The 72,089-nt window shown below is 32.5% G+C and overlaps 3 protein-coding genes and 1 long non-coding RNA gene across 4 annotated transcripts in view; 2 read left to right on the top strand and 2 right to left on the bottom strand.

Moving 5' to 3' along the window:
* LOC108457817 (CASP-like protein 5A1) overlaps nucleotides 1-236 on the bottom strand; it is a 2,874-nt gene extending 2,638 nt beyond the window's left edge. Inside the window, exon 1 of the mRNA XM_017756970.2 lies at nucleotides 1-236. This exon is cut by the window's left edge and continues 365 nt beyond it. The gene's annotated coding sequence lies outside the window, so the exon portion shown is untranslated.
* Nucleotides 237-21,357: 21,121 nt separating this feature from the next.
* Nucleotides 21,358-23,770, top strand: LOC108459116 (BTB/POZ domain-containing protein At5g03250-like). Its single transcript, XM_017758478.1, has 3 exons — nucleotides 21,358-21,416; nucleotides 21,850-21,919; nucleotides 22,034-23,770. Exons 1-3 carry the CDS (start codon nucleotides 21,358-21,360, stop codon nucleotides 23,768-23,770), a joined length of 1,866 nt encoding a protein of 621 aa, XP_017613967.1.
* A 1,427-nt stretch (nucleotides 23,771-25,197) lies between these two features.
* On the top strand, nucleotides 25,198-42,052 carry LOC108460690 (uncharacterized). Its single transcript, XR_008281877.1, has 2 exons — nucleotides 25,198-29,574; nucleotides 41,752-42,052. It is a non-coding gene; the product is annotated as an uncharacterized LOC108460690 (long non-coding RNA).
* A 15,103-nt stretch (nucleotides 42,053-57,155) lies between these two features.
* On the bottom strand, nucleotides 57,156-61,432 carry LOC108458177 (cytokinin riboside 5'-monophosphate phosphoribohydrolase LOG3). Its single transcript, XM_017757469.2, has 7 exons — nucleotides 61,073-61,432; nucleotides 60,289-60,386; nucleotides 60,098-60,128; nucleotides 59,400-59,499; nucleotides 57,986-58,056; nucleotides 57,730-57,873; nucleotides 57,156-57,469 (listed from the first exon to the last, which is right to left on the bottom strand). Exons 1-7 carry the CDS (start codon nucleotides 61,190-61,192, stop codon nucleotides 57,380-57,382), a joined length of 654 nt encoding a protein of 217 aa, XP_017612958.1. The 5' UTR covers nucleotides 61,193-61,432; the 3' UTR covers nucleotides 57,156-57,379.
* Between the last annotated feature and the right edge of the window lie 10,657 nt (nucleotides 61,433-72,089).

Here is a 72,089-nt window from a genome sequence, read left to right as displayed (position 1 = left end):
CACTTTAGTTACAAAGTTTGAATCTGGGCCCTTAGTTTCATGAGAGAAGTGGGGTCTAATCTTAATCTACCATCAAAACGAAAGCACCATTGATTTGATCTCCTTAGAAAAAAGAAGGTCAGAATTCAAAGGGCATAAATGCTTTCTTTTTGGACCTGCAAATTGCAATGCAGATGGGGATTATAAAGTAAAGCACTTTTATCTGCTGTACAATGCTTAACTTTATATCACTTTTTTTGAACAAATATTTACTCTTTACTTCTGCAACAGATATCGTTTTAGTTGTGGGTTTCAGTGTTTTGTTCTTGTTTTTTATACATCATTAGTAACTCTTAACAAAAAATAAATAAATAAAATTACAATTTCATTGTGATAGTTGTTTTCAACTTTTATATTTATTTTATCAAAATTACCATGATTTTATATAGAAATTTTAGAAAAATAAAATTTCAAAAATATTATTGCTGAAGAATTAATATGTTCAAAATTAAAAAAATTATCAATAGCAGATTAAAAACAAAATTAACAATAATTAAAATTAACTATTTAATATTAATTCAAGTATTTTATTTTAATAGTTAACAATAATTTAAATTATTAAAATTAATAAATTAACTTAAAAAATTTTAATGCTATAAAGCCTTGAAATTTTAAATATATATAAAAAGAAAAAGTAATCTTTTATAAAACTTGTTTCATTAATTTTAATATTACATTAATTAACTTATTGTTGTTTTGTATTAAAATAAAATATTAAAATGTTTTTATTAAGTCTTTTCTCAAATATTTTAATTAGATTAAAATTGCATAGAAAAATCATTAAAAAATCAAACTTTAGTTATAAAATTCAATCAAACAAAATAAAGTGATAAGATTCAATATATAATTAAAGTTTTAGTTGATAAGTAGAATGAGAAATATTAATCATAAAAATTATAGAAATAAATTTCAATAATCACTAAAAGTAAAGTGAAAAATTTACACGTCAACGCATTAATATATGTTTAAAATTACAAGTATAATTACATCTGTAATTATAAAAATACATCTAAATAAATGTAATTAAAATTAGCCATTATAAAAATGGAAAACTAGAATATATGCAAACTTATATAAAAATAAATCTATATAGAGTTTATATATGGTGGGGCTGAGATTCCATGTATGACACTAAGTGAGACTCAAACATAGGATCTTAAAATTTCAGGACCTCAACTTTCATTAAGCTAAGGCATCATTAGTTGTAAGTTTATTTTTAAAAATAACAATTCATGATAATTATATATTTTTAATGAATATTTTATTATCAAGTAGATATTTATAAAAATCAATATAAGTTTGATGTATTTTAGGATTTTAATAATCATTGAAAGTAGAATTTTATATATGTATACTTTTTATATCTATGAAGCATTGTAAATCATTTCCATTAATCAATAAAAATACCTTTTTACTCTCTCTATTCTTTTAACCCACAAGCTATTATTATTTTATGTCAGGAAAATTATAAAAGTAATTTACGTCCAAGAAAAAAGCCACAAGATTTGAACCAAACACTCATTGGTACTTAAGATTTCCTTTAACCATTTAGGTATTTTATGATCTTTAAGCTTTTTATCAAGAAATTTATATAATTTTATTTGGTATGTTTTTCTACTATTTCTTTTTTTATATATATAAAATTGTTCTTTAATCTTTCTTATGAAAGGAAAAAAATATTTCAAGTTTTTCTTTTTTTTTTTTAAATTAAGGAGGTTTTGAGTTGTATTATACATTATATTTGAATAAAGAAAAGAATTGAAGATTAAATTATTACTATTATATATACTTGAAATTTAATTAAAATTGCAATGGAGTGTATTATTAACATGTTGTTGTTGATTAAAGGAAAATTCGATAGGATCTATTGATTCTTATTGACCTACCATTATTGAATGATTAGATTGATTTTATAACATATATGATATTAAAATTTGGAGCAAAGGTGTATCGAATAACTTTAAACATTGTATATAAAAAATGGATTGTTTTATAAATGTTTTTACTATTAGTTTATAAATGTTATTATGAAAGTAAAATTGTTTTAGTATTTGTAATAGTGCTCATGATAATAGCCAAGAAATGATGATGATGTTAAAATCTTTAAGCTTATTTTACTATGATTTATTTTATTATAACATATTTATTATAATTTGAGATTAATCATGGCAGATTCATGGACAAATAGATTTTGGATTGAATCAAAATTCATGCATGTTTCCGATGGTGGTTATGAAAAAAATATTTTTATATTTGAGATGTGAACGTTATCCATGCAAATTTTTAACTCTCAAAGATATGGCCATCAAACTATGATAATTTTATGCACCCGAAGTTGCATGATCTCTGTCTAAAGCTCGTTATCATCAAATACACGTGAAGTTGCAAGATTTTAAAATTGTGAGTAGGTATAAGTTTGAAGTAATTATGATAAGTTCTCAATTAAAATTATACGAACGAATATTACTGATGAGAACTTGCTAGAGAAAAGTTTTCAAATTTTCATGCTTCAAATATGGTCCTATAGTAGCAATATTGAGAATTTTTTTTTAAAAAAAAATTCTAAGTTAATATCATATTTACTTGTGATTGAACAAAATAACGAGCTTTTAATGAAAATTACAAAGCCCATCTTACTGGATTTGTTTCATTCCCTGAAGTGAATGCATACTTAATGAGTCTGAAAGATGTAAATGTGGTTGTGGTGGGTTGAACTATAATAATCATCAAAGAGATGGTCATATAATTCTTTTCACCACCAGAAGTGAAAAAATAAAGATAAGCAAGAGAAGAACAATAATTTCGGAGAGAACCCTTCAAGGGAAGAAATAACTTATGTTATCAACATGGTATTAAAGGTCTTTGGTTGTATACTTGTCATACGTCTAAACATTTGGTTAAACTCTATAAGTTTCTATCAAATGGAAGGAAGACAATATGGAAACGAACAATAAGAATGATGTTAAATTAGATTTGGCATACCATATTGGTAATCATGATGAACCTAATTAGTAAAAGGATATTAATGTTGTCTTTATGATGCTACCATTTTAAATGCTAGCATGCCATTTTTTAGGATTTCTATAATCCATATTGAGGAACTTGTTATTGCAATTATTTGTTATTCATTACTAAATTGTAAATATATGATTTTATTTTGATATTTATATGCAATCTTATGATCATATTCCTTAGGACTGTATGTATTTAGTTAAAGATGAAATCTCTAAATGTATGAGTGGCATCCTTTTTGTGAATTGTGGCACTCGTTACTTGATTCTTGCATATCTTATTAGTAGTAATTACTTTTGGCCACTAGAAGTGGAAACATGGAGATAAATAAGAGAACAATAAGAGTTCACAATATAACCCTTTAAAGAAGAGAGACAACTTAAAAAAAGTTGTTGGTTATGTACTTTTCATACACATGAATATCTTATTATCTAATTAATATTCCGTAAAAAGAAGAAAATATATGTCTTGTAGACAATACAACAGTGTATACTAATCCTTGGGGATAAAAAAATATTCTTCTTGTTTGGTAATGAAACATGTTATCCTTTCATAAGTATAAAATTAATTCAAAGTTCCATAAGAGTTAATACATTGTTATTCGAACAAACAAAGTGATAATTAATACATTACGTTCTAATCGTTCTCTAAGAAATTATTATCTTTTAAAAAGATATTTGTTACAACAAATATCATATTGAGATTGTGGGTAAGGAGAAGATTAATTTCTATATATTAGATTTTGGTAAAAATTTTGTATTAGAAAACTGAAAGCATTTTCCGCTAGTTGGTACTATATATTAGTATGGTTAAATCACATGAGATGGTTAAATCACATGAGATGGTAACCTGGAAGTTTACATAAGTATTGTTGAATCATGTGCACTATAAACCAGAAGTTTACTAGTTCAAATATACTAATTAGTTTGCATGATCGACTAGACCATCTCGATCAATAATGATGCAAAAAAATAAGAATTTACATGAATATTTATTAAAGAACTTGAAGATTCTTCGTTTATCAAGTGCTCATTCTTCTCAAAGAAGATTTATTAAACCTCACTAGCAAAAGTTGAGATTGAATCTCTTGCATTTCTGAAAGAAACATGGGTCCATTTATCCAACAAGTGGATATTTTGATATGATTTTGGTAGATGTATTTACAAGTTAACCGCATCTGAGTTATCAACCCGCAGCCTGTAGTTTGCTAGATTACTTGATTTGTTTAAAAACAAAAATTTCAGATTGTGCAATCGAGACAATTCTTACCAATGTTGGTGAGTTATTTGTCAGGCTTTCAATTATTATTGAATGCTAGATTGTTAGTGCGAGTGACTATCTCAAAAAGCCTGTTGTTTATATATATAAAATGGTTTAGCATAATTTATAAAGTAAATGCCTCCAGTTAGTAGCAAAACCATAGCTTTTGTCAACAAAACTTTTGCATACATGTATAAGGATATTGTTAGAATTAAGTGACCCAAATTCTTATTTAAATAAAATACGATGGAAAATAAAATAAAAGTAAAATCCATATAGAACTAGACTTCTTTTATTTTATTTTAGAATAAGGTTTTAAACCTTATTAAACTCCATCTATTTTATATTGATTAGGATAAGGTGTTTCAATCCTACTAGAATATGGCTTTGCAAGCCTATAAATAGACATAGTCTATTCCTCTTGTATTTGAGTAAAAAAATTTTCGACATAGTGAATTTTCTTCTCCTCCGCCTGTGGTTTTTTTCCGAAAGGGTTTCCACGTAAAATTTATGTGTTCTTTATTTTTATTTATTTTATTCTATTTTATTTTTCACAAATTGGTATCGAGCTTCCGGTTATTCATCTCGATCACGGTAATGGCGTCTTTGAAGTATGAAATTCATTGTTGGATCGCAACACCGATTTGCGTTGTGGCAAATTAAGATGCAAGCGCTTCTTGCACGATGGATCTAGAGGATGCCCGCTAGGATAGATAAGATGCCTTCGACATTAATGATGAAGAGAAGAAGCGTAAGGATCGAAAGGCATTAACACAATTACATCTCATTTGTCCAACGAAATTTTGCAGAAGTGATGAAAGAGAAAACCGCCACGCATTATGGAAGAGGCTAGAACAAATATGTATGTCGAAAACTCTAACAAGCAAGTTGCATATGAAGCAGCGTCTTTATGCTCATCGCTTGGAGGAAGGTGCGTCAGACACGAACACTTAACAAAGTTGTTTAAAGAAATTCTCTCAAACTTGGAGGCCATGGAGGTTCAAGATGATAAGGAAGATCTAGGGTTGATTCTACTTTGTTCGTTGTTCTGCCTTATTCAACCTTTAGAGACACGATTTTATATAGCCATGAGTCTCTCACAGCTTGATGAGGTTTATGATTCTTTAACCTCGTATGATAAGATGAAGCATCTTGTGGTTAAACCCAACTCTCGTGGAGAGGGTCTCATTGTTCGTGGGAGACAAGACCTAATGTTGATGATGATCGTGGTAGAACACAGAACGGAATCCTCGTGGTAAATCTAAGGGTAGATCGAAATCTTCAAACAGAGGTAAAACTTGCAACTTCGCAAGAAGAAAGGGCACATTAAACTGAGTGCTATAAGCTACAAAATAAGATTAAAAGGAGGTCATGAATCAAAAGGGAAACAAATGAAAATTCCGGTGAAGTCGATGTTGTAGAAGACTACAAATGATGGTGAACTTCTAGTTGCTTCACAATGATTCTAAAGTAAGCGAGTGGATACTTGATTCAGTGCACCTTCCACATGAGTCCCAATCGGGATTGGTTTACAACTTATGAAACAAGATTCAAGGTGTTGTTTTGATGGGAAATAATGCTTCATGTAAAATCGCAGTGTTGGAACAATTAAAGTTAAGATGTTTGATGGAGTTGTCGTAACACTTAGTGACGTGCGGCATGTTCCGAATTGAAAAGAAATTTAATTTCGTTGAGTACTCTTGATTCAAAAGGGCATGATACACAAATGAAAGTGGGGTTTTAAAGATTTCAAAGGGTCCTTGTTGTGATGAAAGGGCAAAGAAAGATTGCCAAGTTATATGTTTTATGTGGTTCTATCATATCGGTGATGCAATTGCCGCTTCCTCTTCCTTGTCGATGATGATATTACTAAACTTTGGCATATGCGCCTAGGGCATATGAGTGAGAATGGCATGGCGTAATTAAGCAAAAGAGGACTTCTTAATGGGCAAGGAATTTGTAAACCGAATTTCGTGAGCACTGTGTTTTTGGGAAGCAAAGAGAGTTCGATTCACTAGAGGAATCCATAACACGAAGGAAACGTTGGAGTATATCCATTCGATCCGTAGGGCCGCCCAGAGTGCCTTCGAGAGGTGGAGCTAATTATATGCTAACCTTTATTGATGATTTTTCCGAAAAGTTTGGGCGTTCTTCCCAAGCGTAAAAGCGATGTGTTTTCCACATTTAAGTCTTGGAAAATTATGATTGAAAAATAGACGGAAAACAGATAAAATACCTCCGCATGCATAATGGCTTAGAGTTCTGCTCGATGAGTTTAATAGATTGTGCAAGTCGGAAGGATCATGAGACACTTGACGATTCGTCATACTCCACAAAGAAAACGGCGTTGCAGAATCGAATGAACGAACGATCATGGAGAAGGTTCGATGTATGTTGTCAAATGCCAAATTACAAGTCATTTTGGGCGTAAGCGACATCATCGCATGTTTTTGATCAACCGATCTCCATCCGCTGCCATTGAGAAAAGACTCCACAAGAGGTATGGTCCGTAATCCCGCTAATTATTCGATTTAAAGATTTTTGGGTGTCCTGCGATGCTCATGTTGATAATGGAAAATTGGAACCGAGATCCATTAAATGCATTTTCTTGGTTATAAAGTGGTGTAAAAGGCTATAAGTTATGGTGTCCTAAAAATAGAAAAGTTGTGATTAGCAGAGATGTTGTTTTTGATGAAACGCTATGCTACCTAACTTATCTCTTAAAGACTCTTCCAATAAAGAAAACCAAAAGCGGTGGAGCATCGATTAATACGTAATCAACTCCTCAAGCCAAGACAAAAATTGAGAATAGAGTTGCTTCTTCACCGCAATACTCTATCGCCAAAAACAGACAAGAAGAGAAATTAAACCTCCAAAGAAGTATGCCGAGGTTGATCTAGTTGCTTATGCTTTAAATGTGGCTGAAGATATAGATGCTAATCAAGAGCCATTTAATTATTCGAGGCGATTAGTGTGAAGACTCGTAAAAGTGGATGTTTGCTATGCAAGAGGAGATGGAATCACTCCACAAAAACAGTAACATGGGATCTTGTAAAACTTCCTAAAGGTAAAAAGGCTGTTCGTTGTAAATGGGTGTTTAAAAGAAAGAAGGGACTCCGGAGTTGAAGAACCCAGATATAAAGCAAGGCTTGTTGCAAAGGGTTACAATCAAATTCCGAGTGGACTTCATGATGTGTTCTCTCCAGTTGTTAAGCATAGTTCGATTCGAGCTTTGCTTGGTATTGTTGCCATGCATGATTTGGAGCTTGAGCAGTTAGATGTAAAACGCATTTTGCATGGAGAACTTGAGGAAGATATTTACATGCAACAACCGAGGGTTTTATAGTCTCGAAAAAGAGGACTATGTTTGCTTGTCAAAAAGTCCCTTTACGGTTTGAAACAATACCAAGACAAGGGTACAAGAGGTTTGATTCCTTTATGACTTCTCATGATTTCAAAAGAAGTAGTTTTGACAGCTTGTGTCTACTTTAAGAAAAATGTTGATGGTTCTTTTGTGTATCTACTTTTTATGTTGATGACATGTTGATAGCAAAGAAAAGATAAAAGAGAGATAAGAAAGGTTAAAGCCCAACTAAGTGAAGAATTTGAGATGAAAGATTTAGGACCAAGAAAGAAGATACTTGGTATGGAGATTCTCGAGATAGAAAAGCAAGTAAATTGTACCTAAGTCGGAAGGGGTACATTGAGAAAGTTCTTTGCGTGTTCAATATGCAGAGTGCTAAGCCTCGTTAGTACTCCTTTAGCACCCATTTCGGACTTTCATCGGCCTTATCTCCTCAATCGATAATGAGATTGAGTACATGTCACATGTTCCATACTCTAGTGCGAGGGATCTCTCATGTATGCTATGGTTTGTTCACGCCCGATTTATCATATGCAACAAGGCAGTTAGCGATACATGGCGAATCCTCGGTAAAGAACACCGGAAAGCGCTTCAAAGGATTTTAAGATACTTACGAGGCACTACTAATGTTTGCTTACAGCTTGGAAGAACTAAAGATGGAGTTATAGGGTATGTTGATGCTGATTTTTCCGGAGACCTTGATAGAAGAAGATCTCTCACAAAGTTACGCCTTTACAATCGGAGGTTGTGCAATTAGTTGGAAAGCCACTTTGCAAACTACATCGCTTTGTCTACCAATCAAGCCGAGTACATGGCGATTCTTGAGGCTTGTAAAGAAGCTATTTGGTTGAAGGACTATTTAGTGAACTCAATGAAGACCTTCAAATCAAGACAAGATTTTGTGACAATGAGTGCTATCTTTCTTACAAAAGATCAAATGTTTCATGAGAGAACAAAACACATTGATATTCGGTATCATTTTGTTCGTGATATTATTGCTCGTGGTGATATTGTTGTGAGCAAAATTAGCACTCATGAAAATCCTGCATATATGATGACTAAGTCACTTCCTATAACCAAGTTTGAGCATTGCTTAGACTTGGTTGGTGTTCATTGTTGAAGTTAAACCCTTAAGGGGTTTTTGGAAGAGGTGAAGAACTTGTTTATTGAAAGTTCGCGATGAAGAACTTGTTCATTGAGAATTTGTGTCAAGGTGGAGATTGTTAGAATTAAGTGACCCAAATTTTATTTAAATAAAATACGATGGAAAATAAAATAAAAGTAAAATCCATATAGAACTAGACTTCTTTTATTTTATTTTAGAATAAGGTTTTAAACCTTATTAAACTCCATCTATTTTATATTGATTAGGATAAGGTGTTTCAATCCTACTAGAATATGGCTTTGTAAGCCTATAAATAGACATAGTCTATTCCTCTTGTATTTGAGTAAAAAATTTTTCGACATAGTGAATTTTCTTCTCCTCTCGCCTGTGGTTTTTTTCCTAAAGGGTTTCACGTAAAATTTATGTGTTCTTTATTTTTATTTATTTTATTCTATTTTATTTTTCACAGATATAATATTTTATATTAATCGAATTATACGTATCATGCCAATAAGATATGATAAATACTCTTCATTACCATTGACTTTTGGTTAAAAGCCAAATGCAAACCATTTTAGAAGTTTTGAATGTGTGATGTATGTTTAAGTTACTCCACCATAATACACAAAATGAGCATTCAAAGAATGTTGGAAATATAAATTAATTATGAATCTCCTTGTATTATCAGATGTTTTGACCAAATTGGAGATTTAATTTTGTTATGAGTTTATTATTGTTTTGATTTGATAGTTTTCCCAACATTAAGAGAAGATAAATAATAGTTGGATGAAATAATTACATGGATGAATTATCATTATGTAGATCATCATAGAAAGTAATTTGAACCAGAAGTTCAAAAGATAATTTGCTTTATTGTAAGTTAACTGCCAAATCTATTTATTAACCTAATAGGAATAACCAAGTCTCATATACTGGTTGATGTGTCAAAGTCCTAGTAGGACAATTTGTTAGAATAAACAAAACTAATGCATGCCTAAAGTACGGTAGATAGATTGGTTCCAAAGATGAAAAAGAAAATAATAAATCAAGATGATCATATAGTGGAGGCGGTGCTCCTGAAGAGACCCAAGACATAACTAACTATTAAAACTTCACAAGAGATTCAAGTACCTGAAATTGATGATGGAAATAAAGAAAATAAAAAGATTTCAATAAGTTATGTTAATACAAGAAAATATGTAACTACAAGAATGAAAAATTATCAACAATGATTTTGCATACAATTTTATTCTTGATATAATGAAAGTAAATGAGGATCTTGAAGAAATTTGTTGAGAATTATAGACATGAAATAGATTGGCCAAAATAAAAAGACGTAATTCAAGTAGAATTAAATTTGTGAAGTTTCTGGACTAGTAGTCCAAACATTTAAAGGTATAAAGATGAAGTTTTTTTTGCTAAATCTTGACATTAATTATGAAAGGTATAAAATTTTTTTTTATGGTGGATACAGTAACCTTTAGATATCTTATTAGTTTGCCAGTTTACGAAAGATTTCACATGCGTCTAATTATTGTTGTTATAGACTTTTATATGAATCATTATATAGTGGAAGCTTATATTAAAATCATTGAATGATTTAAAATGCTAGAATGGTATAGAAATTCCAAGGAAATTGTTCAATACAGTTATGCAAATATTTTTATAAATTAAAATGATTTGAACATATGTGGTGAATTCGGCTCAATGAATAGTAGTTGAAGGAAGATTATAAAATGATGCAAAATACTTATATATATTATTATAGAAGGATCATTATGAAAATTTACTACAATTATTGTTGAAACTCCTAAAGAGATCAACTATATTTTCCCAAAATTATTCTTCACTCATAAATTCCATTTGAAATAATTTTTAAACAATTTTTTCTTCTCGAACCTACTAATCAATAACAACTAATTATTTTTACATAGAAAATTTAATGAATTTACTTCGAGATTAATATATAACTTAATTATATTTAATGAATTTGTTTTTAATTGAGTCAAGTACAATTTATTTTATGAAAGAAGTTAACTATATTTAATTTTATATAATTTAAATATGTAATTAAATTTTTATTATTTTAATTAAAAATAAATAAATGAATAAACTAAATAAAAATGCATAGATAAATAATAACGAGAGTATAATTATATTTTTATTTAAAATTTCTTAATTATATAAATCTTAACGGGATTTTTGTGTAAGTGGAAATTCTTGAAATTATAAGTGGATAAATGTATTTTACACAAAATTTGAAGGGATAAGTGTTTTTACCCAAAATAAAAATTTATATTAAATATTAAATATTTTTTACCACACATTATTAATATGTGTTAATTTATTAAGGTGTTTTTGATAAATTGAGAAATTAAGTATTTGATTTAAGTTATAAGATGTATTTAATATATTATTTAAAATTAAGTATGACATATAATTAGATTATTTAATAATATAAAATTTAAATTATGAATTTTTATTTTACATTTTTATTTATATTTCTTAAAAGTTTCACATTATTTAAAAAGTCAAAACTTAAATTTAAAGTCATTAAAAGTAATATAATGTTAAAATAAATTAATTAATAATATTTTCTATTAAATGATAAGTAGCTCCTAAGTTATTTATCACTTTCACATTTTTTATTATAGATTATTAAATGTGTGTAAAAATTTAAATAATTGAAAATATATTTGTTAATTTAGTTCCCGTAATGTGAGTATGTCATAATCTAATTACTTTTAAAATTTATAATTGAATTAATGTCACGAATTAATCATAAACCAACTCAATTAAAAAAATTAAAATAATAAATTTTTATTATAAAACTATTTATATCTTTCAATAATATTATAGTTTTTAAAGTTAAATACCCAAAATCTCAAAATGGATGATTGGTTAAATTTGAGAGTTTTAATATTCTTTAGGTGCAAGTTTCATTCTTGATATTAATTTTATATATTTTTCTTCATCGATTTTAATGCCATATAATTTAGTATGTTTAATTAGTATTATCTCTATTATTATAAACACTCATTATTAAATTTGTGTCACAAGTTAATCACGTATAAATTGAATTGGTAAAAAATTATTTCTTTAAAAAATTAACTCAATACTTTAAAATAATTACACAGAAAACAATTACATATTTACTACAATATGAACACATTTCCCAACATGCACGTGTTTGTGTATGACAACGCAATTTCATTACATCAAAATAAAGGTTCTATTCAACTCCGTTACACACCACAATGGGAGTTTCCCTGAACTCCAACCACCTACACATCATGTTGTGGTTTAACCACCACTGGTTTGTAAATAAACTGCCAATGACTATGGATACACAACAAAATCCCGTAGATAGAATCTGTCTCTGGTTGCGGGTACATAGAAAAACTCTCGCAAATAAAATTTGTCTCTGACTATGAATACACAACAAAATCTCACAGATAGAATTTGCCACTAGCTATGGATGCACAACAAAAATCCCGCAGATAGAATCTACCTTTGGCTGTGGATACACACCAAATTTGCAAATAGATTGTCGATGGTTGTGGTTTGCACAGCAAATTTGCAGATAAACTGCCAATCCTTCCTCCGTACATATCATCCCACCCCATGTAATGCAAGATAACATGCTTTTTACAAATCAACACAATAGCAATTTATATGCGTATAACAGATCAATACGATATCAATTAATATGCTTATAGCAAATCAGTACATTAGCAATTAATATGCTTATAACAGATTGATATGGTAACAAATAATATGCTTATAATCAATCAATTCAGTGGCAAAAGACATGTTTATCATGTGTTCAATTTAACGATAACATAAGGTATGTTGGTCATACAATCAGTAATATAGATGTGACAGGCATATATTTTTCACATGTCATGCATATACAATGATAATTCAGTCGTTCAAATCATGCATTCCTATACTCGTATTATTAGGGGTTCAATTGAAAGAAATAAAACTCTAAAAATAGTTTGGGGACTATTCAAGGACTAAACTAAACAAATCATAAAATTCTAGACAAAACTGTAATGTTGGGGTCACACGGCCCTGTGAGAAGCTATAGACCGTGTGGTGGGGTTACATGGCCGTGTGGCAAATACAAAAGTTAACCTACAAGAGAGGCATGGCCATGTGGCAAGCCGTGTGAGAGGTTCTTGGCCTTGTGGTTCACAAACTAGCCTAGGTTTCCAAGGTACATGGCCGTGTAGAGGGCCGTGCGGTCCACCCTGTGGTCCACACACCCGTGTGGGAGACCGTGTAGCCCTAATACTAGACACGGTTTGCCCCAATTTGCTTGGAAAAGAACACACACCTTTCACCGAAAGTCCAATCGACATTCCTTACGCTCGATTCTGGTCTGACCACTAAATTCGGTCCTTCAAACGACATTTATACACGATTTAACGATTGATTTCAATATTTATCAAGATTTAACAAGATTAACAAAGATTTTGGCAAGATCTGTAAACGATCGAGTAATTAAATTGAAGGATTAACACTGAATAGAAATTATACGAAAATTTGGGTTCTAAACATCGAAAACGGGAAGTACTTACCGATTCTTGGCAAAAATTATAGATGTTTATTGATTACAAATCTAAACTCTGATAGAAAACTATTGAACATAAGATGATTTGATTCGAGATAACAAAGTAATTAACATCATTTAGGAAGAAAATATTGTGTAAAGAAAAGGAAAGAAAATAAAAAGAGAATAAATAGAAAGATGGAGAGCAAATGCTATTAGGATTCGAAAAGGGGCAATATGAAAATAAGAGAAAAAGACGGTGGGATTTTAATTTTATTGCAATTTTTAGAATGAACAAGTTGTGAAATCTAATTAGGAAATAATTGGTTAAATTCTAGGGGCATCACCTGTAATTTTCCCAAGATTTGTCGAAATTAAATTTAAAATGAAGAGGAAGAGGAGGCAGTAACTTGAATCTTGGCTTCAAGGAAGCTTAACGCTTTAATCATTGAGCCTATTGCTTAATCCTTTTTTATTTTTGACGCATAATCATATAGATATGTTTTGAGGCATTTTTCAAGAAATTATGAAATAAAAAGGGAATGAAGGGGCTTAAACTTGGGTTTGGAGAGGCTTTAGCGTTTAACCATTGAGCCTGTAACTCATTCTTGCCTAATTTAGATACTTAATTGTACATATTGCTTTATTTTTGGAGACTTGCTAAATTTCCCAAAATAAAAAGAAAAGGAATGGTTCAAATCTAGGATCACAAAGGTGAGAAGCTAACTCTTGACCATTAGGCCTGAAGACTAATTCTTTCTTAATCTCATTTCTTAACTGTATATATTTATTTTGGGCCCAACTTACACATTTTTTATTAGCTCACACATATAGTCAAATTTTTTATTAACTTATTTAACTTTATAGTTCTTAGCACATTCCACTTTAGTTTACATATAACAATGAATAATCATAGTCAAGTCTCATTATTAATATTTTAATTCATTTCACCCTTAGTGAACTCTAATAAAATGACTTAGATACACGAAACCATTAAGCTAAGATTCATTTCTTATTTAACATATGATATAAGTAACTTTCATAATTCAACAATTAAATCATATGTACAAATATAAAACAACTTATTAAAGGCAACAATTGAAAGAAAATACCAAAACTAATAAGTAAAACTCATTTAATGTTTAAATCAAAGTTTAAGGACTAAATCATAAATTTAGTAAAATAGTTTAGTAAAACCTTTTTGTAAAATAGAGAGTAAAATTATGGAATTATCCATATAAGACTTAATCATGCAAATTTTCAAGTGATTTCATATCATTTAAGGACTCCAATTGCATAGCATAAAAATCAAGACTCAATTACAAAGATAACAAAACATGTCCGAAACCTACATATGACACATTCACACCTATCCACACATACTATTTTTGTGTTTTCATGCCAAATTTCCTATTCTATCATATCATATATCATACAAATCATGCTTAGTTACACTAAAACATACATTACCACACTTTAACAATCATGCATATTTAGGTTTAAACCTAATCAATCACAAACTCAATTCTTCTAACCCCATTTTTTAGGATGTGACAATTTAATTATATTTTTGCATTTATTCAATTTAGTCCTCATTTTCCTGATTTAAAGAATAATTGTAATTTCAATTGCAATTATCACGATATTTTATCCAATAAATTCTTGATCCATAATACATCATATATTTCAGACTATCTACATCTTTTCAATTATCAAATAATAACTCATAGAATTTTCACATAATTTTCCATTTGGTCCTTTGCCAAGAAATTCAACAATTGTTATAATATCATTCTAGTTTCACCTCCATTTAAATTTACTATCACATTACACTTTAACCAAATATTTCATTATAATATCATATCTCTCATATCTAATTAATATGCTCTTCACTTTTTTATTTCAACCATAATTTCACAAGATTCACTATTTAGTCCTTAATGTCACAAACTTACAATATTTTCTACCACATCAAATGTTTTATTATAAACTTTCATAATTTTCAATTTAGTCCCTTTTGCTATAAAAGTTCAATATTCACTAATTAATTATATTAAATCTATTTTATTTCTTCTTACACTTTAATCATATAATTTATCTCAATATCTTGTTTCACATATAATTTTTTTATGTATTTCACTTCTATTATTTCATCCACATATTTTCTCAAGTTTTACAATTTAGCCGTTGTCATCATAAAAATTTCATATTTTTCACAAATTCACTTTTACGATACTTTATGCATATTTCATCATCTCATAACACATTCATGAATCTTTTATCATATTTTCCTTATTCATATATTAAATTATGTCACTTTATTTTACTAATTTACCACAAAACTTCACCAAGTCTACATTTTAATCTTTAAATAACAAGAGAATTCATGGGTACTTACCTTTTTCAACATCAATTCACTTGCTTTTCCTCTTTCCTTGATTCACTTTCTCAATTTATTTTTTCATCAACATATTAAAAACATAAAACTTTCCATGAGTAATCTTCACTTTAACATCTTTTCTATACTTTTCTAACAAGATTAAACTTGAAAACAATATGGAACCTTAACATTCATACCTTGTTCTATTGGAATCAAGCTTTAACTTGGTTTTCTCTCTCCTTCAACTTTTATTTTCTTGAATCTAAATTCATATTCTTACCCTTCATAGTCTCCTTATCATTTTTCTCTCTTGGTGGTTATGGAAATTCCTTTGATTTCTAGGTGAAAATAGTGGATTTTTTTTATGAAAAAGGACCAAATAGTTAAGAGAGCAAAACTTTCTTTTCTTCATGGTGAACATGAGCTTGAAAGAAATATGGAGAAATTTCCATCATCTTTTCTTTTTTATTTTCTTAACCATTAATTAAATAATAAAATATTTTATATTATAGTAATAAAATAATATTAACCAATCAAAATCTAACACCAATATTCATAATTATCATGAAATTATCTTAATTGAGAAATGATTTTACCCTTCAACATTCTTTACAATTCCTTCATTGAATCAACACTTATTTTGGTAAAATTTTAATTTAATTCTTCATATTTCTCCACTTATTCAATTTAATCCAAGCACACCAATTTCATGTTATAAGAAATTGGGTTATTTTCACTTTTGGTCCTTCAACTTTCTTGTATTTGTATTTCAAACCCTCAATTTGTGAATAATTATAGTTGTATCTAAATTTTTTTTTTATACAATCTAGTCACTACATTAAATTAACATATCACAACATACTTCTTAATTCAAAATTTTTCCTTGGCATTACTCAACCTTCTCTTTTATCATTTTCATATCCTTTTCTCACTTTAACGAAAAATCAATTATACACTATTTTAATTTACTACTAATTTTATAATACATCAATTTTTAGAGTGTTACAATATATATATATATATATATATATATATATATATATGGGCCTAAATTAAGGGCTTTACTTACTTTATCCTTGAGATGCCCTTGAGTTGGTGCCTGGTTTACTCGTGACACCAACTCAGTCGGGGGCTTAAATAATTGTACACTTATACATATATAATTTTTAGGGATAAACATCAAAATTATACATGGACTTTGATCCAATGTGCAATTATACACATGAATTTTTGTTGTGGTTCAAATGCATTTATAAACTTTGATTTAGATTCAATTGCATACCTTTAAATAAACAAACACGTCAATTTATTTTTATATTGGAAAAGTATAATTATTTTTGTATGCTTTATTAAACGTAAAATGTTGCTATATTGTCAATAGTGTTGGTGGTTTTTGAAAATTGAATCAAATCAAAATTTCATTATAAAATTGCACAAAATTGAACTTTATATATAACATTACACAAAATCAAACTTTATGTATAATATTGCACATTGAGTGAAAGTTCATGTGCAGTTTTGAGATTTATCCTTAATTTTTTCAACTCGTATTTTAAATGTCACAATTTCTAGTGTATCTTATTATCTTATAAAATTTATATTATGTTCAAAAAAAAAAAAAAAAGGAACCTATATTAGGGTAAAAGTACCATGGAGGCCCCTGTACTAGGATTACGATTGCATATTGCCCCTTCTACTAAAAAAATGGCAAACTAGTCCCTGTACATTAAATTAAAAAGAAAATTGGACTTGTAACACCCCATACCCGATCGATTGTCGGGTTTGAGCTATAGGATGTCACATTCATTGCCAGAGCAACTATGATCACATTCGCAAATCAAATAACAGATTGTACATTTCATTAGGACTAATACTTATTTATAATATGATATTTAATCAAATTTGGGATTTAAACGAGTTTACAAAAGCCTTTTCGATATCCCGAGGTCAAATGAGGACCAAAATGTAATATTTTCAAAATTTTTGGGTTATCAAATCATGACCTCAAACAAACAGTGAGTGTCATCGTGACGTCGAGTGCTTGAGGTCACGACATCACCTACTATTTTCAAAGTATCCATATCAGCCTAAAAAATAAGCAATTGCACATCTAAACCATTTAAGCATAATACATACTTCAAACACTTTATATACACCATTGATATATCATTACTATCCAAATTATCAACGTGACCATTCACAACTCAAAACTAAACTCAATAGGTATGACCATTTACACCATTCAACCATTTAAACCATATACCATATACATGATAACTATAACATTTCATATGTTGAAGTTCAAAATTTACATCAAGTGATCAAAATACCAATTTGACCAATTCAACGCTAGGTACATGCTACATATTAAAACATAAAGAACTGTACAAACATTGCTAAATCGAGAGCTATGGTTTGGATGTTGGATTAATCTTTGAGACTTCAAGATCTTCTATTACCTGCGCATGGAATAAACAAACTGTACGCTGAGCAACAAAGCTCGGTGGCACTTTCATGATTCAAGTCATATAAACGAAACATTAACGTGATAAATATAATCAGTGCATTATTAAGTTTCAACCATTTCATTTTCATCTATTCAAGTCATATGCTTCGACTCATACATTATCATAATTAGCATATCAAAATAAACATGCCATATCAACTTTCTACCATCAAGAATGCATACATTTCCATTTCATTTCATACCATTTGATTATATGAATAAAACATTTCAATATCAAATCTATTAATTTGTTTTGTTTCCATATCGATCCTCTGGACTTGTATAAATCGGTTCATATGATCTTTCACATGCTGTCACATATCACATTTCATATGTATATGTAATGTACCATTTCCATCATCATTTGATATCACATGTCATTTGGCAAATTCAAGTTTTATAACCCCTATTAACTAGACACGGACTCAAGACAAATACACAAATCTATTACTCTATCCTCTCAGGTTGCTCAGCAACGATGACTACTAGAATATTTACATTTAACCCCCCCGGGTTGCCTGAAAAAGATGGACTTTAATCATTATACCTGACCCTGTGACATGCTAACTATATCTGACTCTTCCTGAACAGTTAATAGGGTAATCCATGTTTCAATTGCGTACTATAAACTGATTCATATATCATGATCTCATACCATTTTCATCATCAATTCGTGTCACATATCACATATCATACTCATTTCTACTATGATAAATTCAATTCTCGAAATATGATATCATCATGTATAAACCAAGTCATACAATAGCAACAAACTTACCTCAACATGTAGTTTTGCAACAATCATTTATGTATGTATGCATATGTACATGTGTTAATGTATTGAACTCGAATCATAAAAGTACAAATTGAATTCTTTCGTCACTTGTCTACGATTCTCGTCTTTCCTTTCTCTCGAGATGATCCCACGTCATCTTTAGCTAAGTTTGATAATTCAATAATAAAAACAATATCAATTTCCATCCACTTCATATTCAATTATATAGCCAAACATATTTTGCATTTTATTTATTTTAGTCCCTATACTTTGGATACTCATAGTTTTTAATATCTAAGATCAAATTAAATCTGATTTCACATTATTTCATTGGGGACCTTATACTTTCTATCTATAGCATAATTTCATGATAATTTTAATTTATTCAATTTAATCCCTAATGTCACAAAATCAATTATCAAGCTTAGTTAAAATTTCTAATCAAGTCAATCACTTTTCACTACCTTACAACTTAGTAAAAACATGCTCATATTCATATATTAAATCATCGTTAGAATTTAAAGCTTTATAACAATGAAACCCAAACTAAAATCTCCTTAATTCTTAAATCTATCATATGGGCTTTGATTATCTAGTATTATTCATAAAAAATTCAAGTAAAATTAATATAAAAACGCATCCAATTTTTCCAATTAAGCTTCAACAATGAAGAAAAATAGAGAAAGTTTTGTTTTCTTTCCTTTACTTAAAAAGATGGTGGAAGAGAACAAGAAAGATAAAGCTAAATTTATTTCTTACTTTCTCTTTCCAGTAACTAGTTTATATTAGACCTATCCATGGGTTAGGCTGGGTGTGGGAGGGTTTGGGCAAAAATATAGGCTCAAAAAATGAGACTAGGCAAAAAAATAAGGCCTATTTAGAAAATAGATCGGGTTTCAGGTAAGGTTTTTTGGCCCGAGCCCGGTCTAACTAAAATTTGTAAAAATAAAATTGTTGTTTCATTGTTGTTTTCCCATCGTTTTGTTGTCATTTCACTATCATGTTGCTACTATTTGGTTGTTATTGTTTCAATATTATATAACTCTTGTTTTATTGTTAATTTTGCTACTATTTTAGAGGCATTTAGCTGCTAAGTTGCACTTATCTTAGTGTTATTTAAGTATAAAGACTTTTTTAAAATTTATTTTCAATTTGTTTGGAAACATTTATTTTAATGTTTTTAGTGTCTTTGATGTATTATATATTTTTATTTTTTATATAAAAATAAAATAAAAATTAACATGGCCGGGCCTGTGTTTAGTATCTATAATCTGAGTTGAGTTTGGGCAAAAATTTAGACCCGTTTTTTTGCCCCGACTTATTAAATGGGCTTAGAATTTTGTTAGGGCCCAACCTGACCTATGGACAGATCTAGTCTATATACAATAATTAAGATTTTAATTTAGCTTAATTAATTATAATTTTTCAACTTTAATCATACTTATTAAACCAATTATCTTGATTAATTAAAAGCAAGTGGTTTATCATGAAATCCCACTAATTCATTTCAACTGAAAGGTTAAATAACTATTTTGGTCCTTTGAATAATTGCTATCTAGGTTATCAAATTTTTTTAAATTAAAACTTAATAGTGATTGAATTTCACAATTTAGTCCTGAACTTTAATTAACGATTTTCTCTATTAAATTACTCAATCGATCTTTAATATATTTCATATTATCTTCATAAATATTCCTATTTTACCTTTACGAACTCGATTTACAAAAATGAGGTTCCAAAATCGTATTTTTTGATATCAATTAAAATTTGGTCATTACGGGTCATTTCTATTAAAAATTTCATTCATTCGTACTATTAAAAACTAATGTGGCTGATGAAATAATTAAACAGTAACATGTCACATGCCACATGTACCTCATGCTAACGTACAGGGACTAATTTTTAACAGCAAAAATGGATAAAAAATTTAACTGGATGATTAGTTTACTCTTTGATCTAATGTATAAGGGACTAATTTACTTATTTTTTGAATAGAGGGAATGAAATGAAATCTAAAGCTATATTAGGCCATACATATGGAAATTGGAAACAAATGTGTTGAAGATTCAAAGGATTGAGGGTGTTGAAATATTGTAAGAAAAATATTTTTGTTAACATGTAAAATAAATGTGAGAGGGTGAATTCCAACGCATGAGAAAATAAAGGAGATCCAATCACAGTCAAAGTAGAAACCACTTCCCTTAACTTCATTGCTTTAGACTCGCTATCTTTTTTCTTTTCATCATTCTTCTTCTTATTATTTTTAATATTTCATAAGCCTTTTCTTTTCATTTCTATCATGTTCTCTCTGCTAATCATTTATGTAAATTCATAATCACATTTCATTAAAGTAAATAAATGGCATTCTTGAGGCTGGGTTCTAAGTCTGAAATATTTCATCGTGAAGGTCATACTTGGTGAGTATATTATATGGGAAAGGGGTTGTTTATGTTATTTGAATTCGTTGAATACTACAAGTACAATACAACGCGTTTTCGCTTTTAAGTTAGTTATAAATTCTTAACTTTATCAAATTCAGAAGTTTTTGAAAAGACAACCCCACGATTATGCTTAAATTTGGTGATAAAATGGGGGTATGTTACAACTTTCTAGAGGTTCTGGCTTGTATCAGACGTTTTTTTTCCTTTCTAATTTTTATAACTAGAATGTTGTGTAAACTTGTCTACACCCCTATAAGATGAAGTACTTTAAATCTCAAAGACCTTTTGAGCTGCAAAAATGGTGGATTATGCTAACAACAATTCGACTTGTACAAGATATAGCCACTTATTCCTCTTTATATACATAATTCAGATTCTAGGATCTCAATTAGGGTTCTTTCCATTTTAGGGTTTGCACATCTGGACTTCCAAGCGACATTTGCATTAATATTGGAGAAATGTCTTTCAATCTCCATAAGGTGTGTTATTAATTTCAGTTAAATGAATATGCAAGAGTGTTTGTAATCACCTTTTAGAACAACGGAGTTTTAAGTGAATAATATAGTGCGTCTCATTTTGGGTATTTATTGCAGTTTCCATTGCTTTCAAGAAGTGGGCTACTAGAGAAGCTTATTGAAGAGTATAGCAATGGGGAAGGATCAAGTTTAAATTTGAGACTTGATGATATACCTGGCGGAGCTAAAGCCTTCGAGCTTATATCTAAGTTCTGCTATGGTGTTCGTATGGAACTCACCGCGTATAACATAGTCAGCGTCCGATGTGCAGCCGAGTACCTCCGAATGACAGAAGATTATGGAGATGGAAATCTTGTAATGCAGGCAGAAGCTTTCCTCAATGAAGTGCTGGGGAATTGGTCAGATTCAGTCAGAGCTCTTGAAGCATGTGAAGAAGTTATGCCACAAGCTGAAGAGCTTCACATTGTCTCTAGATGCATCGAATCGTTGGCAACCAAGGCTAGCACGGATCCCAGCTTATTCAGCAGGCCTTCGTCGGGACGCGAAACCAGGCCAAGTCCCGAAGATTCAGGCTTATGGAACGGAATATCGACTGCGACCAAGACGCAACATACAGGCGAGGATTGGTGGTACCAAGATGTCTCATTCCTTAGTTTACTATTATATAAAAGACTGATTTTAGCCATTGAATCAAGAGGCTTAAGGCCTGAAACAATTGCTGCATCAGTGGTGCACTATGCTAGGAGGTACCTCCCCTTGATGAATCGACAATCAAGCTTCGATGATGTGAATAGTACCGTGACCAACATGCCGAATACTTGCGAAGCAGATCAAAGGGCACTCTTAGAAGAGATTGTAGGGTTACTTCCTAATAAGAAGGGAGTCACATCCACCAAGTTTCTCATTAGGTTGCTTCGTATAGCAATGGTGTTACATACAAGTCCATCATGCCGAGAGAATCTGGAGATGAGGGTGGGAGCTCAGTTAGATCAAGCTTCACTCGTGGACTTGCTAATACCGAATATGGGGTACTCGGAGACGCTTTATGACGTCGACTGTGTTCAGCGGATTCTCGATCATTTCTTGTTAGTACAGCAGGCTGCAGCATTAGCAACTCCTCCTGGCATAGCAGAGGAGGGGCAAATAATGAAGGGATCACCGGATTCGTTGACACCGATTACGATGGTGGCCAATTTAATAGATGGATTTTTAGCAGAAGTTGCATCAGATGTTAATTTCAAGCTTCCTAAGTTCGAAGCACTGGCTGCTACAATCCCTGATTACGCGAGACCTGTTGATGATGGACTCTATCATGCCATTGATGTGTACATGAAGACACATCATTGGATTGCAGACGGTGAAAGAGAGCAGCTTTGCAGACTAATGAACTGCCAAAAGCTGTCATTGGAAGCGAGCACTCATGCAGCCCAAAATGAGAGGTTACCTCTTAGAGTAATCGTTCAAGTCCTCTTCTTCGAACAACTGCGGCTTCGTACCTCAATTTCGGGCTGGTTCTTCGTCTCTGACAATCTTGAAAACTCACAAAATCAAATAAACTCGGCAGCAGCACAACAACAGCGTGATAATGGTGGCGATGATGATGTGAAGCAACGAGTTTCAGAGCTTGAAAAGGATTGTTCGAGCATGAAAGAGGAGATCCAGAAGCTGATGAAGACGAAAAGGAGTTGGAGGAATTTCACCAGAAGGTTGGGTTTCAATAGGAAATCGAATTCTTGTTGCCCAAAAGGACCGAAGGCTTCGAAGCTAAGAGCAGTCGCCCCATCATCCGGGAACAGACAGCAAAACAGTGAAAAAATTGAGGTGGTTCCTCCTGAAACTTTGAAGGTCAATTGATCCCAAAACTTGTTCTTTTTTTTCTGCCATGTTAATGCGACAAAAAAACTTGATTCTATTTATCTGTGGATTAAATAATGGTTTTTTTATGTAATTTCTTTTACAAATTGAGTTAACATATAATTTTACTTCAGTAGGTAGTCGGTATTTAAATTTATTTTTGGATTTAATTACTACTTGAATTTGTATCATGTTATTTAAGTTGGTATTTTTATTAACATCTTTAGTTTAGGTTGACATGATATTGATAGTTAATTTGATATTGGCATGTAGCAACCTCTCAAGATATAAATTAAAAAAATTTAAAAATCTTTAAAAATATATATATTGATAAAAAAATATTTCTTCACATCAAGAATAAACTTGAACAAGTGGTTGTCTTGATATATTTGAATCAAGACATCATTGTGTCTAGATTCATTCCATATGTATTTCTTAGTTAGTTTATATAATTTTTTTGGTTTTTTATAAAATATCAAGTTATTTAATTATTATTTTAAAATTAAAAATATTTTTAAAAAATAAAAATATAAATTAATAAAAATGTAAAAGAAAAATTTTATAACAAGAATGAACTTAGTTAGAAGGTTGTCTAGATTCAAATGCATATGGACGAGCTTTTTAATTCTTTTATATATTTATATAAGTTTTAAGTTTTTTTATTAATTTATATATTATATATTTTTAATTGTATATATTTTAAGATAATAATGACACAAAACTAATATTTTATAAAAAAATAAAAAGAATATAAACTTAATAAAAATACATCTACAATAAATTAGATAAATGGGAGTCCAGATTCGATGTATCTAGACAATCATTTGCCTAGGTTCATTCTTGATGTGAAAAAATATTATATATTTTTATAATTAATAGATTTTAAATTTTTAAATTTATGCTCACCACGTGATATATTGAAAAGTTGCCACGTGTCACACGGAATTGGCTATTAATGTCACACCAACGCAAACTAATAGTGTTAGTGCGAAGGTACCTACCTGGATGATAGATACAAGTTCGTGTACCAATTAAGTCCAAAAATGTTCAGGTACCAATTACGTACTTTTGGACAAGTATAAGGGGCAAACTAAATATTAAACATTGCAAATTTGATTATATTTTGATTATGAGTTAATATGTACTTTGCCTCTGAACTTACTCAAAAGTACTTAATTGATGTCTGAATTTTTTTTGGACCTAGTTGGTTCCTAAATTTGTATTCCATCACCCAGTTTGGTACCTTCGCACTAACACTGTTAATTTGTATTGATGTGGCACTAATAACTAAAGTTGTCCATGGGCCAAGTTGGGTTAAGGCCTGGTTCCAAAACATTTTCATGCCTAAAGTCGTTTTTGAGCTGGTCTGGCCTGCCCAAGAAACTCATTTTACTGTTAAAAATTATGTCACGCCCCGATTTTTTTTTGTATGTTTAAGCATAAAATGAGTCGTTGGTCTAATGGTTAAGTGTCAAGGAAATTATTTTTGAAATCGAAGTTCAAGTCCTTTCCTTTGCAATTTTTTGCATTCCCTTTTTTTTAAACCCTAATTACTGTATAGGGTTTTTAAAACCTAGTATATAACATCTTTTTCTCTATTTTGCTTTCACATTTCCACCCTTACCCAATAATCTAAAAAAAATTCTCTCATTCATCCCTTGTGCCACCCCTCTCCTTAGCCTCCTCTCAGTTTTCTTTTCTTTTCTTTCTTTCTTTTGCTTATGTTACCACTCTCCTCTGTTACACCACAGCCATCTCCGCACCTATTCTCTCTTGCACCACCACTGCTACTGCACCTATTCCACCCTTTTTCACTACCATTGCGCCCCTTAGCATCATTGTCGCCTTCCTTTTTTTGCCACCTCCCTTACCGTCACTTGTTGTTGCCCCCTTTTTCGTCATCGCCGCGTCGCCACTATTTTTTTCTCTTCTCTGTTAGCCTTCATTTCTTTCATTTTGGTCGGATATTTACTTACTTTTTTCATTCCAATCTGTAAGTAAGAAATGTTAGTGTTTTTCACGAGTAGCTCTCGTGTTCGGATGTACGATCATCTTTTTTTTCTTTCAAATCTGTTAATCGGTTATATAGGTCCCTTCCCGGATTTATCAATGGCCGAATCTAATTGTGTGTTTTTGTGTACGTTTAACATTCAAGGTATAGATTTAGACACTTTAAACCAGATCTAATTTGTAGAAGTGGTGTGTTTCAGATTTGTAAATCGAAGAAAAAAGTTAAGTGTTCTTCTTTTGTTTAGTATTCAGATCTATAGATGTTTTCCTAAATCTAGTATAATTGAATCTAATATGGAGTTTTATGTGTGTTTTTTTAATTCAAAGTTCAGATCTAGATGAGATCTGGTCAAATCTGTAACAAAAGAGTGTAGCGGATTAGATCTAGTGTTATTTGGACATACGAATTAAGGTGGGGTTCTTCCAAATGTAATCTGCATATGTCTTATCCATAAGTACTATAGGTATGTGTTTGATAGCACCCGTATGAATCTATGCCTTCGTTGTGACTAAACGAATGCATGAGTTCCTTTGGTGTTAGCCGAATGAGATTTGAGCCCATCACTAGGATTGGCTGGATGTAAGTGTCTTGGACTATGGCTTCTGTGTTGACTAAAATTGTGTATATTGTTATCGTATGTTTTGTTTTGATTCATATGTTTTGTGATATTATGGCATAATATTGTTACCGATATTCTGATAACATGTTAAAACATATTTACTGTCACTATTTTATTGAACGCATGATGAAAAACATGCCCACTGTTTCTGTTAAAACTTATTGCATGTTGAAGCATGCCTACTGTATTGATTCTAATTCTGTTATGGCATAATGCATTGTATGTTGATTGGGATGATATGTAAGGAGGAAGTTCTGGTAGTTTATTTGCAACTACTGGTGGCTTGTCCACAACACGGTGTGTAGGGATCGATGAGTTCTAGGGAACTCTTACTGTGATGTGTAGTAGATGATGGGTAGGAATTTTCTTTGAATTTTAAAAAAAATTTGCACTGTTGAACATGAGCATGTACATGCATGATACAATTTATGTTATTTTTTATATTGTGTTACTACTAGCTTGATTACTGTTTTATCCTATCGTAACTGAAAAATTTATGTGTTAATACTTACACTGACCTCTATAGCTCATTCCTTAGTTTACTGTCTCTATAGAGAATCCATGATATTAGAATTTGGACTCGACATACGGAGGATCATCTTGAACTTTTATTTTATTTTAAAAAGTACTTTTACTTTAATATATAAATTTTCATTTGGGGATTGTAATAATTTATTTGGATTGTGGCATAGGTTATTTTTGGTTGGTTTTAAATTACATTACATGCAAAAACGTTTGAAATTGAACAAACTTATGATTATGCTTTAAAATGCATGAAACCTAGTTTTAAATGTAAAATTGGTTAAAAACTCTTTTTCCACTGTATAATTTAAACTGGATTTCTAAAAAGATATTTTAATCCGAAAATTTACAAAGTTTTCAAAAATACAAAATCTTTACAAATTAGTCTCTAGATTTTAAACTAGTTAAATAGAATTTTTTTGTTTTTTTTGTAAAATTTAATATCAACTAAAATTTCCAAATGGCATAAGAGTTTTTACAAGATAACTTCTAATTCAATTTGGTTAAAGCCCAATAATTTTTATTGAATTAAGAAAATTACTCAAACGTATTTTTCGTAGGATAAGCAAATGATTTCAAAAGTAAACTTTTGGATTTGATTATTTTACTAGGCCATTATTGTGACCTATGTGACCTTCAGAATCCGAACGTAACGTCTACGTCGGGTCAAGGAGGTTACATTTGTCGGTATCAAAGCCAAGTTCAAAACTCATATTGTGGTTTTTGTTTAGGTCTAGATGCATATTTTAAAAGGGCTATTTGGGAAAACCATGCCACAAGTGATTTTTTTTATAAATATTTTCAAAAAATAAATTTCGAGACTCCGATGTCTTTTCTAACTTAGTTACTGTTAATACTAAAACTATAGACAAACTTTAGACTATAAATACTCAAGAAGTAACTAGGTATTTTATTTTTGAACTTTATATCTATGTTAGACGTTACATATTCGGGCATTCATTATGAGCACCCGAGGTAGATGACCTCGAGGTAGGGCACATTGAGTTGCTTCTGTTGAGCCACCACCAGCTCAGGACAACACTCCAATTCTCGAGGTTGATTATAGAGAAGATTCATTTACTACTAGAGATAAAAAATTTCACAGGGGTGATGATGCAGTATCGCAAGTGATATTGACGGTTCTTCAGAGGGTGGTTGAAGCCTAAACTGGATTTGGGAACCAATATTTTGTGACTAAAAGGCTTCAATCTAACAAAGCTGAGTTATTCAGAGGTGTAGTTGGGACAACCCCGAATGTAACCGAATATTGGATGAAGGCTACTGAGAGGATTTTGGATGACATGGACTCTACTCTAGAACAAAAACTGAAAAATATTATGTTATTGTTGAAGGATAAGGCCTACCAATGGTGGCAGTATGTTGTGAGAGGTACACTGACTGAATGATTGACTTAGGAGTACTTCCATGAGGCCTTCCAAAAAAAGTATGTAGGTAGGAGGTATGTTGAGGCACGTAAACATGAGTTCATCGAGCTAAAATAGAGGGATATGATTGTGGCTGAGTTTGAATTTGAATTTTTAAGGATTAATCATTATGCTTCGTGTATGATTTCCACTGAGCAAAATAAGAGCCTGAGGTTTGAGGATAGGCTGAGGTATTGTAACAGCTTGTTTTTAGGGTTAATCGGAACAGCAGTATTGAGACCACAATCTGACATTGAAAAATTTGTTTTTATTATTATTTTAATATTTACAGCATGATATTAGAGTTGTGTGAAATTTTCGTAAAGAAAATTTATCGTTTAAGTGGTTAATTCGGTAAAAAGGACTAAATTGCGTAAAGAGTAAAAGTTGTGTTCTATAAGCTAAAGGTGTCAAATAGCTATAGAACTTAAAATTGAAGGTCCTTATATGGTAAATAGCCCATTTATGAGATATTGGATGTTAGTGGAGTGGCATTTGGTGTATTTATTAATGTTTTTAAAGGGAAAAAAGGTAAATAGGTAATTTAAGTTAATAAAAAATAAAAATAAAAGCCAAAATCATGTTATATTCCTTCATCTTCCACCGAATATAGAGAAAATAAATATCCATGGAAGAATTTGAGGGTTCGGCCCTTGTTGTTTTTAATTGAGGTATGTTTCGAGCTCAATTTTTGATGATTTTTATGTTTTTGTGATCGTTGCTTCGTGTTCTAACTAGCCCGTACCCTAATTTTTGAATTTTTTGATCAATTTTTGAGTTTCCATTGATGATATCTTGATGTTTTTGAGTGTTGATGATGGAAAATGAATAATTGTTGATAGATTAATATATTTTGTTAAGTGATTTTTGGTAAAAATGTCAAATAAGGATTAAATTGTGAAAAGTGTAAATTGAGGGGTTAAAATGTGAAATAAATTGAAAAAATGGGTTGATAGTAATAAATGGAAACTTCGGCTAGCTTGGATTTGTGTTTAATTTCATGAAATTGTGATTTTATGTGATAAGGACTAAATTACAAAAATATGGAATAATAGTGGCAAAAGTGTAATTTTTCCAAAATGTGTAAATTGTGTTAAATTGAATGAATTAATGATTAAATAAGTAAATTTTGTTATTATACAGATTGAGAAAAATGATATTCGAATCTAGAACGGGAGAAAACAAAGTATCGGACTAGTCGATCTATTTCGTCGTTTTAACGATTGAGGTAAGTTCATATGCAATAAGCATTGTTATATTTATGATTTAATGCTTTGATTTCGTATAAATTGTTTATACGTGACTATTGTTATGTTTGATGACATATCGGCTAAATATAGTGGGCGGTTCGGTATAGCTTCGACTAAATTTGGCACTTAGTGTGCGATTTGGGATAGCTTTGGCTATGTATAGTACTTAGTGTGCGGGACATCAAATATGGCACTTAGTGTGCGAAATTTTGATAATGGCTCTTAGTGTACGACATATCGAATGATTCAACGAGCATAGTCAAGACGAGAATTAAAGTACGGCCAGAATAAGTAATACATGTAACACCGTGCACTTCGAGACCGCTTTTGAGTTTTACACGAGGGGTTAACGCTTAATCCACTTATTTTCACAATCCATTTGAAAATTTTCCGCAAGTCGATTAATTGCATTCTTCGTCGCCTTAAAAATCATATCTTGAGTTTGAACTCGAAAACCGGTTTAAAATTTTTCCTAAAACTAGACTCATATGTTCATCTAAAATTATTTTCTAGAATTTTTGGTCGAGCTAATTAGTCATGCTTTATTAGTTAAAGTCTCCCTGCTTCGTGGTTCGACTACACCGACCTTTGTGCATTACGACTTGAATATCTCCCCGCATGTGGTTTCAATATCGATGCCGTTTGTTTCTATAGAAACTAGACTTGAAAAGGAATCTATACATATATGGAATGACTTCTAATTATCTCTCGGTTAATTTATATTTAATTTCTAAAGTCGAACAAGGAATCCGAAACCGCTTCGCCCTGTCTTACAAAAACTTAAATATCTCATAATATACTTGTTCATATGATTGTTTCACTTTCCTATGAAAATAGATTCATCAAGGTTCGATTATATAATTTATTCACTATTTAATTCCATTCCTACTATTTTTAGTGATTTTTCACATTTACGCCATCTTCGCTATCAAGATCTATTTTAAGGTAGACTTTACCTATTACATAGTTTCCATGATTCAACTAGCCCTTTTGCATAAATAGCACAAAATATGATCATGATTAACCATTCCAATAGCTAATCGTTCCCAAAAATTTCCATACCTCTTAATGAACATCATACAAGACGATTATAAAATTAAGCTCAAAGTGTATATAAGCCATTTTCGCATGGCTATCCAAATTTATACAAAACCAAAGGGTCCATGACCAACAACAAAAAGGGTAGTCCTATACATGCCATTTCAAAGTTCAACCAAAAGTGTACCAAAAGAGGCTTTGATAGTGTGGATGACTTCGACTTCGACACTCCCGAGTCCGATAGCTGACGAACCAAAATCTATAAAACAGAGATTCAAAGAAACGGAGTAAGCATTTAATGCTTAGTAAGTTTTGAGCAATGGAATTAGGCTCAACTGAAGTATAGCATTCATATAACTAAACGGATAACTTCATATACACATATATTCTCAAAATCACCCCACTTACATTTCCAACCCTTATATTCATACATAAGGGATCAACTTAACCAAAACCTAAGCTCCTTAATCGATCGAAAAATGCTATTTAAGGGAATCAATTAATCCAATGCATGTACAACACATACCTCGTTATTGAGATTTTACGAGCTTATTAATTGAAATTATTACAAGATCGCTCATTCCCAAACTCAAGTAATCTTCTGATTTAGCGGATATAACTACTTGCACAAGGCCTTCGGTCTTAGCCAGATGTGGTCACTAGCATAAATGCCTTCGGACTTAGCCACGATATAGTCGCTAGCACAAATGCTTTCGGTCTTAGCCCTGATATAACAACTCGCATCGAATGCCTTCTTGATCTTAGTCCCATTATAGTCACCTAGCACAAAAGCCTTCTAAGACTTAGCTTGGATATCATTCGAATAACCATGCACTTATATCAATAAATCATGACACATCCATATTTCATTTTCATTACCAAAGCTCAAACACAAAACACTTATCACACTTACAAATTTCTACTAATAGCCACATACAAAGAGCATGATTTTGATTTACTTAAGACATAATCTAATCGAATCATAATCTAAGCTCCATTACTCAAAAACTTACCTCGGATGTTGTCGAACGATTTCGGCGGTTATTCGATCACTTTTTCCTTTCCCTTATCCAACTTTGGTCCTCTAAGCTCTTGAGCTAATTCAAACAAATTTAACTTATTAAAGTCTCATTATGCTAGCCTATGGCCGAACATGACAATAAATTTGATGGGTCATATGGCCACCTTTAGCTCAAATACAAAATGGTCATACGTATTTTTAATCACATTAAGCAATTTAATACAATTCGTTCGAACATCAAAAGAGAAGCTCAAGGTACTTAGCCCATATATACATTAGACATTAGAGTCACATATGTACGAAATCACGAATCGAATTCAACATATTAGCTAATATTCCCCTTAGCTGAATTTTCTAAGTCAAGATAAAGCCATCAATATGCTTACCTATGGCCGAACATACACATCAACTTATGTAGTCATTCATGTGGCCGAACATGCATGTCTATGTTGAGGCCGATTGCAACACTTAATACATTCTACAAGTATGGTCACTTGTATTGACTAAACACCATTTTGTTTCAAGTTCAAAACTTGGCCAATACACATATATACACTAGTAAATCAAACACTAACATTTTCACTTCACCTTACTACCATTTCTCATCCAAATAACGTGAACAACAACGATATTTCTCTTCTACTTCCTACCATGGCCGAATGCATCACAACACCATACCATTTCAATTTTGGTCATGGTTAAACAAAGAACTTAATGTCTCACTCAAAAATGCTAAAAAGAAGATTCAAGAATCATCAATCCACCATCACATGCATCATTACAAAGCTTCACTTTTAGCATGCAAATGACATCAACACAAATCCACCTTAGCCGAATATCATCTCCATGATATAGTAAAGATTTGAACCATGGGCTAGTTAGAACTCAAGCTAACTACTAAAATATACATGAATCTCATGGAGCAACCTCAAACATACCTTAGCCTAGTTACATGCATGGTCGAACCTCTTCAACCTTTCTTCTTCCTTTCTCCTTAAAGTTTTCTACCAAAGATGTTTAAGGATGAACACTTTTTTTTCTTTCCTTCAACTCACGGAATGGGGGAACAATCACACACATTCTTTCTTTTTTTTCTCATCCTACTAACACTAATACTTTATTGCCCATGCTCTTTATTTTATTATTCCTTACATGAAGCATTAACCCAACATGTTTATGACATGTTTTAGCCATAACATTTTGTCCACCCTCATGCTCATGGCCTACCACTATTAATTAGGGGGAAAATTGACATGCAAGTCCTCCTTTTGATTACATGCACTATTAGATCCTTATAGATTAGCCTATCACATTTCAAAAGTGTCACACAAGTCCTATGTACTACATTCACATGCAATTAACTAAATCGAAGCTTAAAATTTTCGCACATTCATATTCACATATTTTAGACCATAAATATCACATTCAAATAATTTGGTGACTTTGGTTTAGCGGTCCCAAAACCGCTTCCGACTAGGGTCACTATAGGTCATCACAACTCTCCCCACTTAAGAAATTTTCGTCCCGTAAAATCTTATCGGTAAATAGGTTTGGGTATCGTTCTTTCATGGCATTCTCGCTTCCCAAGTAGCTTCTTCGATCCCGTGTTTGAGCCATAACACTTTCACTAATGTAACCCTTTTGTTTCGCAACTCTTTCACTTCACGAGCTAGATACGAATCGGTTCTTCTTCATAACTCATATCGGCTTGAATTTCGACCTCGGAGGGTTTATTACGTCGAAGGATCGGATCAGAACGTCAAGCATCGAAACATGAAAACGCTGTGGATCCTTTCGAGTTCGGGGTAAAAGCAACCTATATGCAATCGGGCCAACTCGTTCGGAGATCTCATACTACCAATGAATCTCGGACTCAATTTGCCCTTACGGCCAAATCGAGTATCTTTTCCAAGGCGATACCTTAAGAAACACTTTGTCTCCCACCGATACTCAATATCTCTTCGCTTTAAATCGCGTCGACTTCTCGACGATCCGATGTCGCCTTCAGACTTTCACGAATTATTTTTACTTTCGCTCAAAGATCTTTAATCAAATCCACTTCAAAATTTTGCTTTCACCGAGCTCGGTCCAAAACAATGGCGTCACGGCATTTACGCCGCATAAAAGCCTCGTAAGGTGCCATCTTAATACTTGATTGAAAACTATTGTTGTGGCGAATTCAATCAAAGGTAAATACTATTCCATGAACTACTAAACTCGAGGATGCAACATCTCAACATATCCTCAAGTATCTCGAATTATCCGCCGGATTGACCATCGGTTTGTGGATGAAAAGCGGTGCTAAAATGCGACTTGGTACCCAAAGCTTCTTGCAATTTCTTCCAAAATCGCGAGGTGAATCTCTGATCTCTAGCCGACACAATAGAAATCGGTAGACTCGTAATCTCACAACTGAGAAACATACAATTCAAATTTAGTTTATCCAATGAAAAATTCAAACGACGGGATAAAATTAGCCGACTTAGTCAATCTATCAACAACAACCCAAATCGCATCTTTCTTACTTGTCGACAATGGCAACCCAGATACAAAATCCATCGTGACTCGATCCCATTTCCATTCGGTATCATGATTGGTCAAGTAAACTCAGAGGTACTTGATGTTCCGCCTTCACTTGTCGACATACTAAGCACTTCAAACAAAATCGAAATGTCTCGTTTCATACCATGCCACCAAAATCAAGCGCCTCGGATCGTTGTACATTTTCATACTCCCGGTGAATTGACATTCGGCTACAATGAGCTTCGCTCGTAATCATCGAAATGAGTTCAATTTCTTGGAACGCATAAACGACCTTTGAACCTCAAACAATTGTCATCATCGATTTGAAACTCGATTCCATATTCTAACACATTCAAATCCGTTTTGCAACCAATTCATCATCGACTTTCTCGAGCTTCACGAATTTGATGAATCAACAATGGTTTGGCCTTTAATTCCGCCACTAACACATTGTAGGATAGAATGCATAAGTGTACATTCATCGTCAGAAGCAAACAAAGGATTTACGACTTAAGGCATCCGCAACCACATTAGCCTTTCCGGGTGATAGTCAATGACAAGTTCATAATCTTTCAACAACTCAAGCCAACGCTTTGTCGCAGATTCAAGTCTCTTTGAGTCATCAAATATTTGAGACTTTTGTGATCCGAATATACATGGCACTTCTCCCCAAATAAGTAGTGTCGCCATATTTTCAAAGCGAATACAATGGCGGCTAGTTCGAGATCATGGGTCGGATAATTTTTCTTATGTGGCTTTAATTGTCTCGACGATAGGCCACAACTCGACCTTCTTGCATCAATACGCAACCCAACCCAAGTAGGGATGCATCACTATAAATGACTTAACTCCTTGCTCGATTCGGTCAGCACTAGAATTGAGCTTCATCAAATAAGTTTTCGATTGATCAAAACTTTTCGACATTTTTCCGTCCATTCAAACTTAACATCTTTCTCAAGTAGTTTCGTCATCGGTGTGGCTATCATCGAGAAACCTTTACAAACCGTTGGTAATGTAACCTAAGTCCCAAAAAGCTCTAACCTCAAGAATATTTCTGAGGCTTCCAGCTAAGTATGGTGAAATTTTGCTCGGATCAACTCGAATACCGATGCGATACCACATGACCCAAGAAGCTAACCTCTCTAACCGTAACTCACACTTACTAAACTTAGCATATAACCGCTTATCCCGTAAAATTTGCAACACTAATCTCGTGTGCTCAAGATGTTTGGTCTCATCTCTTGAATAGACGAAGATGTCATCAATGAACACAACTACTAACCGGTCCAAATATCGTCTCAAGATCCGATTCATCAAATCCATAAATACCGCAGGGCATTAGTGAGCCCAAACGGCATCACTAAGAACTCGTAGTGACCGTATCTCGCTCGAAAGCGGTTTTGGTATATCCGAATCTCGAATTCAAGAATCGTAATAACCCGATCTCAAATGTATCTTTGAAAACACCGAGGCTCCTTTAGTTGATCAAACAAATCGTCAATACGCTGAATCGGATATTTATTCTTTATTGTCACTCTATTCACCGACGATAGTCGATGCACAACCTCATGGTTCCGTCCTTCTTTTCACAAACAATACTGTGCACCCTAAGGTGAGAAACTTGGTCGAGCGAAACCTCTATCCGTCAATTCTTGCAATCGAGCTTTCAACTCTTTTAACTTCGGTTGGTGCCATACGATCACGGAGCTATCGAAATCGGCGTAGTCCTGTGTACAAGCTCGATGCCAAACTCTACCTCCCGAACAGTGGTAAATCCAAGAATTCTTCAGAAAAACATCCGTATTCGCAAACCACCAAAGACAGATTCGGGTTTCTTTTCTAACTCTTTGTCATCAAGTACATACGCAAGGTATGCTTTACACCCTTTCTTACATATTTCGAGCCAACATTGATGATATTACAATGGCAACCCTTTAAGTCCGTAGACTCAACTCGGATTATCTCGTTATTTATGCACCTCAAATCAATAGTCTTGCTTTTGAAATTCACAACCGCATCATGCACGGTCAACCAATCCAAACCAAGAATAACATCAAATTCATCAAACGAAAAAGCATCAAGTCCACGGAAAACAGAACCTCGAATTACTAGGGACATTTCTTACACATTTTGTCGACAAGCACGAACGACCCAAGGATTTGACACCAATTACGAACTCAATAGACTCAATAGGTAAAGTCTTCTCGATGCTAAGGTTTCACATATATAACAGGTCAATCAAAGCAATCACATTAGTATCAAAGAGAGTAAAAGTACCCCAGAATAACATCCGGCGAGGAAGCATCCTCGGCGTCAGATATAGCATAAGCCCTAGCAGAGCACGAGCCTCATATCTGGTCGTAGCATCCCTAGATCCTCTCTGACCACCACTAGCATTGCCCATATTTCTAAATGGTCTACCTCGAGCAGTGGTAGCACCCGGTTTCCCACTCTGATTTGCATTCTGTTCAGACAACCTCGGGCAATCTTTAATGAAGTGGTCAACTGACCCGCACTTGTAACAGGAGCGGTCATAGAATCTACAACTCCCCGAATGCCATTTACCACAATACTGGCACTCCGCTCTGTCTCGACGATCAGTTCCAACACTGGCGACCTAAGTGACTCGTGCACTTACAGGGGGTCGATCGCGATCTCGTCTAGAAAAGCCCAAGTGTTTCTAGATCTACTTAAATCATCTCTAAATTTCTTCGATGACTGTTGAAAGAGCCTCCCAAGACCTCTTACGAAACTCCTTTGCTCCCATATCGCCTTTTCTTTTCTCCATCTCGAGCTCCTCGGCTTTGCAAGCTCGCCGACGAGTACCACAAATTCTCTGATTTCTAAAATGCCAACATGCAACTTTATATCATCATTTAGTCCATCTTCAAACGTTTGCACATCACGACTTCAAGAAATGCATTCTCGCTGCATCTGGCTAAGCCTCACAAATTTTCGCTCATAGTGATGGAACCGACATGGAACCTTGTTTGAGTTCAAGAAATTCCTTTCATTTTTGATCAATGAATCTCTGACTGATATACTTCTTTCAAAAATCGGTTTGGAAAAACTCCCAAGTTACTTGCTCTCTGGGCACAACAGAAGTCAATGTATTCCACCAATAGTAGGCAGAATCACGTAACAAGGAGATAGTACACTTTAGGCACTCATCGAGTGTGCAAGATAGCTCATCGAGTACCCGGATAGTGTTGTCCAACCAAAATTCTGCTTGCTCGGCATCATCGTTGTCCGTAGCTTTAAATTCAAGAGCCCGTGTTTTCGATTCATCAACTGGGGCTTATTCGACCTTATTTGGTCGATTCACGGAGGTATTGTAGGTCGGGAGTGGCATTAGTCGGGAATGGAGGTTGTGGAACAGTAGATTAGTTCGAATGTATTGGTTGAACCAATCATTCATCACGCTATAAAAAGCTTGTCTAGCTTCATCATTCGGATTACTAGCATTAGGTTGAGAGTCCGCCATTTGTCCCTTGTCTTGAGCAAAGCGCTACACTCTTAAGATCATCACCACCGCTTCGGTTGGGATCGGATCCATTACTATAAATAAACACATTTGCAATGTCGTAAATCACCACACTATCAAATATTCACATAAAATGGCATGTATAGCTAGACCCAAACGCATTACGGTAGTCCTAGAATCGACTAAACCGTAGCTCTAATACCAATAAAATTGTAACACCCGCATCGAGACCGCTTTAGGAGCTGCACACGAGGGGTTAACGGCTTAATCCACTTATTTTCACAATCCATTTGAAAATTTTCCGCACAAGTCGTTCTTGCATCACTATCGCCTTAAAAATCATATCTTGAGTTTGAACTCGAAAACCGGTTTCATAAATTTTTCCGAAACTAGACTCATATTTTCATCTAAAAATTTTTTCTAGAATTTTAGTCGAGCCAATTAGTACAGCTTTATTAGTTAAAGTCTCCCCTGCTTGAGGTTCGACTACACCGACCTTTGCGCATTACGACTTGAATATCTCCTCTGCAGGGTTTCAATCTCGATGCCGTTTGTTTTATAGAAACTAGACTCGAAAAGGAATCTATACATATATGGAATGACTTCTAATTATCTCTGGTTAATTTATAATGAATTTCCAAAGTTGGAACAGGAATCCGAAACCGTTCGCCCTGTCTCACGAAAACATAAATATCTCATAATATACTGTTCATATGATCGTTTTGTTACTTTCCTATGAAAATAGATTCATCAAGGTTTGATTAAATAATTATTCACTATTTAATTCCATTCCTACTATTTTTAGTGATTTTTCACATTCACGCCACCTTCTATCAAGATCTATTTTAAGGTAGACTTTACCTATTACATAGTTTCCATGATTCAACTAGCCCTTTTGCATAAATAGCACAAAATATGATCATGATTAACCATTCCAATGGCTAATCGTTCCCAAAAATTTCCATACCTCTTAATGAACATCATACAAGACGATTATAAAATTAAGCTCAAAGTGTATATAAGCCATTTTCGCATGGCTATCCAAATTTATACAAAACCAAAGGGTCCATGACCAACAACAAAAAGGGTAGTCCTATACATGCCATTTCAAAGTTCAACCAAAAGTGTACCAAAAGGGGCTTTAATAGTGTGGGCGACTTCGACTTCGACACTCTCGAGTCTGATGGCTGACGAACCAAAATCTATAAAACAGAGATTCAAAGAAACGAAGTAAGCATTTAATGCTTAGTAAGTTTTGAGCAATGGAATTAGGCTCAATCAAGTATAGCATTCATATAACTAAACGGATAATTTCATATACACATATTCTCAAAAAATCAGTCCCACTTCACATTTCCAACCCTTATATTCATACATAAGGGATCAACTTAACCAAAAACCTAAGCTCCTTAATCGATCGAAATAATGCTATTTAAGGGAATCAATTAATCCAATGCATGTACAACACATACCTCGTTGTTGAGATTTTACGAGCGTATTAATTGAAATTATTACAGCAGATCGCTCATTCCCAAACTCAAGTAATCTTGATTTAGCCGATATAACTACTTGCACAAGGCCTTGGTCTTAGCCAGATGTGGTCACTAGCATAAATGCCTTCTGGACTTAGCAGGATATAGTCGCTAGCACAAATGCCTTGGTCTTAGCCCTGGATATAGCAACTCGCATACGAATGCCTTCGATCTTAGTCCGGTTATAGTCACCTAGCACAAAAGCCTTCGGGACTTAGCAGGATATCATTCAATAACCATGCACTTATATCAATAAATCATGACACATCCATATTTCATTTTCATTACCAAAGCTCAAACACAAAACACTTATCACACTTACAAATTTCGGCTCAATAGCCACATACAAAGAGCATGATTTTGATTTACTTAAGACATAATCTAATCGAATCATAATCTAAGCTCCATTACTCAAAAACTTACCTCGGATGTTGTCGAACGATTTCGGCGGCTATTCGATCACATTTTTCTTTCCCTTATCCAACTTTGGTCCTCTAAGCTCTTGAGCTAATTCAAACAAATTTAACTTATTAAAGTCTCATTATGCTAGCTTATGGCCGAACATGGCAATGAATTTGGTGGGTCATATGGCCACCTTTAGCTTAAATACAAAATGGTCATACGCATTTTTAATCACATTAAGCAATTTAATACAATTCGTTCGAACATCAAAAGAGAAGCTCAAGGTACTTAGCCCATATATACATTAGACATTAGAGTCACATATGTACGAAATCACGAATCGAATTCAACATATTAGCTAATATTCCCCTTAGCCAATTTTCTAAGTCAAGATAAAGCCATCAATATGCTTACCTATGGTAGAACATACACATCAACTTATGTACTCATTCATGTGGTAGAACATGCATGTCTATGTTGAGGCCGATTGCAACACTTAATACATTCTACAAGTATGGTCACTTGTATTGACTAAACACCATTTTGTTTCAAGTTCAAAACTTGGCCAATACACATATATACACTAGTAAATCAAACACTAACATTTTCACTTCACCTTACTACCATTTCTCATCCAAATAACGTGAACAACAACGATATTTCTCTTCTACTTCCTACCATGGCGAATGCATCACAACACCATACCATTTCAATTTTGGTCATGGTTAAACAAAGAACTTAATGTCTCACTCAAAATGCTAAAAAGAAGATTCAAGAATCATCAATCCACCATCATATGCATCATTACAAAGCTTCACTTTTAGCATGCAAATGACATCAACACAAATCCACCTTAGCCAGAATATCATCTCCATGACATAGTAAAGATTTGAACCATGGGCTAGTTAGAACTCAAGCTAACTACTAAAATATACATGAATCTCATGGAGCAACCTCAAACATACCTTAGCCTAGTTACATGCATGGTAGAACCTCTTCAACCTTTCTTCTTCCTTTCTCCTTAAAGTTTTTACCAAAGATGTTCAAGGATGAACACTTTTTTTTTTTGTCTTCTTTCCTTCAACTCACGGCAATTGGGGGGAGGAAACAATCACACACATTCTTTCTTTTCTTTTTTTCTCATCCTACTAACACTAATACTTTATTGCCCATGCTCTTTATTTTATTATTCCTTACATGAAGCATTAACCTAACATGTTTATGACATGTTTTAGCCATAACATTTTGTCCACCCTCATGCTCATGGCCGGCCACTACTAATTAGGGGGGAAAATTGACATGCAAGTCCTCCCTTTTGATTACATGCACTATTAGATCCTTATTGATTAGCCTATCACATTTCAAAAGTGTCACACAAGTCCTATGTACTACATTCACATGCAATTAACTAAATCGAAGCTTAAAATTTTCGTACATTCATATTCACATATTTTAGACCATAAATATCACATTCAAATAATTTGGTGACTCGGTTTAGCGGTCCCGAAACCGCTTTCCGACTAGGGTCACTATAGGGCTGTCACAATACAGGTACATACAGAATTTATGTGAGAATCGAATGAAAGTAAATTGGTGAATTCATATTGTATTATGTATATTAAAGAAAAAAGAATTGAGTATAAGTATGTTTTATGTCAAAATGTGTTTATTTGACTATAATAAAGTATATATATTGAATGTTATGTAAGATATGAATAATAGTTGTTTAAACTAAATATACATGTGGCAATAGACTAATAAGACCATAACCGGGTTAAGGCATGTAAAAGAAAGACCCCGGCAGGGCATTGGCAATGTATATGTAAAACCATGATTGGACTATGGCATTAGAAAATTGATGAATTTGTATCATAAACACTTATAAACCAGAGAGGTTTGATAAGAGTATTGGTGATAAATAGAAAGGTATCAGTACAGGTATGTACAGAAAACTACTCAAGTATTGAGTTATATAAAGTTGAGAACTTGCGAATGAGGACATGAATAATTTAATGTTAGCTCATGAATTGATGCTTTAAATGTTAATGATTTATCTATTTTGAATTTCTATCTGAATGTTGTGATCATTTTAGGATCATGTACGAACTTACTAAGCTGTGAAGCTTACTTTGTGTTATTTTTCTATGTTTTGCAGTGTTTTGGACGTTCGCTCAGGTTGGAAGTCAACGGAGATTGCATCACACTATCAGGCTATTGATTTTCGATATTTTTACACTTTGTGGCTTGGTTATATGGCATGTATAGGCTATGGCCTCTTTGATATGGTTGTTGGAAATGTATATGGTCATTTGAAATGGCTTATTAATGATTTTGGTTTATGGTTATAAGGTGGCCTTATGTTTTGGCACGATTGGTATAAAATGTGTATTTGGCCTATGCTATGTATATGTGTTTTGGCTTGGAATGCAAATGTGGTAATAATGTGGTTTAAGAAATGGCATGTATGGTATGATTTATAGATGATGAATTGATATGTTTGAGAGGCATGATTTATTTGATGGTAAGGTGATTAAATACATTTAGAAGTTATGTGATGTTCGTGATTTTGGCATAATGATTTGGTATGTTTTGAAAATGGAATTAAGTAGTTTAAATGGTTGAAGATAGATGGCTTAATATGTGTATGAATTGGCATGTTTTGGCTGCTTATATATGTATTGAAATGGTATATTTTGGTTGCTTTATATGCATAAGAAGAAGGGTGGCAAATTGGCTTTACAAATGACCTATTTTTGTCCACACAGGCAGAGACACGGGCATATGTCCCCTGAGGTACCCTTTCTAATTATGGTAGTATACCCTACAGGTTTGGTATGGCCTAGACACACGGGCGTGTCTATTGGCCGTGTGTGGCACACGGGCTGACACATGGGCGTGTGGCTGGCCGTGTGGCCATTTCAGTAACCTTCCTAATTTTCCCACCGCCATAGTACACGGGCGTGTCTTCGACTACATTGTGAAAGTCAGTATGTATGCCCTGTTTTCACACGGCCTGTGACACGGACATGTCTGGTAGCCGTGTAAGGTACATGGCCTATTCACATGGGCATGTGACCCTTAAATGATTAAAAATTTTCTAAGTTTCCCAAAGTTTGTAAATGTTATCGGTTTAGTCCCGAACTACTTATAAGCATGTTTTAAGGTCTCGTAGACCTTACAAAGGACATTGTGAATGTTTTGAATGGATTTTGAGCATGAATGTATAAATATATGTGATGAGTTGTGTTATTTGGTAATGCCTAATAACCCTATCCGGTGACGGATATGGGTTAGGGGTGTTACATTTAATTGGTATCAGAGCTACGGTTTAGTCGATTCTAAGACTAACGTAAAGTGTGAGAGTCTAGCTATACATGCCATATTTAACCTGTGATAGTGTGATATCTTCTGATTCTGACAAGAATTGTTTTAATTAGACATATATGTTTTCCAACCGAGCTAATTCCGATAGTATAGAATGTTACTCCCAAGGTTTGAGTGAAAATGTGTTGATGATGAGTGGAAACTCATAAAGGTATGAATCAGAGTGCATGATATCCTGCTATTGATAAATGTTATTATTATATGAATATATGAGTTGGGATGTTTGGTCTATGATTGCTATGTGAATATTTTGATTGTGAATTAATGATTTGATTTAGCGTATGAGCTATGTGTTAAGTACAAAAGTGATCATAAGTAAATGATTGTCAGGTGTTTTGAGAATGTGGAATTAGTAATGAATAGGCCATTCATAATAGTATGTGTAATGTGCATGTTTACGTGAGAGTTAAAATTTAGGCTTTACAACCCTTACCCCCTCATCGGTAAAGTATTGTAATGAAATCCATATTATACAGATTAAATAAGCTTACAAGTGTAGAATTATAGAGTTTCGTGATTGAAAGTGTGATCAGATAAGAGAATGAGTTTGCAAGTGAAGACAGTAATAGGAAAGATATTGGATCGTGTTAAAAACTATTCGTAATATGCAAAGTCACTGTTAAAGAAGAATTTGTATTCGATAAGACAAAAATATTCAGGTATGATGTCTAAAGAACGTATTAACTGGAAGTTCTTCTGAATTGATTTCTGTTAGTGATGAGATAATATGAAATCAGTGATGACAGAATTAGATAGTAGAATAATGTTTGAATTGAAATGATAGCTGAGTGCAGTGATTATAGTCGGGTAGTTACTATGGTTTCTTCTAGGAATTTTATGTATACATTTATTCTCAGAAGTATATGTGACTGTTTAATTTCATAAGGAGCTATTATCATATGAGAATGTTAGTTAAACATACTGTTAGACGAAAGCATTGTGGTATATATGGTTTATGATCGACATTGCTCTATTTTTTCTCTGGCATTCTATTCTATTGTGTTGATAGAAAAATCGACAGTAAAATCTGTATGATTGCTAGTATTTTGTTTCTACTAGTTATTGTTCTGTTGAATTTACATGAAGATTGTATTGCTTCTGTCACCATTGATTTCAGTGTTTATAAGTGTTGTTCTTCCTTTTGGAAATTTTCTGGGATATCATCGGGATCTTTATCATTCTATAAGGGTTGTAATTTCTAAAAATTCTGTATAGCTTAACATTTTGAGATTTTGCTACCTCGGTTTTGTTATGATTCTATATGATTGTCTGCAAGAGATATTCTTTTGACGGAGATGATCATATCTAATATGATTTAAAATTTCTGGTTTGATCTTGGGAGTACAGTGGTATATTTATCAAATTTATAGAGGTTGTGTTTCTGCACTGGTTGCTATTGAAAATCATATTTGAATTTCTCTTGTGTTCAAAATGCATTATTGATAACTGGGACATTATATATCCATACGGTTGAGATGTCGGCCTTATTATGGAACTATGATTTTAATCTATCTGATGGTTGTGGCTTCAGTATGGTTCAAAGCTTTGTTGATTAATAATTGAAAAGTTATTGTTTGACAGTCGAGATCGATTCAGTTGTCTAGTTTAATTGGATTAATTGCTTGAAGGATTAATTGAGTTACTTGATCTGAATCTATCCACAGGGTGGAAATAAACTTTGAATGTTCACGAGTAAATAGATGAATATTCTGAATACAAGATTCATATTCTAGAAGACATGATACAGAATTATATCCATCAGAACGATTTTATTGAGAAATGTTCTTGTAAATTATGCTTGTGAAGTCTGTATGATATGATATTTATTAATAAAGTGGTAAATAGTTGAAGACATTGTTAACTGAAGCATCAGTTCTGGTTTAGCCTGCATCGGGTAAAGAGTTATTCGACATGAGAATTAGAGATGGTTGACATTGTATTTGTGTTGAATAGTTAGCGACATTAATTGTTTGGTGAGTAATGTAACCTTTTGAAGACTGCAAAAGTTTAAAATATTTGATGTTTCTGAAAGATTTGAATTTGAGACAGTAAAGATGCCTTAAACTATTGAAAGATTGTGAGTCAGTGATTGATTATCACTCTGGGAAAATGATTATAGTCTCAAATGTTCTGATCCAGAAATCCTTGTGTGTTTTGTGACCGATAAACGTGCAATTGATCCTATCAGATGATGAGTAGTTATTGGCTGAGCTAGAAATGAAATTGATGTTTAATCAGTGAATTTGTGAGGTTAAGAAGTGTGTTCGTGAATTACAAGTTAAAAAGGGTACAACGTAAATTGATTTCTGATTCAGAATTTCAGATTGGAACTGACAATCGTTCATTGTGTTGAGATAGAGTTCGTGTGCCGAGAAATCCAGAGATTTTACAACAATTGTGACATCTAGCACAGTGGTAATTATCTGTCCATTCCGGGAGTACTAAGGTGTACAATAATCTAAGACAGTTGTTTAGTGAATATGTATGAAAAGTGATATTTCTAACTTTGTATCCAAATGTCTGATGGTTAAAGCTAATTATCGAGTGTTTTCGAAACTATTACAGCATGTGATGATATCTAAGTAGAAATGAAATAGAATTTTGATGAATTTTTGTAATGGGATTATTCTTATCACTAAAAAAGACAGATGTTTTGTTGAATATTTGAAGAAGTCTGCATATTTTATCTCCGTATGTACAAATTTCTCTTTTGATAGATTAGTTGAGTTATACATTCCTGAGATGGTTAATTTTTACAGAGTGCCAGTTTTTATTGTTCAATTGGAGACACGAGGTTTATATCGTGTTACTGAAGTAAGCTACAGTGAGCTTTGGGTATGGGATTGCTTTGTAACACTATTTATTATCCTCAATGTGATAGTTAATATGAGAAGTGATTCTGATTTTCGAAAATATATTTTGTTACTATGTTCTAGAACTTGAAAACAACTGAGAAAGGTATTTATTGTTGGTTAAGTTTGCGTATAATAATAGTTATGAGATGAATATTAATATAGCATTGTATGAGTATGGTATGGTTGCAATTACTGAACTTCGTTGTATTGAATCGAATTTTAATAAAAAAATTCTGGGGTCGGTGTGATTAAAAAGACTAAAGAGAAAGTGAAAGTAATTCACGACAGTCTAAAAGCAGTTTCAAATTGACAGAAAACATATGTGAATTTGATACGTAAAAGTATTGAATTTTAGTTAGAAAACTAAATATTTGTGAAAGTATTGCAATGGAAATAAAATTTCTCGATTTAGCTATAAAAAGAAGTTGAGCTCATGCGGACCGTATGAGATTATTATCAGAACTTGACAAGACACGTAATGTATTTTTTATATATGAATGATGTGATGATACAAATAGATACTTTACCTATAGTATCTCTTTCAGAGGTAGAAACTCAGTTTGATATGACGTATAGCAAAGAACAGATCAAAAATCTTAGCCTGTGAGATTAAAGAGTTGAGAAATCGAGGCTATGTGAGAAATTGATGAGACTAGTGAAAGCAAATCACTAACCTATTCTCTGATAAGATTTTCGGGGATGAAAATCCCTAAGGGGGGAGAGTTGTAATAGCCCGTTTTTAGGGTTAATCAGAACAGTGGTATCGAGACCATAATTCGACATTGAAAATTTTAATTTTATTATTATTTTAATATTTACAGCATGATATTAGAGTTGTGTGAAATTTTCGTAAAGAAATTTTATCGTTTAAGTGGTTAATTCGGTAAAAAGGACTAAACCGCGTAAAGCGTAAAAATTGTGTTCTATAAGCTAAAGGTGTCAAATAGCTATAGAACATAAAAGTGAAGGTCCTTATGTGGTAAATAGCCCATTTATGAGATAGTGGATGTTAGTGGAGTGGCATTTTGTGTATTTATTAATGTTTTTAAAGGGTAAAAAGGTAAAAAGGTAATTTAAGTTAATAATAAATAAAAATAAAAGACAAAATCATGTTATATTCCTTCATCTTCCACCAAATATAAAGAAAAGAAATAGCCATGGAAGCATTTGAGGGTTTGGTCCTTGTTTTTTTTTAATTGAGGTGTGTTTCGAGCTCGATTTTTGATGATTTTTATGTTTTTGTGATCGTTGCTTCATGTTCTAGCTAGCCCGTACCCTAATTTCTGAATTTTTTGATGAATTTTTGAGTTTCCATTGATGATATCTTGATGTTTTTGAGTGTTGATGATGGAAAATGAATAATTGTTGATAGATTAATTTGTTTTGTTAAGTGATTTTTGATAAAAATGTCAAATAAGGATTATATTGTGAAAAGTGTAAATTGAGGGGTTAAAATGTGAAATAAATTGAAAATATGGGTTGATAGTAATAAATGGAAACTTCGGCTAGCTTGTATTTGTGTTTAATTTCATGAAATTGTGATTTTATGTGATAAGGATTAAATTGCAAAAATATGGAATAATAGTGGAAAAAGTGTAATTTTTCCAAAATGTGTAAATTGTGTTAAATTGAATGAATTAATGATTAAATAAGTAAATTTTGTTATTATACAGATTGAGAAAAATGGTATTCGAATCTAGAACAGGAGAAAACAAAGTATCGGACTAGTCGATCTGTTTCGTCGTTTTAACGATTGAGGTAAGTTCGTATGCAATAAGCATTGTTATATTTATGCTTTAATGCTTTGATATCGTATAAATTGTATATACGTGACTATTGTTATGTTTGATGACATATCGGCTAAATATAATGGGCGGTTCGGTATAGCTTCGACTAAATTTGGCACTTAGCGTGCGATTTGAGATAGCTTGGCTATGTACAACACTTAGTGTGCGGGACATCATATATGGAACTTAGTGTGCGAAATATTGAGAATGGCACTTAGTGTGCGAAATATCGAATGATTTAACGGGCATAGTCAAGACGAAAATTAAATTACGACCGGAATAAGTAATACAGGTACATACAGAATTTATGTGGGAATCAAATGAAAGTAAATTGGTAAGTTCATATTGTGTTATGTATATTAAAGAAAAAAGAATTGAATATAAGTATGTTTTATGTTAAAATGTGTTTATTTAACTATAATGAAGTATATATATTGAATGTTATGTAAGATATGAATAATAGTTGTTTAAACTAAATATACATATGGCAATTGACTAATAAGACCATAACCGGGTTATGGCATGTGAAGGAAAGACCACGGCGGGGACTTGGCAATGTATGTGTAAGACCATAGTTGGACTATGGCATCAGAAAATCGATGAATTTGTATTATAAGCACTTATAAACCAAAGAGGTTTAATAAGAGTATTAGTAATAAATAGAAAGGTATCAGTACAGGTATGTACAGAAAACTACTCAAGTATTGAGTTATATGAAGTTGAGAACTTGCGAATGAGGACATGAATAATTTAATGTTAGCTCATGAATTGATGCTTTAAATGTTAATGATTTATCTATTTCGAATTTCTATATGAATGTTGTGATCATTTTAGGATCATGTACGAACTTACTAAGCTGTGAAGCTTACTTTGTGTTATTTTTCTATTCTTTGTAGTGTTTTGGATCACTTGGGTTGGAAGTCAACGGAGATCGCATCACACTATCAGGCTATTGATTTTCAATATTTTTACACTTTATGGCTTGGTTATATGGCATGTATAGGCTATGGTTTCTTTGATATGGTTGTTGGAAATGTATATGGTCATTTGAAATGGCTTATTAATGATTTTGGTTGATGGTTATAAGGTGGCTTTATGTTTTGGCACGGTTGGTATAAAATGTGTATTTGGCCTATGTTATGTATATGTGTTTTGGCTTGGAATGCAAATGTGGTAATAACATGGTTTAAGAAATGGCATGTATGGTATGATTTATAGATAATGAATTGATATGTTTGAGAGGTATGATTTATTTGATGGTAAGGTGATTAAATACATTTAGAAGTTATGTGAGGTTAGAGATTTTGGCATAATGATTTGGTATGTTTTGAAAATGGAATTAAGTAGTTGAAATGGTTGAGGATAGATGGCATAATATGTGTAAGAATTGGCATGTTTTGGCTGCCTATATATGCATTGAAATGGTATATTTTGGTTGCTTTATATGCATAAGAAGAAGGGTGGCAAATTGGCTTTACAAATGACCTATTTTTGTCCACACGGGTAGAGACATGGGCATATGTCCCCTGGGGTACCCTTTTGAATTATGGTAGTATACCCTACAGGTTTGGTATGGCCAAGACACACGGGCGTGTCTATTGGCCGTGTGTGGCACACGGGCTGACACATGGACGTGTGGCCAAGTTAGTAACCTCCCTAATTTTTCCACAGCATGGCACACAAGCGTGTCTCCGACCGCGTTGTGAAAGTCAATATGTATTCCCTATTTTCACACATCCTGTGACATGGGCATGTCTGGTAGCCGTGTAAGGTACATGGCCTGTTCACACGGGCGTGTGACTCTTAGATGATTGAAAATTTTCTAAGTTTCCCAAAGTTTGCAAATGTTATCGGTTTAGTCCCAAACCACTTATAAGCATGTTTTAAGGTTTCGTAGAGCCTTGCAAGGGACATTGTGAATGTTTTGAATGGATTTTGAGTATGAATGTATAATTGTATGTGACTGAGTTATGTTATCTGGTAATGCCTCATAACCCTATTCCGGCGACGAATACGGGTTAGGGGTGTTACAGGTATGATCTGAAAATTCAGGTTGCTCCACATCAAGAGAGGGTATCTGAAACTTTGGTTGAAAAGATCAAGATTGTAGAGGAGATTAAATGTTTGGAGTGCGAGATGCATGATAAGAATAAGGTTCAAATTAAAAGGGATTCTGATTCTACTTGCTCAATTTCGCATCCCTTGAAATAGGTCAAAAAAGGCAAACCACAGTAGAATAATGCAATATTTGGTACTAGTGGTAGGACTTCAAATTGTGCATACTGTGGTAAGAAACATTTAAGCAAGTGTTGGAGGAAGATGGGTACTTGTCTGAGATGTGGGTCTACTAAGCATCAAATTAAAAAGTGTCTACGTTGGATTGATTAGATGCAAGCACCGAATCAGAACTAGAATTAGAAATAGAGAGTAGGACAGTTACCTACAAGGGATCGAGGTCAGAATAGGGTTGGTAATGTTGATACGACTAGTAATATGGGTCAATGTCAGTACATACCAGATCAGGGTACGAACAGGACTAATGTTAGACAATTGGTTCTAGTTTATACAACTAGGAAACGAGAGGACCGAGATGCATCTAACATCATTTCAGGTACTTTACGATCCATTTTGTCCAATACTTTGTTTTGATTGATATTGGATCTACCCATTCGTGTGTTGTTAGTAGTATCTCTAATAAATTGAGAATTAGGGTTGAAGAAATTGTTAGTGATGTTATTATAGTTAGTTATTTAGGATAATTTATGGTTGTAAATAAGCTTTATAAGAGATTCCAATTAGAGGTTCAATGTGTGGTATTTCCGACAGATATGGTGGAGTTTCCCTTTAGAGAATTTGATTTAATTCTAAGGATGGACTAGTTGGTTGAACATCAAGTCAGTTTGGACTGTGCTGCTAAGAGAGTGATTTTTAAGATGGTTGATGGTAAAGAGATTGTGATGGTGGGTAAGCATAAAGATTATCTTTCCAATGTAATCTCCGCTATGGTAGTAGTGAAGTTGGTTCGGAAAGAGTGTGAGGCATATCTGGCCTATGTTCGGGATGCAAGTGTAAGTAGTTTAGCCGTGGACAATGTTTGTACTGTGAAGGAGTTTCTAGATGTTTTTCCTGAGGAACTACCTAGTTTACCTCTCAATCAAGAGCTTGAGTTCAGAATTGAATTGTTTCCTACAACTATTCCAGTGTCCATTGCTCCCTATTGCATGGCACCTGAGGAAATTAAAGAACTTAAGGTTCAATTGTAGGAGTTTTTGGATCGAGGGTTTGTAAGACCTAGTGTTTCATCATGGGGAGCTCTGATTTTTTTTGTTAAGAAGAAAGATTGTACAATGAGGCTGTGTATTTATTATTGGAAACTAAACAAGTTGATTGTTAAGAACAAGTATCATTTGCCAAGGATTGATGACTTGTTCGATTAGTTCTAAGGAGCGACGTTGTTCTCTAAAATTAATTTAAGGATTGGTTATTACTAACTCAAATTGAAGGAGTCGAATGTGCCTAAGATTGTATTCAGAACTTGGTATGGTCATTATGAGTTTTTGGTAATGTCTTTTGGTTTGACCAATGCCCATACTACATTTATAGACTTGATGAATAGGGTTTTTCAACCATTCTTAGATCTGTTCATCATTGTGTTTACAGATGACATTCTGTTCTACTCTAAAACTGAGATTGAGTATGATGAGCATCTTAGGGTCATTCTGTAGATTCTCCGTAAAAATAAATTATATACTAAGCTAAGTAAATGTGAGTTCTGGCTTAAAGAACTGATGTTTTTGGGTTATGTGGTATCTGTTGAAGGTATCTGTATGGATCCAAAGAAGATAAAGGCTATTCTAGAATGAAAGCAACCTAAGAATGTTTTTGAGATCCAAAGTTTCCTTGGTTTAGCTGGTATTATGGTTTAGCTAGTTTAGTTGTTGAGGAAAAATGTTCCTTTTAAGTGGACAGATGATTAGCAAGCTGACTTTGAGAAGCTAAAGATTGTATTGATTCGAGCACTAGTTTTGATTTAGCCCGAATTAGGAAATGATTATGTGGTGTATAGTGATGCATCCCATACTGGACTTAGATGTGTGTTGATGCAATATGGTAAGGTTGTGGTTTATGCATCACAACTTTACCATCAAAATTGTTTAACCTGAGGTCACAAGTCAGATAATTACACTCGTGTGGTTAAGGAAGGTAAGACAACAAACTTTGGGTTCAATTATGATGATATTTTATGTTTCCGAGGGAGATATTATGTGCCAAATGATAAGAAACTAAGAAAGTCTATTTTTCGGGAGGCGCATAGTAGCCCTTACGCTATGCATCCTAGTGGAAATAAGATGTATCAAGAGCTGAGAGAATTGTAGTGGTGGCTTGGTCTGAAATGAGAGGTAATGGATTTTGTAGCTAAGTGTCTAACGTGCTAGCAAGTGAAAGCTGAACACCAATTTTCTTCTGGTTTATTACAGGCTATCAAAATTCCGTAGTGGAAATAAGAGCTAGTTTCTATGGACTTTGTTAGTGGGTTACCTTTGACACCTACTAAGAAAGATTCTGTTTGAATTCTTGTAGATAGGTTGACTAACTCAGGTCACTTCTTACCGATTCGTACGGATTATTCTCTACAGAAGCTGGTTAAGTTGTACATTTCTTAGATAGTGAGACGGTATGGGGTACTAGTATCGATTATTTCGAATCATGATCTTTGTTTTACGTCTCGATTTTGGAAGAAGTTGTATGAGACACTTAGTACTCAACTAGATTTTAGCAAAGCTTTCCATCCGTAGACAAATAGACAGTCTGAGCGAGTTATTCAGGTCCTTGAGGATATGTTAAGGAGTTGTGTGATTGACTTTTGAGGTAGTTGGAAGGAGAATTTTTTGTTGGCCAAGTTCATGTACAACAATAGTTTTCATTCGAGCATTTAGATGACACCTTACGAGGCTTTGGATGGTCATAAGTGTCAGATACTTTTGTGTTGGATTATATTGGGTGAAAGGAAGATTTTGAATCCATAATTGGTTTAGGAGATTGATAGTAAGGTTAAATTAATTCATGGTTGACTGAAAACGGCTTTGAATAGGAAGAAGTCGTATGCAGTTTTGAAGAGAGAAGATACTGAGTATAGTGTTGAAGATTAGGTTTTTCTGAAAGTGTCTCCATGGTGGAAAGTTCTGAGGTTTGAGCGAAAAGGCAAGTTGAGCTCTAGGTTTATTGGGCCTTACTGAACTCTTAAGAAAGTTGGGCTAGTGACTTATTAGTTAGAGTTACCTCTTAAACTGGATTGTATTCATGAGATGTTCCATGTCTCTATGTTTAAATGGTACCTATCTAACTTTTCTCATATTGTTTCGATTGAAAAGATAGAGGTAAGACCCGATTTATCTTTTGAAGAGGAACCTGTGCAGATTTTGGATCGTGAGGTGAAAGTTCTGAGGAAGAAATGAATTCCACTGGCTAAAGTTTTGTGATGAAACCAAGATACTGAAGAAGCCACGTGGGAGTCGGAAAACTCAATTCGTAAAAAATATCCTCATCTATTTGGATAAGGTAAAATTTCAAGGATGAAATTTCTTTTAAGGAGAAAGAGTTGTCACAACCTGATTTATTTTTGTTTGTTTGTATGTTTAAGCATAAAATGAGTTACTAGTCTAATGACCTTTCTTTTTTTTTTTCGGCACTCCCTTGTTTTTAACCCAAATTGTCTCCCTAGGATTTTAAAAACCCTAGCATATAACATCTTTTTCTCCATCTTGCTTTCACATTACCACCCTTTTCCAAAAACCTAAAAACTTTTCTCTCATTCATCCCTTTTGCCACCGTTTTCCTTAGCCTCCTCTCATTTTTCTTTTCCCTTCTTTCTTTCTTTTTCTTATGCTACCACTCTCCTTCCTTGCACCACCATCGCCACCGCACTTATTCTCTCTTGCATCACCGACGCTGCCACACTTATTCCTTCCCTTTTCACCACCGCTACACCCCTCAGCATCATTATCTCCTCTCTTTTCGTCTTCATTTCTTTCATTATGGATGAATCTTTTCTAAATTTTTCTATTTCTGATCTGTAAGTAAGAAGTGCTAGTGTTTTTCATGAGCAAATCTTGTGTTAGAATATGCGATTATCTCTTTTTTTCTTTTCAAATTTATTAATTGGTTATATAGGTCCCCTACCTGATCTATCAATGTCTGAATCTAATTGTGTGTTTTTGTGTATGTTTAACATTCAAGGTACAAATCTAGACGCATTAGACCAGATCTGATATGTAGGAGTGTTGTTGTTTCAGATTTGTAAATTGGAGAAAAGAGTAAGTGTTCTTCTGTTTAGTAATTAGATCTATAGATCTTTTCTCAGATGTAGTATAATCGAATCTAATATGGAGTGTTATGTGTGTTTTGTTCATTCAAAGTTCAGATTTGGACGAAATTTGATAAGATTTATAGCAAAGGAGTGTAGTGAATTAGATCTAGTGTTGTTTAGACGTACGATTTAAGGTGTGGATTTTAACCAAATGTAATATGTCTTATCCAAAAGTATTATAGGTATGTGTTTGTTAGTGTCCATATGAATTTATGCCTTAATTGTGACTAACCGAATGCATGAGTGCCTTTGGTGTCAGCCGAATGAGATTTGAGCCTTTTACTAGAGTTGACCGAATGTAAGTGTCTCGGGCTATGGCTTTTGTGTTAACTAAAATTGTGTATACTGTTATTTCATGTTTTGTTCTGATTCATATGTTTTGTGATATTATGGCAAACTATTGTTACTGATATTTTGATCACATGTTAAAACATATTTACCGTCTTCATTTTATTGAACGCGTGATGGAAAGCATACCCACTGTTTTTGTTAAAACTAATTGCATGTTGAAGCATGCCTACTGTACTGATTCTTATTCTGTTATGGCATAATGCATTGCATGGGGATTGAGATGATATGTAGGGAGGAAGTTCTGGCAATTTATTTGCAAGAAATCGTTCTGACTTAAATTCTCTCAGATTATTTAGATTTAAGTTTAAGTCTCTACAAGAAATCAAATTTGATCATATTTTGATTTTTTATTCTAATGTGTGATTCATAATATGCTTGTAAACCTTTTAAAAAGAAGTTAGGTTATATGTAGTTAGATTTGTAGTTAAAATATGTAGCTAGATTTGCTCTTTGATAAATTTTGAGATTTAGTTCATGTAGTTTGAAAGTTAAAAATTCAAAGTTTAAATATATTAAAGGTTCATGTACTCTTTTGAAATTTAAAATTTAGTCTTTGTGGTTTAATTTTGAGACATTAAGTCCCTATACATTTTTTTATTTGAAAATTTTGGTCCCTCCATCAATTTTGTCGTTAGAATGATTAATTTAACTGTTATAAAAGGTAAAATAACTCTTTTATCCCTCATAATTTATAGTTTTGTGTCAATTTGGTCATTATTCTTTAAAAGTATATAAAAATTAAAATGTTTTAAAAGAAATTTTTTTATTTTCAATCAAAATATAAAAATTCTAAAATTAAAATCTCTTTAAAATTAAAAATAAAAATTTTAAAATTTTAAAAATATAAAAAACTATAAAATTTCTTAAATTTTAAAAAATTATTTACTTAGCTCTATCCGAGTCCAAAAGAATTTTCAAGCCTAGGCTTGGCCTGCCCAAAAATCCAATTTCATTGTTAAAAATTAATAAAATATAAAAAAAATATTTTTTATTAATATTTTTATTATTTAAATTGAATTCGGGCCGACTTGACTCGATACATAAAAAACCTTGCCCAAGCTTGGCCCAAGTCAGGCCAGGTCCGAGCCTAGCAAAGGAGCCTAAAATTTTTTTTTAGGTCCAACCCATGGACACCTCTAGTCCCACTATATAAAGTTGTCATTTTATCTTATTATATATATAACAATTAAAAGGGTAAAAATGTAATATTGTGTTATAGAAAAAGTAATCTATCTATTTTATTTTTAATTTTTTTAAAGAATTATATTGAAATATTTACTTACATTTATAAAGATTGAAAATATTAAATATGAGTAACAAAAATTATATTGAAGTGGTGTAGTGGGATAGGATGCCTCTAACATTTATAGAAGTGATAGTAATTGTTTCAAGATTATACATCTACAGTAGACTGAGATAGGTTATAAAGCATATCAATTGTGGAGTGGTGATAAATTTTATATTAGGTTATAAAGCATATTAATTGTGGAGTAGTGGTAAATTTAACATCTACTCTACCCCGTTCAATTGTCATTCATCCCTAAATAAAAATACTTGTGAGATATTTTTATTATGTGATTAGTTAAATTAATCACTTAATTATTAAATAAAATAATTTAATATTTATACTAGTAAAGAAATAAAACATGAATAAATTTTAACAAAATTAAGGTTTAAAATAAAATGATTTTTCCTTCATTCAATTCAACTTCAAAGAATGTTAAACAATAATTGCATTAAAATTTTACCTTATTTAATTTTTTAACTGAAATAATTTCATAGTAAATGGATTAATTTAAAGCAATCTGGTTTTACCGTAAGAGAAATTAGCAAGAAGAAGAAGACGAAAGAACATGGATACTGTTTTCAGCCTGAAATTTCACATGCCATGTTTCCGGAGGGAGCTTACCTCTAACCGTCTTGCATGGATGTTGATATCTTTCTTATCTATTACAAAATGTTATTATATTTATAAAGACCTTCCTATCACCGTCTTATGCAGCCATTCTTCACGCAGTATTGTCATCTTTTTTTTTCTTTTTTTTTTTTTGTAATACATAAGTAAATAAAACAATAAATCGACCCAAAGCTTGGATTCAGGTCCTTCAACGAAAGCTTGTGAACCATGAGTAACAGATAAAGGAACAGTTTTAGAAATAGCCTGTTTGAGTTCTAGATTCTATTAGACTCCCCACCCCCAAAAAAAAAAAAAAACAAAAAACAGATACTGAAATAAGAAGAATTTGAAATGGATTCAAAACATTAGAAAACCTCGGGAAGTGACAGTCCAACAACCATTTTCACATTTCAGTAAAAGCTTTTTGAGATGAAAGTGAAACTGGGACCTAACTTAAGTGAATCATATTGTCTTGAAATGTCCATGACACATGGTCCTCCCTTTCCCCTCCTCCTGCACATCACAAATGTCATCCACTCTCTTGGGGGGCGGTAATGGACCCCAAACCTCACTTCTCTTTCATTTACCCACTTGGTTGGCTGCCTCCTTCCCTCGCCGGTTTTAGCTTTAATTCTGTCGTGGGGCTCTCTCCCTTACCACCAAAACCAAGCACTTGATAACACCGACTTTGGAATATGTTTCATGCATAATATTCACTCCCCTTTCATTTTTCACTTACTGTCTGTTTTTTTGTTCATTTAACTGCCACATGCCCAAGGTCCAAGCCTTTTCATGCCACTCAAATAGGAAACAACGTTAAGCTGCTTTTATAACAAAAAAAAAAAAAATCTGAAAATAGAAATCAATATTATTGCTGTGATGGATTTTGCATAAGAGCTCGGGTGACGAAGATCAATATTAAATCAAAGACACTGTTAAAATCCAAATTTCCAGTAAAAGAGAACAAGGTTGAAGACTTGAAGTTCATATATTGATGTCAATAGCAGTAATTTACACAAAAAACAAAGAATTTCCACATTGAAGGAAATTTTGAGTCTTTACTTTTTTTCATTTTTCTTTTTTTTTTTAATTGAAGCCTTCCAAATTCCATCTACCTTCTTCTCCTTCCTGCAGTCCAAGCATTACCTAGATATATCATATGTTTTGTAGCCAAGCTGCTCCATCTCCCAACTCAACTTCGAAGCAACTCTTTCATGGCAGGGGACATATTCCTGTTTACAGTAAAGTAGACATGAAAAAACAGGCCATTACTTTCAGAGAAATTTTATTCACATTAAGATGTGATGGTTAAGGAAATAATACACCATGTCTACACTTTCACATGACACAAAAAATCCTATTGAATTAATATAATATATATACACGTTTTACTTTATAATTCCATGGAACACCTATGGCTCCATAGGAAAGATGGAGCTTGAAAGAGACATATCTTCACTTTCCATGATGATGAAGTTTCTTTAATCTATACCTCCAATTTCTTTACTAGCTCTTTTGCTGTGGGTGCAGATACAATGATTTGGCGTGCATTTGGACTGATAAACCCCTCTTCCACAGCTTTATCGATAAACGAAAGCAATGAGTTATAGTATCCATCAACATTCAGCAATCCAACCTGAAACAATGTGGGAAAATTATGCATATATTTGTTATTAGTCTGATGGATCAGTAATCAGTTTGTGAGTGATAATCAACATTTAAGGAAAAAATAAAAGCAAGGACATTACTGGTTTATCATGTATTCCAAGCTGAGCCCAGGTAATGACTTCAAGTAGTTCTTCAAGAGTTCCATAACCACCTGCATGCGGTTTATGTGAGTCTTATCCAACCAAATCATGTGATGCTGCAAAAGAGGTAACTTAATACCTAATTACTGATGCCTTTTCATTGTATAAATGATCATGTCACTCTTTTAGTACAACATTCGTTTGGTGTTTCGACATGATTGAGGGACAGGAATGGACAAAGAGTATTCAAAAGCAATGACATCTATGATTCTAATTAGCCAGTCAAATTCAATAAAGGAAAAGTGAAAGGGGGACATTAGAAGATTAAAACTCTACTACTAGATGTAAGGTTGGAATTGATTATTAACATCAAAAGTGTGAAAAGATAAAGCAAACAGATAGTTTTTTTAACTGCCTGTTATTTGATGTGCCATGGTTTTATCATTTATGGCATGCATAACAAAGAGGTTTCTAGATTATTATTTATACACACTTTTTCCCCAAATTTCAAAAACAAGGTATTTATTGCTCCCATCCTTTGTGAAAGTAGAGGCACAATCCTCTCTGCCTACCCATTCAAGTCATTATGGCTCTCATTCTACCTCATTAATCATTATCACCTTACAAAGCTTTTTTCCTTTCTTTTTTATTCTTTTTTTGGTTTTGAACTTTTGGTAGGTACCATGCAAAGGACAATCCCCTATAAAAATAAAATGACAGATTTGCCATTGCATATCCTCTAACATTCAATTCAGAATAAATTTCCAAGATAAATATAAAAGTCAAAGTTCAGCTAAAAAAAGAACTAAAAAGAGTAGCCTTTTGAGAGAAGTAAATAGGATTCCTGTTAGTTGTCATACACTTTTTAGTGAAAGTTTTAAGGATTTCCCTCATTCTTAACATGGTAAGGGGCACTGTAACACCACAGAGAGTTCCTTAGGCGACCTAATTTTCAGTGAAAGAAGTTGATGGCTCAAGAACTAGGGTTCTAAGGGTTGCTCTCTAGTCCTGACCTTGGGCTCTATGTCTTGTAAGAGAAAGATTCATAAATTGTAATGATTCTGGCAGCACATACTTGCTTTATACTCTATAGCAAATACCAAAAATAGCTACTAGTGTCAAACTGTAACAGACACATGAGTTAACATTTTGACTTCCTTTACTCCACAGCTTAGCAACTTTTTTAAAAACATTAGTTACATCAAATGAGCAATGTAAAGGTAAAGCAGGAGGACAGCCTTTGCATTCAGGATCTTAAATTACATATTGTTGTGAACTGACAATAAAATAAAACAGAGCCTCAAGTGGATCAAATCATGAGATATGGTCAATCTTGCATGCTAAAATTAATGTAAAAGCACCTGATAGCTTTTAAGTTTCCTTGATATTTTGGTGTAAATCTGGTTATACTAACCTGGTAAGGCAATAAAAGCATCTGAATGCTTAGCCATCTCTGCCTTCCTTTGATGCATATCTGCAACAGCCTTCACTTCCCCCACTGTTTCACCAGTTAACTACAAATTGTTGCACAGAAAAACAAATAAGAACAGTGAAAAATGGAGAGAGAAAGAAAGAGATTTCGAGTTTTGTGCAGCGAAGCAATGATGAGAGTTGCAGGAATACTGGACTTAAAGACTTCAAAACTGAGCAATCTCCCTAGCCAGTAAATATTTTAGCTACATAAATGAAAAAAGAAAAACCCAAAATTTACAAAAGGCCAACATAGAAAAAACAGAAGAAACCAACTTCTTTTTGGTCATAGAAGAAACCAATATTATGATCCAAAAATATTTACAAAAATGAAAAATGGCAAAGCAGCAAGTTGAAACTGTCCTAGTAATATTGTGGATAAGGTTATCAAGTCTTCCCCAATGAACCAGAAGCAAAAGCAAAGACCCAAAACAAGATCTGAGAAGAAAGAAAGAAAGAAAGTGAGGGTTGAAAAGAAATAAACAAAAATACTAGCACCATGGATGGTGAAAAGAAAGAAAAACAAAATAATGGAAAGGCGTATGTAGGCAAAGGTCCATTTCTTCTTATTTTTTATGGATTTAAATAATAAAAAAGTTTGAGGCCTTTTCTTTCCCCGGGTTATAACAGTAACAGACATACCTCTCGAGGCATGAGCGTCTTGGGAATAACTCTGCGGAGAGACAATAACATGACAAAAGTTCAGCTGTAATGGAAACCAAAACTAAGAAGAATAGTTTTGTTATGAGAATGACAATTTATTCAAAACAACAAACAAAGCCAGTTCACTGAATTTTTGTTTCTTAAGCTTGTTGGAATGTCATAAGCCTTACCCAATGACATGGCGACCACCATCATGAACAGCTTGTGAAACCAAACCCATTAAACCTATGCTACCTCCTCCATAGACCAGATCAATGTTCCTTGATACCTGCAAAATGAACAGAAACAAGTAAGCTCTCACAGCAAAAACAGACTAAAAAACTCTTGGAATGGGAGATTCTGTGTCCCTCTAGTTCATATTTCAAGCATATAAGTACAATGATCTCATTTGACAAAACCAATGTTTCTTCAGTGTACATTCGTAAGATTACCAACAATAAGATTGAAAAGGATACTTTCTTTTTCATTCAACACACTAGTACTTGTCCGTACATTAAAATTTACGAACTTTTAGTAACTTTACTTATGAGATTTCATGGAAAAACAGTGCCCTTCTTTTCTACCTCTTCAATACGCATTAAGAAAACATTGAAACACCATTGGAGTTCCCTACCAATGACTTTTGAAAATGGAAGAGAGAGAAAGATGATAGCTGGAGACAACCAAAAAGCTTGAGGTGTTTTGAAAATGGAAGATAATATGAACCAATTAACAAACAAGTTACAAACATAAAAAGAAAAAAAAAAAAAGGAAAAGTATATACGAAATACGACCATATGGAAACAAAAGTTCAAGGCTTTAAGCAACTTTCAAAAGTTTTCTTGAAGAACCCATTTCCTCCATATTACTAAAATAAGCAGTTTCTAACAAAAACCATAACCAAAACAAGTATCATTTTCGAGTAAAAGACCACAATAAACATAGGGAAAAAAACCAGAGCTTTTTGTTAAATACCAATTCTCTGCCAAGCTCAATAGCAGCATCCTGATAGCTACCCTTCTTGCCTTGGCTACTTCCACAAAACACACAAATCCTCCTAAATTTTGACTGCTGTGTTTCACTCTCCATCTCCATTAACAATCTCTCTGTCTTTGTCACAAGTTTTTTTTTTTTTCTGTGTGTGTGTGTGTACTTTGGCTTCTTACAGAAAAAAAAGAAAGGGCTAATTAATGCAAGAATATCTCATTCTAGACCTGTCTCTTTGCTTCCTAAGGTATAAACACATATGAATGTGTAAGCAGTGCAAAGTAGCAAAGCTTAGGAGCTTGAAATTTCCTTGCTTAATTACTACTACTACTCTTCATGCGTATATATAAAACCTTGCCACACGTGAGTGCCTCATAGCACGCTTCTTCACACAAACGCAGCTAATCTTGGCACGCGTGGACCACTTAATTCTTTTAGTTTTATTCATTTATATTTTCTAAGCTCCCACTCTTTTTTTTATAATATAGAAAAAAAATTTGGTAATTTAAATGACAATATGATTCCCTTGCCAAGTTGCCAATTGCCCCTAATGAAATGCAGCTTCCCTTGTCTTTCCTAGTCCCGCTGTAAGTTATGTGACCTTGTTTGTACAACACTGCTCTCTCTTGTACATTGGAAACTCGAATTCAAGTAGGAGTGTTTGATATGAGATATTTAATTTTTTCTTTCTAAACTTTTCATATATTGAAGAACCTTTAGAGGATTATGTTTCAAATCCATGTTTGATTATGCATAGGATATGAATGCTGGGCTCAAATAATCAATAATCACCTTGTTTGTCATTCTTCTATATACCATATAGAGACAAAACAGTTTCACACTTTATGACACCAAGAAAAGGCAAGACATGGACAATCTGAGATGGTATATAATTTGTTTAATCTTAGTGAAATGGTCAAAATAATATTATTCAACATAGATATTGCAAATATTTATCTTTGCAACACACAAAAAAAAAAACATAATTATCTGAGCAAGTTATGGGTAAAAATTCAGAGGGATTCAGATGGTGTTATAGAGCATTGTGCATTTTATGATTGAATAAAAACATAAGTAGGTGATGGCCAATGCACCTATTTGTACCCTCATCCACCCTCCATTGCTAGACAAACTTGTTGTTTTCAAAGGAAACATTGGGTTTTTATTTCATATATGCAGGCCCTTCCCATCCTCAGCTCTCAACCTCCCCAAGCATGCTGTCCCCCAACTCTCATCTTCTCTTTCACTAATTGCACCCATTTTAATCAAATCCCATTTGTTGATTTCTCATTAGTTTTAATCTGGTCTTTTTGTTGCATATTGTCAGGATATAGCAGGAAATGAACCTATGGTGTTTAAACTAATGTGGGTCTAATTATTTTAACATCCCCAATCCCAAAAACTTGGCCTTTTTAGCTGTTTGTTTCTGGTTTTTTTATTATTTGTCTGCCTAATCCCTGCCCATTCCCTATATTTGGAGACTATAAAACATAATTACTATAGCTTAATAGGGGTTTGAGCTTTCATTTTTCTTCATTTAAGTATATGTTTGAGCTTCTGCATGCTTGCATGCGCATTTTCCTCATGTTTTTGTGTGTTTACAGACAATATTTCTAACAAGACATTGATGCATGGCAAATCAGGCACTTGGTTGTAAAAATAGCCTAAAATGGATTCAGAAATCGAAACAAAAACAAATCTGTAGATGATTAATAACAGCAAGTTCCATTAACCTATAATTCATGGTCTTACATACTTACATTATTTCCACAATTAATCTCACCCCTCCCCCCCCCTTCCCCCCAAAAAAAAATTAAAACAGATGTTGGAATTGATTGAGATTTATGATAAGATAGAAAGCAAAGGAGAAGAGGGGGAAAAAGAAAAGGTGGCAGACAGAAAAACCTGTAGCGGGCATCCCCACCAACTCTAAATCTGAAATTAGTTTCAGGCAATGTTTATCCATCTCTCTTATCAGCCAGCTAATAACACCCATTGTTCATCTAATGCTTCAAAAGAAAAAGGAAAAAAGAGAGAGAGATTATGTAAGTTGAGACCCCATCAACACCCACATCTCAATCAAACACCAAGGTTTCAGTGAGCTGCAAATGGGGAAATTTTTTAATTTTTTTTGGGATATATGTTTGTTTGTTTGTCTGTGTGTATGTGTGTGCAGTGCAGTGAAAGAAGATGAGGAGCCATGGTGGATCTGTCACCGCGATCCAGTCGTGCCACCATCCGACCCCTTCTGTAATTACCCCTCCTATTGGCATTTCCCAATGTGCAAAATTTGCATCTTTGTTACAGAGAGTCCCATAACTATTTAAAGTTTTTTTTGTCTTAGATTTAATGGTCACGCCAAGCAACCAATTATGGACGGTATAAATTGGCAGAGCCCTTTGTCTAAACTCTCATCTCTTTGTAAAGGCCTAAAGTTTAAAAGTTCAAACAGTACAGGGACTAAGGCATGATTAAACTAAGCAAATAAACATATCATTATATTTATACTTGTTATACTCCTCCAACATGGGACACGTGATAACACAACAAGTTACTTGTTATACTCCTCCAACATGGGACACTTGATAACACAACAAGTTACTCGAAAGACGCCTTTCCACTTACTCAATCACCAAAAGATCGAAAAGCTTGAAAACTCTAGTTGACTTTCTGTCCTCGAAAAGACCTTGATCGACCATCCTGTGAGACAACTATCCACTTCCTATGATAGGTCTTTGTCGATATTCGCTCTTTTGTTCAAAACATGACTTTTTAAGTCACTAAAATCCATGTGAACCTAATAAAATGCATCCCATGCAGACATGTTTCCCATGTGTCCCACAATGATGGCAGCTTTATCACGTCAACACCATCAAACACGGAACCTCCCCTATAAATACTTTGATGCAATGAGAAATAAATCGATATTTAAGCATTTTAGCCACCATACTGCTCTCATTAAGTGAATCAACACCACGTCTTATTTGTGTATCCTCCCTTAATGATACCTAACATCAACTATAATTAAAAATTTAACTAATACAAATACAATATAAAATTAAATTAATACAAAACACTAACAATAAAGAAATGGGATAAAAACTTATACGTGGAATACACATGAGATTGGATTAAAAGCACACATATATAATTACACAAATTATTAAATAGTATAAAAATATGATTAAAAATAGTATAATAAGAAAGATTGAGACAAAAGAAAATAATAACACAGATACACATGTAAATAGTATTTTGTTTTCAGTTACCGTACACGTAGACGCGAATATTGACGGAAATGAAATTAAAAACAGAATAGAGGAATGAAAAGAAAGCAAAACCCAACAAAAACAAAAAAGAGATTACAGGAAATCCAGAAAACTGGAGAGAAGTTGCTTTCAATTTCGAAAGTTCATATTTATATATAAAAAAAATTGACATTTTGGGTTCACAATTTCAAAAGAGGCTTTCAATTTCAACTTTTCTTTTCTTGTTTTATTGTTTCCGGTAAATGGCAACTTGTTTTTGTCATCAAACACACACTTATAAGTGTACCATCAGATGCACCAAAACGTTTATGTTTAATTTTCCAGAAGAGATAGAAAAAGGAAGAAGAAAAAAAGGCTGCTTTTTTTTTTTTTTTTTAATAAAGTGTGGAGCACCTTCTTTGTATTGTTCAGTGACATAATTTGCTTCATCTCCCTGAGGTGACATGTGGCTTCATGAAAGTGGATGTTGCACCACCATTGTTTTCCAGGAAAATAAATTAATTTCGATGTAATGTAATTTTTCTTACTTTTTCTCCCCATTGGAGGGGAGTGTTTGACTATTTTGGTTTCCCAACAGGAAATGACATGCACCCATTGTGCTTTTCTTCAAATATTTTACAACACTTTTCTTTTCTTTTTCAATGCTTTCTGAAAAATCAAGGGCCACTTTGTCTCTCCAAAAATAAAACCATAAAATTTGTAAAAATATAAATCATTTAGCAGTTTCAATTTCGAATCCTTAACTCATTCATATATATATTTTGCATCAAATTATAAATTTTAAAAATTATATTAATAAGGTTTGAATTTTATCATTGAGGTGTTAATTAAAGATAAGATTGACAAATATGTTATAGAGGTATAGTAAAATATTAAAAATATATATTTTAATACTTTAACCATTTCTCCCTTAAGTTGATGACATATCAAAATTAATTTTAGTGTCCTTGTATAACAACCTTAGGTAAAAATACTATGAAAGTTCATATATTAAAAGTCGATTGTATTTTGTTCCCTTTACTTAAAAATAGAAAAAATCTTTTATATGTCAAATTAAAGAGAAAAATAGTTCTTTTAGTTGAAATTTTTATCCTTATAAAATTGGCATGATTCATGAAATAATTAAATAGCTACACATAGCATGTTACGTGTATCTCATATCGACGTGCATAGACCATATTTTAACAAAAAAAATAGAAGAAATTTTGAACAAAAGACCAATGTACTATTTAATATAACATATAAAATTAATTTATTTATTTTTAAATAAAAAATAAAATACGCCCAATTCTTAATACAAGAGTCTTCATAATAATTTTACCAACAACATTACTATTATAATTGTGAATATGTTAGCTATTACTCATTTACTTGGTTTGTCCTTTTGATCGCGTTTTTCTTTTCCCCCAACAAGTTGATACTAAATCTAATGCCAAGTACAAACTAAAATGTGTGTTGTTTATTATTATTTTATTTAAGCATCATTCATAAGATTTTATAACTCATAAAATTTATAACTACTCTTTTAATAATATTTTCTATTAAATTTTAAATTATTTTTTAACACTGATATTTTCACACCCATTCCATAATTTCTATATGTTTAATGTGACACGGTTGATATAACAATTATTTTAAAAACAATAAAAAATAATTATAATAAGATAATAACATAAATACACAAACATGTATCAAAACGTTTTTAATCACTATATATTAAACATTGAGAGTTTCTTTTGCCTTCCAATTCTAGATCTAGTTGTAATTAGTTTTACTAAGTAAAATATAATATAACACAAAAGTTACAAAAATGATTTAAATTCAATTCATATTCATTTATTGAGCGATAACATCACTCTTATATGTTAATTAGATTACTCTCTTCATTAAAATATTTTCTTTAAAAGCTTAACTACAAACTAAACAAAGAGAATAATTTGTTTACAATAGCGCATTACAATAAATTTCTTACAACGAATAAGATAATTTCAATCAATCTTGTAGATGAATAACAAACAAACCTTTTATATATATTGCAACCACCCCAACCCGGCCTAGATGGGAGACCCGAGCCAAAGAGATTACATTTTTTTTTTGTTCTTTTTTCTTTTTCATATCCTTCCTCAGTTCAAAACTTGGTTTATCATAGTAAATAACTCATATTAATCAATTAAAACTAACATTAATCTAGCAGCGGAAAATAAATTAATAATCTTTGAATAATAAATCAACCTAGTTAAAACACTTAATAAATAAACATCATTCTAAAATCATTATCAATCAGAAATAATAAGCATAAACCTTTCTATCTCTATGAATACTTATTAATAACATGCATCTTAATTGATGTAATTTAAAATAATTGTCTCATGCCACGGTTTCTAATAAAATAAAACAATAATCATAATAACAAATAATAGTAATAAATCATTGGAGACAACAAGCCGAGACCTTCCGCATGTCGAGTTTGCATCCTAGCCCATTGGGTTATTTGAAAAGATGGAAATTAGGGGAGTGAGCTATGGAAGCTCAACGTAAATCCCTTTTCGATAAACCAAAGCAATATTCAAATGTACATGTCAATCATAATAATCAAATTCACATAATAATCTGACCAATACGATAATTTAGCTTTTGTCACTTAGACAAATAGAACATTAACATTCAGTTGAATTCAATTGAAAAATTCAACTATAGAGTCATAATATCTTTCTCACTAGATATATGCACCTTTATCAGTTCGGTCGTTTCAACATGTACTTTTTAATGTGTATGCATAGTATGTCATGCAACATTCGTTTACTGTTTCATTTAACATTTGTTAATCCTACCTCTGACCACTAGTTATAAGGAGTTCCCCAAAACCCCTTCCACCTTTTTACTCCGCTTGTGGACGTTTACCACTACATTTGTTCATATATGGTAAGTACAGATAAAAAGCTACCAGATAACTGTGGAAACACAGTCGCTCTCAGTAGAAAGCTGTTGGAGGGACCGTGAAGCAAAGTGCTGAAACGTCGCAGTTAGGATCTGTTTAACTGTGGGTACACAGTAAGACCATCGTAGCTGGAATCTGCTATGCCTGTGAATACACAATGAACATTCGTTTATCTACGAAGTCATCACCGCTCGGAGATAATAGCTGTTAGAGGAATCGTACGATACAGTGAGATTGAATTAGAATTTGTCGTTCTGTGGGTACATAGTCAACCATTCGTTTATGCAGTCAATATGAGCAGCCATTCTACCTCATTTCATACCATCCCCCTATGCTTATGCAATGCAGTCATTCTTTAATGCATTCATTCACTCAATTATTAATATTTTCAATATTCTATTTCATTGCATAATAATGACATTCACGATTATATCCAACAATCAATAGTTCAATCATTTAAGCATACGAGACATTCATTCGACATTTATAACGTTGATAAAGATAAAATCATTCATAAATCAAGCAATCAATCAGAAACAATTAAAATCATAAATTCATTCATGCATATGTTCAATCATTCTAATCTTAGTCTATGACCTAATTGCATAATCTAGTTATCTAGATGCCATTAAAAACCTAATTAGGGACTAAATTGCATAAAATAATTAGAGACAATGTAAAACTGTAATTTTTTAAGTTTCATGGGCTACATAGTCGTGTACCTAGCCTGTGTGTGAAGCCCCAGGTCGTGTACGATACAAATGGGTTAAGGTGTAGGAGCCACACGGCCGTGTGCGGGGCTCCAGACTGTGTGCAATGTAAAGGGGGTAAGGTATAGGAGCTACACGGCTGTGTGTCCAGGACGTGTGTGAGGCTCCAGGTCGTGCAAATTATGGATGTAGGGGAAAACAAGGGGACATGGCCGTGTGATCCACACGAGCAAGCCACATACCTGTGTGGTAGGCCGTGTGCGATTGGGAAGTTTCAAATTTTGACTTAATTTTTCGTAAAAGAGCACACTTCTGACTTTCCCGTGACCTCAGGTGATTACCCCACATTCATGTTTGACCCAAACACCTACAAGGGTCTTTCAATTGACAAAATACAAGAATCAAGAATGAATTTTCAATATTCATGGAGATTTTCAGCAAAAACGTTATAGATTTTTAATTGGATTGAAAGATTTATCAAAACATGATTTCTTTCAGAATTGAAAGGTCCTAGTTGATAAAGGATGAGATACTTACCAATCTTGATAGAAATTCAACGATCTAATGACACAGGTTTCAACAATTTGGAGAAGAACAATTGATAAGGACTTGATTGAATTTTCAAAAACTTAAAAGAATATTTTTCAGCAAAACTTAAATGCTTAAACGAGTTTTGAAACAGAGAATTTTGAGAGAAAATTGGGGTATAAATAGAGAGAGTTAGGGTTTCAATTTGATAAAGTAACAAATAAGGAATTTTAGTAGAATTAGGAAATGACTTAGAGAGTTTGAAGCCTAATGGGCAAATAGCCCATTTGTCTAAAAATCATCAAAAATAAGATAGGCTATTATGGATAGAACTTTGGAAGTGAGGGAAAATTTGGAAAGGCCTTAAGCATTGGGCTACTGCCTACATTCATGCTCAAAACACACACAAATAAATACATAAACCATATTACCTAGGTTCTACATGTGCAGAAAAATTTAAAGAGATAAAATCAAAATTATAATATTTGAACCTAAGTTCTCAAGATTACCAATAATGCTATGTTTTAATTCTTAACAATTCTAAGAATTCTAACCCTTAATTTTTGGGATGTTACATATATATAGGCCTTAAAGGCTTGTAAAAACTCCAATATTCAATCTCCTTAAATTCAGCTTGATCAATTCTTCCATATGGAATAAAACATCATAGATTTTTTAGAAAAAATCTTCTAAAGAAACAAGATACTTTTGTTTGAAAAAATTTAGACTGAAAACAATTTTCTTGCACAACGAAAAAGAAAAATTTTGAAAACCAAACTAGTTTGTGATATTTATAGCAATAAACACTTTATCGAAATTGCACTTGTGTTTTTGGCTGGATAGATCCTTGTTGTTTCTGGCTTTTAACTGAAGACATTCTCTGCTATTCTCGTACCACAAACTTTTACGAGTGTGGGCTCAAACAATTTGAATCAAATACAAAACCAGAAATAGTTTTCTTTACTTTAAGTGTGAAAGCAAAATCTCTTCTCAATAGAAATTGACAGAGTTGTTAATCCGAAAAATAGATTTAATAGTTATAGAATAAACTCTTATTATTTTCGAGCAGAGTAACAGTATCTTAAAGTTGTGTATTTAGCCTTAGCGGTGTCATCTATTTATAGGGAGGAGTAAAACTCTTGTTGAATTTAGAAATCTATTTCAAATAAAAAAATAACTCTTAGTCTGACTAGAAGTATAGGGGGTGACAACCCTAGTTAATAATACTAGGGTTTATCGTCCCTCTAATTAACATGAAAGGCTTTTAGACACTCTCATATCGGGTCCAATTATAAGTACTTCTTAGAATTTCAACTCATTAATTTATAATTTGATCCAACCAGATATTTATTTTTCTATTTTTCAAATTAAACATCTCAATTAATTTCCAATTAAATAACATTCTCAACCCAATTCTAATTCTATTAAAATCATGACGACTTTACTATAAAAGAATCTATGAGAAAATATATTTAATATTTCTACATTCAATGGTTTCACTATGACCAAATGATTTATTTCCATTTTCGAACTTCATTTTATTCAAAAAATATAAATTCATTTCCAAGTCATTTTCATTTTAATTTTGGAGAAAACCATATTCATTTTCAAATGATTCCATTTCTCCATTTTCATTTTGGAAAAAACCTTAATCATTTCCAAATGTTTCCCTTCTCACTATTTTCCCCATTTCTATCCATTTTTGTTCATTTGATTCAACATGCAATTCATTTCTGGTTTCAACGAGCTAGCGAACTGGCCAATTGGATATATGTGATTAGGGCTCAAATGATTTATAATTAAATTCCAGCTTTTTGCCTATTAATTATAAACTCATTTAGTCATGAAGTCATTCTATTATAGTTTTTATTTATTTATTTTGTAAAAGTAAATATTTTTTTCTGCACCAAATCAAAGTACAAATTTTAAAAATTACAATAATAAGGTTTGAATCTTGATCATTAAGGTGTGAATTACTCTCCACAAATAGAGTTAGGATTGACAAATGCGTTATAGAGGTATAGTAAAATATTAAAAAAATAGATATTTTAATACATTAACCACTTCTCCCTTAAGTTTGTTGACATATCAAAATTAATTTTACTGCCCATGAATAACAACCTTAGGTAAAAGTACAATGGAAGTTTATATACTAGGAGTCAGATTGCATTTTGCCCCTTTTACTCAAAAAAAAAAAGCACATTACTCCTTATACGTTAAATCAAGGAGCAAATTAGTTCTTTCGATTGAAATTTTTATCCATTTAAAAATTAGCATGACTAATAGAATAACTAGATAGCTATATATGGCATGCCACATGTATCTCATGTCAACGTATATGAACCATATTTTACCAATAGAAATGGATGAAATTTTTAACAAAATGACCAATGTACTATTTAATCTTACGTATAAGAACTAATTTACTCATTTTTTAAGTAAAAAAAGACAAAATACAATCTAACTCTTAATACAATAGTTTTTATAATACTTTTACCAACAACCTTAAAATTTTAATTGTGAATATGTTAACTATTATTCATTTAGTTGGTTTGTCCTTTTGACCACGTTTTTCTTTTCCCCAACAAATTGACCCTACCTTACCTGTTAAATCTAATGTCAAGTATAAATTAAAAAGGGAATAACTTATATTAGGATTATCCTAAAAAGCATAATCTTTAGGCACTAATAAAATAGTGTCACGTCATCAAAATTTAAAGATAATAAAGTATTATTATACACTCATCTATATCTATTATCTTTTCCACCTTAATTTAACTTTGTTGGAAAATAATTATTGAGTGATGAATGATAATTGATACTCAAATTAAACAATTGTATCTTTTGGTTTAATATTTCATTTTTCCATACAATTGTATCTTTTGAAAAATGTATCTCTTGGTTTAATATTGAATTTTTTTCGTTCATTGTCTCTATTCACTCATGTCTATTAATTTTTCAACAAATCTCTTTATTTATTTCCTCTCCTCTGTACGGTTCCAAAAAATAATTAAAATTTTAAAAATTATGTCCAAAATACATTTAGCTAAAATAAACTGAGCCAAACCCTTCGTATACTGTGTTAGCATCTTAATTTGGTGGATTATCTGCAAAGATGAAAATAATGAGGGAGTAAGCTTAAAAAGCTAAGTGTGAGTTCCGAACACAAGTAAACCAGTGCAAAATAGTAAACAATCATATAAACTATCAGTTTTCAGAACAAAAGCAATTTTATGGCAAAACAAAAGTCGACAGTTATTTTAAGCATGCATGTGAATGTTAATGCAATGCAAGAACAATAAAAAAGATCCTACCCAACTTCGTTACACACTACAGTAAGAGTTCTCTAGAACTCATCCATCCCTACACATCATTTTTGGGGATAAACCACCAGTAATTTGCAAATAAACTACTAGTAAAAATTGTGGATGAACTACCAGTATTTTCAGTTAAAACGTTTGCAGACAAGCTGCCAGTGATTTGTGGATGAACCACCAGTGTTGCATATTATTAACCTACCAGTACTTGCTCCTTTCAATCATCCCACCCTATACAATGCA

The sequence above is a fragment of the Gossypium arboreum genome, chromosome 4 (genome assembly GCF_025698485.1).
Source record: "Gossypium arboreum isolate Shixiya-1 chromosome 4, ASM2569848v2, whole genome shotgun sequence".
Lineage (NCBI taxonomy): Eukaryota > Viridiplantae > Streptophyta > Magnoliopsida > Malvales > Malvaceae > Gossypium > Gossypium arboreum.
Note: the sequence above shows the minus strand (reverse complement) of the source record. Positions and strands in the feature narration are given on the sequence as shown.

Excerpts from the sequence above, each read along its gene's own strand:
- LOC108459116 (XM_017758478.1), top strand. The coding sequence starts at position 21,358 with ATGGCATTCTTGAGGCTGGGTTCTAAGTCTGAAATATTTCATCGTGAA. Across the intron at positions 21,417-21,849 it reads CATCGTGAAGGTCATACTTG|GGTTTGCACATCTGGACTTC; the intron begins GTGAGTATATTA and ends TTTCCATTTTAG. Across the intron at positions 21,920-22,033 it reads TGTCTTTCAATCTCCATAAG|TTTCCATTGCTTTCAAGAAG; the intron begins GTGTGTTATTAA and ends TATTTATTGCAG.
- LOC108458177 (XM_017757469.2), bottom strand. The coding sequence starts at position 61,192 with ATGGAGATGGAGAGTGAAACACAGCAGTCAAAATTTAGGAGGATTTGT. Across the intron at positions 59,500-60,097 it reads AGACGCTCATGCCTCGAGAG|TTAACTGGTGAAACAGTGGG; the intron begins GTATGTCTGTTA and ends AACAATTTGTAG. Across the intron at positions 57,470-57,729 it reads AGCTAGTAAAGAAATTGGAG|GAATATGTCCCCTGCCATGA; the intron begins GTATAGATTAAA and ends TACTGTAAACAG.